The 71,669-nt window shown below is 44.5% G+C and overlaps 3 protein-coding genes and 1 pseudogene across 4 annotated transcripts; 1 reads left to right on the forward strand and 3 right to left on the reverse strand.

Annotated features, from left to right (window-relative positions):
- The first annotated feature begins 13,401 nt into the window (after positions 1-13,401).
- dytn (dystrotelin) lies at positions 13,402-20,152 on the forward strand. Its single transcript, XM_085373213.1, has 15 exons — positions 13,402-13,436; positions 14,466-14,491; positions 15,267-15,389; positions 16,938-17,136; positions 17,252-17,337; positions 17,462-17,541; positions 17,608-17,679; positions 17,750-17,913; positions 17,988-18,099; positions 18,436-18,569; positions 18,646-18,805; positions 18,894-18,940; positions 19,070-19,211; positions 19,294-19,723; positions 19,986-20,152. The coding sequence occupies exons 1-15, from the start codon at positions 13,402-13,404 to the stop codon at positions 20,108-20,110; spliced, it is 1,935 nt and encodes a 644-aa protein (XP_085229339.1). The 3' UTR covers positions 20,111-20,152.
- Positions 20,153-20,547: 395 nt separating this feature from the next.
- zdbf2 (zinc finger, DBF-type containing 2) lies at positions 20,548-41,148 on the reverse strand. Of its 2 annotated transcripts, none has more exons than XM_085373166.1 (11): positions 41,056-41,148; positions 33,277-33,367; positions 31,470-31,504; positions 31,332-31,362; positions 31,150-31,246; positions 30,918-31,069; positions 23,770-24,310; positions 23,578-23,694; positions 23,157-23,503; positions 21,589-21,751; positions 20,548-21,517 (listed from the first exon to the last, which is right to left on the reverse strand). In XM_085373166.1, exons 3-11 carry the CDS (start codon positions 31,489-31,491, stop codon positions 20,729-20,731), a joined length of 2,259 nt encoding a protein of 752 aa, XP_085229292.1. In that variant the 5' UTR covers positions 31,492-31,504; positions 33,277-33,367; positions 41,056-41,148; the 3' UTR covers positions 20,548-20,728. The 2 variants fall into 2 exon arrangements, with proteins under 2 accessions (XP_085229292.1, XP_085229291.1); XM_085373165.1 differs by having other exon boundaries at positions 33,277-33,465.
- Positions 41,149-42,297: 1,149 nt separating this feature from the next.
- eef1b2 (eukaryotic translation elongation factor 1 beta 2) lies at positions 42,298-47,298 on the reverse strand. Its single transcript, XM_085371847.1, has 7 exons — positions 47,166-47,298; positions 46,682-46,804; positions 46,475-46,607; positions 46,338-46,404; positions 46,039-46,164; positions 42,551-42,618; positions 42,298-42,423 (listed from the first exon to the last, which is right to left on the reverse strand). The coding sequence occupies exons 1-7, from the start codon at positions 47,243-47,245 to the stop codon at positions 42,337-42,339; spliced, it is 684 nt and encodes a 227-aa protein (XP_085227973.1). The 5' UTR covers positions 47,246-47,298; the 3' UTR covers positions 42,298-42,336.
- Positions 47,299-50,611: 3,313 nt separating this feature from the next.
- LOC146618074 (collagenase 3-like) lies at positions 50,612-52,482 on the reverse strand (annotated as a pseudogene).
- Positions 52,483-71,669: the final 19,187 nt, after the last annotated feature.

Genomic DNA, 71,669 nt, shown 5'->3' on the forward strand with positions numbered 1-71,669 from the left:
TCACCAGATATTCGAAATGCCCCAGTGGGGTGTTGAAGGCGGTCTTCCACTCATCACCCTCACGTATTCGAACCAGGTGATAGGCGTTCCGCAGATCCAGCTTGGTGAAGACTGTGGCTTCCTGGAGTGAGTCAAAAATAGAATTAATTAGTGGGAGGGGATATTTATTCTTGATGGTGATGTCGTTAAGACCCCGGTAATCGATGCAGGGGCGAAGCGTCCCGTCCTTCTTTCCCACAAAGAAAAAACCCGCAGCGACAGGGGAGGACGACGGCCTGATTCGTCCTGCCGCTAGCGACTCCTGGATGTAATTCTCCATGGTTTCTCTTTCGGGGCGAGACAGGTTATACAGTCTGCTAGAGGGCAGCGAAGCTCCCGGGAGTAAATCAATGGCACAGTCATAAGGACGGTGAGGAGGTAGTGAGAGCGCCTCGTCCTTACTGAACACCTGCCGAAGATCGTGATATTCGGGGGGCACGGAAGAGAGGTCCGGTGCGGGTGGCGGGGTTGAATTTCGTTTCGTTGAGGCGGAGGGAACGGCCGACCCCAAACAGTTCGCCAGACAGAACACACTCCAGCTCGCGATCCTCTTTCCGGCCCAATCGATGCGAGGGTTATGTTTCTGTAGCCAGGGGTAACCTAAGATAAGCGGGGTGTCAGGAGCGGGAAAAGTGAAAAAGGAAAGCTGCTCCTGGTGATTCCCTGATGTGACTAACTGTACGGGTGCAGTTTGGTGGGTGATATAAGCAAACACTTGATTATTCAACGTGGACGCAGGGATGGGCGGCTCGAGTGGCGTGAGGGACACAGCTAATTTCTTAGCCAGTCTCTCATCCATAAGATTCTGTTCCGCCCCGGAGTCTACCAGCGCGGAGCATGTAAAGGTCTGGTTATTAGTTACGAGGGTAACGGACAGTAATAATCGGGGTCTAGTAGTGCTTAACGTGCTGCCCACCCGTATCCCCGGACTTACCGGTGGGCCGGGTCGTTTGGGCGGACCGGGCAGACAGCGATGCGGTGACCGGGCCTCCCACAGTACAGGCATTCTCCAGCCCGAAATCGGCGTTCCCTCTCCTCCGGAGAAAGCCGAGAGCGTCCGATCTGCATGGGTTCGGGCGGGGGAGGCGACGGAGAGCGCGCACACGCAGCCGTGGGCGTGGGCGGAGAAACACTGATCCCGGGGCGCAATACGGAGCCCATAGGTTTAAGCCGCCGCTCGGCATCCCTCTCCCGCAGGCGATCCTACGGGCGAGGGAAGCCAATTCTTCGAAGGATTTAGTCTCTTCGTGAAAAGCTAGTTGGTCCTTCATCTGGTCGGTTAGTGACCGTAAAAAAAACCCCACGGAGAGCTGAATCGGGCCAACCCACGGCGACCGCTCTGGTACGAAACTCGACTAGGTACTCCGCGATACTGCGCCGCCCCTGACGGAGCCCCAGCAACTTCTGTGTGGCGTCATCTTCCGAGACCGGAGGGGAGAACGTAGCCCGGAACTCCTCCAGGAAATCATCGTAATCGCAATCACGAATGGAGTGAGATGTTAAATAGGCCTCAGCCCACGTTAAAGCACGTCCCCGTAATAAACCTACAAAATAGGAGATTTTAGCTGCATCCGTGGGGAAGGCGTGTGGCGTGCGGCTGAAGAACAGGGAGCATTGAAAAAGGAACCCCCCACACAGGTCTAACTCCCCGTGGAAGGGCTCCAAAGGCGGAGGCGAAACGCCGTGGGGCACGGGATCGGGCGGCTTGGTTCGCAGCTGTTCCCGAGTGTCACTGAGCTCTTGGTAGCGGTCCTGGAGCGATTGAAGCTGCTGGTCGTGGCGACCGAGAATAGTGCCCTGCTTATTAATGGCGGAGCGGAGTGGATCTGCTGGGTCCATACTGGCCAGTCCGTACTGTCAAGAACCGAAGTTCAACACACAAGCTGGACCCAGGAGCAGAACACACACACAGCGGTACGAGAGAAAAAATAAACTTTATTATAACTGAGAGTGTCCCGGGAGAGTAGAAGGGAGAAAACGCACGGAACCAGAGAAACCGAGGGACCGGGAGAAGAATCGCGCAGGAAACGCCGAGAGCGGGACCGTGGGAGGCTGAAACAGAAAAAGAAAAAAGGATTATTGGGGTGCGGGTAAACCGGCAGCATACGAGGGGAGGTAGTGTACGCGTCTTACGATGATAGCGGGGCCAAGGGAACCGGAGGGAGGGGTGAGGGTCCGTGGGGAGAAGCTCCAGAAAGGGCGAGGTGGCTGGGGTTGATCGTGATCCAAATTCTGGACAGGCAGGTGGACAGGCTGGTGACTCAAAACACGCCGAGCAGTGATCTGGGTATACAAGGCAGAATTAGTACTAGTTCACACGGATAGGATTGCCTAAGGACTTTCCCGTAGGTGTGCGTTACCGCTGAAGGACGATTACGGACTGGCGTGGAGCAGCAGGCTGAGCAGGATTAAATGGTCCACCTGGTGATCGCCTGGGATGGGATGCAGGTGTGGAGTCAGCGGCCACGCCCACGGGAGTGGGCATCCCATCAGCACCTCAGACGCCGGGCCGCGGACCATGACAAAAGGTTTATGTCATATGCATTGATCATCGCAAAGAAACTGATCCTGCAGCTTTGGAAAGGCAAAGAGGTTCCTGTGTTAAAGATGCGGCTTGCAGAACTTACAAATACTCTTCACCTTGAAAAAATAAGATATACCATGAATGGCAATGTGAAAGATTTTGAACTAATCTGGCACCCTTTACTTGCATATCTTGGGAAAATTTAAATTTTTGGCAGTTGGGGGATCGGGGCCCATAGAGGGTGTTGGGTTTTTTTCTTTTGTTTGTTTTGTCTTGTTTTGTTTAGAGAAAAAGGGGGCATAAGTTCTATTAATTTGTAACAACTGTGATACTTGCTTCTAATAAAAGACATTTGAAACAAACCTTTAACATATATAATGATTGCTGTGAAACTTTAAAATCAAAAACTTTTCAAGATGTTTCTGAAAAACGATCCGTTGAAATCTGAGGGAAAGTTTGAAACTGAATATCTGAAAAACTATCAAAGATAAAAGCCTGAAACTTCACTGCTCTTTCTCGTCATCAGAATAATTCAGGATCTGTGATTTGGGACGTCTCTGAGCAAAGGGCTTTGATCAGTGGTTGTTGACAATTGTTGACAATTCAGATTTTGACTGATTCTGATGAAAACTCCAGGCTGTTATTTCTAGGGTGTTTTAGATATTCTTGTGCAGACATTTTCAAACTAATGACCTGAAAGTAGGTCGATGGACTGTTTTTCAAGGACACACATCTAGAAGTTTTTGATGTATGAAGCTAAAATTTCACAACACAAATTAGTTCTGTGAAAATCTTATGGAACAACGTCAAGCCTGAAATGTTTTAAAATGTACTGATTTCAGGAAGAATGACCACCTGGACAAACCTCAGGTCATAAATCAGGGGACTAGATCTCATGAATATTTTACAGCCTGTCTGAGAGCTCAGAGCTGGATGTGGAGTCTCTACAGAGTAACAGCATCTCAAAATGGCCTTAAAGCTCATGTTGTCATGTTTCTTTGACCAATCAAAACCACGGTCTGAGACACATACCAGATAAGAGTAACTTTCATGCCCCCCCTCCCCCCCACAGGGAGAGCACAGAGAGGCCAACCTGTCATCAGTGTTTGAATGCCGCAGAAACGTTGTTTTTTTAAATAGTGCCTTTTCCTTCATCAGCTCATCAACTCTAGTAAATTGAAAACATTATGAAAGAAAGCAGCTTCACAGATGTTCAGGATCAACTCTGATGATGCCTTTGTCTCCTCCTCAGCCTCAACTACACACTCTAGACCAGGGGTCCCCAATCCCAGTCCACGAGGGCCGGTGTCCCTGCAGGTTTTAGATGTGTCCTTTATCCATCACAGCTGATTTAAATGGATAAATTACCTTCTCAACATGTCTTGAAGTTCTCCAGAGGCCTGGTAATGAACTAATCATGTGATTCAGGTGTGTTGACCCAGGGTGAGATCTAAAACCTGCAGGGACACCGGCTTTCGTGGACTGGGATTGGGGACCCCTGGTCTAGACTCTCGGTAGGAGTTAAATAAGAGTGTCGCTGCACGGCCCTCGGGGCTGATGTGATGGTGGCGTTCGATGACAGTCGTTTAACTCAGAGTGGCAGAAGAAGAAAAGCTCAGTGTTGGTACTCGAACACTCCAGAAACAAACAACAAGCTTCACTGAAAGAGAAACAAAGAGGAGAGGAGGTCAGCGGGCAGCAGAGACAGAGAACAACAGCCAGTTCATGGCCTGGCCACAGCAGCTGCTTTGTTCTCCAGCATCAGGCCATCAGCCCCTCATTGAGCATTCATGTCAATCAGCTGCTCCACCCGCAGAGCAAACACGCTGCTGGACAGGTCCAACAAGGTTCAAGAACACAATGGAGAAATGCACCAAGCCCCCAGTATGTCAGTCCTTCATATACGTTCCACAGACACATGTGCTCAACACTGATACCAGATATGTCCCATGATGCTTTGGGTTTTAGACCAGGTGCAGAGCTTTAGTAACACACGATCAAAAACAAGGAAAACACCATAAAAATGCAGAGTAATTGATTTCCACATTTTTAGGGTTGTTGTTTTTGTTCTGTATAGCCAACACTGAAAACATTGTCATCTTTTCACATTTCCTCTTTAGTTAACCCGTCAGTCTAAGTTTGCTCTTCATCATCATCTTCCTCTACCTCTGATGTAACCGTCCGCACTGTATCTCTGATTCTACTCTTTTATATATCGATTTCATCACCTCTTTATTTATTCTCGTTTACTGCTCACTTCATCTCTCACCCTGCTCCAAATCATTGATCCTGATAAATTGTGTTGGCACCCTCTGGTGGTCACAGTCTGCAGCAGCAGCCTTCTGTGGTCAGCTGACTCTGAAGTCTGAACCAATTAAATCAGAGGAAGACTGAAGCAAACTGTTTCTCTGATGATGAGAACAGTGGAGGTAAGTGCTGTGTGACAGACTTTCCACCATGTTATATGGACCAACCTTTGACCTCCCCAAAGGAGGACTTTTGAGGATTTGCATTTTTCCCCTCTCAATATTAAACACCTTCATTTTGTGTTTACTTGTGTTATCTTTTCTAACACTTAAATTTGTCTGACGATCTAAAACCTTTAAGTGTGGCAAACACAAAAAGAGGACGTCAGGAAGGGGGCGAACACTTTTTCACACCACTGTAACTCAAAGGATGAACCAACAGCCAGTCTGTGAGACACAGAGGGATATGTAGAGTTGGATATCTTGAGACCGGTCTTGCTGTCTCAGATTGACATAGTGGTCGGGAGATTTGGAGTCAACAGTATCCATGAACGTAACGTTCGATAATGTGCCATGCGCAGAAGCATCAGCTCTAAGAGCCGTGCTTACAGAGCGCTTTGTAGTGAATCAGAAGAGTCGACTCCCATTGAGCGAGAGCCGCTCCTCACTTAATTTCCTTTGGCTGCTCAGCTCTCACACAGTGGCTCAGCTATGCTCCAATCCCTCCATATTGTGGCCAATCACATGTGAGGATATAGGATAATATCATTATGTGAAAAACAGAGAGGGTGAGAGACGCGACAGTCAAGTGGAGCATACGTCTGTCCTCTCAGTGAGTGATTGAGACAGTAGACAGCGGTGAGGAGGGCTGTGCCAGTGCAAAAACACATAAATATGCCCGACACCCGTAAACGAAGCAGCATCTGGCTGCAGTTTAAAGACTTTTTTGTCTCCGCCTCAGTCTTGGTCTTGTCTCAACTTTGTTTTAGTCTTGACTCGGTCTGTCTTGGTCTCGATACCCTCTGGTCTTGGTATTGTCTTGGTCTTGGTTTAGGCGATCTTGACTACAAGTCTAGGAATATGTTTGGTGTCTCTGGAGACTTCATACGTTCTCCAGGTTAATCTGATTTGATTATTGAGAAATAAGCAAGATGGCGCCAGTGTGTACGGCAAGCCGTCTCCGCTCCTCCGAGTTCCTGTTGTTGTTAGCTGTTTTATTTTCCTTATGTTTTCTGGATGGAACCACATTAATTGTTTATGACCGTCAAACGCTGCTGGATCTCCGACCTCTGAAACATTTCCGACCTTTGAAACATCAACCAGCATATCCACTTTTGAAATTGGGAAGCGACATTCCGTCTCCAATAGACACGACTACTGGCATTTATTGCCTGCCTTTTTTCCCCCCTGCCAAGAAACGGCCCAGACGACGGGGAAAACGGAGCGGCATCCGGATTCACATCAAAACTTATTTGAAACTACATGGTGTAACCAACTACTACGCCATTTCGGATATCCTCCAACCCCTATCCTCTCTCCATGACCAGCACACCATCAGATTACTCCGCCATCGATGGATCCGACAACTCGCTAATTCGGAACTACCAATCGTCCACCAACCCACTAGAAGCTGGATACGGGCGCGTGGTGGTGGCGTGAACCACAGCAACCTACGTCCGCTGAGGCGTGCTCCAAATAGCGATGAGATGACTACGATCAAGATGGCTGTGCTGAACATTAGATCGCTGGCGAACAAGTCTTTCGTTCTGAATGATTTTTTTCTCTCCTCCGAGCGAGACTTTCTATTCCTGACAGAAACCTGGATCCGACCTGGTGAGTCTGTCTCCCTATCGGAATTTCTTCCACCAGAATGTACTTTTGTCAGTACTCCTAGGACTTCGGGCAGAGGGGGAGGGCTAGTCACGGCTTTTAAAAACAAATTCCGTGTGCGACAGCTTCCCCCAGCCATATTTTCTAGCTTTGAGGTGCAGTTACTTGAGTTGAACTGCTCCTCCCCGATCCTCTGTGCGGTGGTATATCGCCCACCAAAAGTCAATAAGGATTTTATTCATGAGTTCGCTGACTTTTTAGGAAACCTCTTGGTTAATTATGACTGTACTCTCATTACTGGTGATTTCAATATTCATGTCTGTTGTGAGTTGGACCCACTGGTCAAGGACTTTCTTGCTCTTATAGACTCTTTTAACCTTACTCAGTGGGTCAGTAAACCAACCCATATTAAAGGCCACACGCTTGATTTGGTACTATCCTACGGTTTGGACATTTGCATTACGGACATTTATAATCCTGGGATATCGGACCATTTCCCGGTTTTGTTTAATGTCAATGTGTGCAACATGGAGCTGAAACGTGAGGGTCCTGTGCAAAATATACGCATGATTAACTCAGAGACTATTGCTCAGTTTTCTATGGCTCTGACCAACACTGCCTTCTGCGAAATTAACTGGGATACAGCTACACCGGTTAATGATCTCGCTAACTCCTTCATCGCCACCTGTACTTCTATTTTAGACACTGTAGCTCCCTTAAAGACCAAACGCCTTAAACCATTCCGTCAACCGTGGATGAATGACTATACTCGTACCCTCCGACGTGAATGCCGCCAAGCGGAGAGGAGATGGAAGAAAGACAAACTCCAGATCTCCTTTGACATTCTCCACAATTGTCTGAAGAAATATCAGAAGGCTGTTAAAACGGCAAAAGCCTCCTTCCTTTCGGAGATCATTGCGACTAATAGTCATAAGCCGCAGGTCCTTTTTGGCATTTTTAATTCGTTAATAAATCCACTCTCCACTCAGACCGAGACCTCCCAAGCTTTATGTGAAAAATTCCTAAACTATTTTTCAGATAAAACTATAGCACTAAGATCCACATATCTACCCATTGAGGACACATCTTTAACATCCGAACCCTCGTCGGTACTAGAACAGTTTGAATTTGTTTCCTTTCCGACCCTTAAGGAAATAATAGCTCAAACGAAAAATTCCAATTCCCGTCATGATGTGCTCCCTTCTCGCATTATCAAAAACGCCCTGAATATTGTAGGACCCTGGATTTTACTTATAATGAATTCATCACTACTATCAGGCTGCGTCCCTGCCGTGTTCAAACATGCAGTTATCCAACCTGTAATCAAGAAAAGTAATCTTGATCCTAATGTCCTCTCAAACTATAGGCCGGTATCGAAACTCCCTTTTATGGCTAAAGTCTTAGAGAAAATTGTTCTCAAGCAATTGCAATCTTTCTTAGAGGCAAATGGAATCAATGAAAAATTCCAATCTGGTTTTAAACCTCACCACAGTACCGAGACAGCTTTACTGAGAGTTTTTAACGATCTCCTCGTAACTGTTGATACAGGGCGCCCTGTGGTTTTAGTTCTTTTAGACTTGTCCTCTGCTTTTGATACGGTCGACCATGATATTCTCCTTTCAAGACTTGAACATGTAGTTGGCCTTAAAGGCAAAGTACTCTCATGGTTTAAATCATACCTATCCGAGCGGTTTTTCTCTGTCTCTATGGGAAATCACTCCTCTTCCCCCGCACCCCTTCGTTGCGGTGTTCCCCAGGGGTCTGTGTTAAGTCCCACGCTGTTCTCTCTCTATCTGTTACCCCTGGGAAAAATCTTTAGAAATCACAATATCTCTTTTCACTGCTATGCGGATGATATCCAAATCTATTTCCCTTTGAATTTGGATCTTCAATCCCCGCTATTGCCGTTGCTTAATTGCCTGTGTGACGTCAGAGACTGGCTACTGCATAATTCGCTCACCCTCAATGAAAACAAAACAGAAATTATCGTCTTTGGTAGCCACATGCCGTTGAAACAGCTTTCGGAGACTTTAGGTTCCTATGCCAGCCATTTATCGCCCACTGTCAGAAATCTCGGAGTAATGCTGGACAGCTCCCTCAAATTAGATAAGCAAGTGGCTGCAGTGGTAAAAACCAGCTTCTACCAACTACGCCAAATTTCGAAGGCAATGCCTTACCTACGACATAAAGACCTTGAAAGGCTCATTCATGCTTTTATAACCTCTAGACTGGACTACTGTAATTCTCTTTACTTAGGCCTCCAAGTCTCTCTTATTCAACGCCTACAATTAGTCCAGAATGCCGCAGCACGCCTTTTAAGCGGCGCTAGAAGACAGGATCATATTACTCCCATTCTAGCTGACCTCCACTGGCTTCCTGTCAAATACCGTATTGTTTTTAAAATTCTTTTATATACTTTTAAAATCTTAAATAACTTGGCACCCAGTTATTTGATTGACCTTCTTAATCTATATATCCCTACAAGGGCACTCAGATCCTCTAATCAGGGGCTTCTAATGCAACCAATGTCTCGATTAAAGACGAAGGGGGATCGGGCCTTTGCTTTCGCTGCACCAAAACTCTGGAACAGCCTACCGGTTGATGTCCGTGTGTCGGAAACTATCCAATCTTTTAAATCTCGGTTAAAAACCCATCTATTTAAGCTCGCTTTTCAAACTACTTAGCTTAATTTTCCCTGATTCATGCCTGTTCTTATATTATTATTTTATAATTTTATTCTTTGTTAACTGTTTTCTCCTGTTGTAAATTGCAAGTATGGTTCGTTTGTGAAGCACTTTGTTGTACTTGTGACTTTTAAATGTGCTATAGAAATAAAATTGAAATTGAAATTGAATAAGTTGGCAGCTTTTATTACTCCATAAAAAAGAGAAATAAAATGAAAAGAAAATCAATGTAATGAACATTATATTATTTTATATGACAGAACAGAACACACCAATATTTAGATCACACACTAAAAATTGATTGAAATGGTTAGGAATGGAGTTACTAATGAGATAATACATGTTTATTGGAACTTTTTGGTTTCTGGATAACTAAACACACCCCGGGTCAAACAGACCCAGGAACATCATTGGTGTACCTGAGCAGGGTTAAAAGGAGATTCTGAGCTCATCTTCTCAGTGACTGCTGTAAAATCAAATAAATAAATAAATAAAATTATAAATGAACACGCAAAGCAAATTATTGTGCAACAGTTGCAGAACAAAGAGGGAATAATGCAAATGTACACTTACAATTTAAAACAAGATAAAAACGTGTATTTATTAAAACCGAAGAGAAATTTGGTTTAAAAAAACCAAAAAGAAATGTTTCTCCTAAATTCAGCCAGCAGACAGGTTTATATATTTAAGGTTTATAAACTTTGTTATGTATGTCGAGTATAAAATGTGTCCATGTGCATGTGTTTGACTGTATTAGACCTAAATCTGAAGAAGATATGTGTTTCTACTTGTCCTACATTAGATATATTAGTATATTTACATTAGCTAACGTTGCATAAACAGTCTGACTGCAAAGCAACAAATGAAGCTAAAAACAGACAAACTGATGATGACTTTGTACACATGATGAAGACAACAGGTGTTATCTTACCTGTTCAGTCTGTACCGTACTTTTCTGCCATCTCTCTGAGACAACTGCACAGATTTTGCACAGATATGAGATCTCATGTGATTTCATGATATCACAGGAGCTTCTGCCTATGAGTCACATGACCACAGCCTGGCTAGATTGTATCAAGTTATATCAACATGACTGAATTTAACAAATGTTAAGTAAACTGTACATGATTTAACTACTTTCATTGTGAAAATTTATAATTGTTTTGTTTAAATTACACTACTTGTTAACAAAACCACCAAATTTCACTTTATCTCACTCAGATGTCCAACAGAACAAATGTTAATGAATAATCTTAAAACATTAAATTCAGCTAAATTTTGACTGAGCTAAATCAGTGGCTCATGCCCCACATGCCTCTGTTAGTAAGTTTTGTTAGCCGGGTCTGTTTATAATAATAATAATAATGGATTGGATTTATATAGCGCTTTTCTAGGCACCCAAAGCGCTTTACAATACCACTATTCATTCACTCTCACATTCATACACTGGTGGAGGCAAGCTACAGTTGTAGCCACAGCTGCCCTGGGGCAGACTGACAGAAGCGAGGCTGCCATATCGCGCCATTGGCCCCTCTGGCCATCACCAGTAGGCAAGTAGGGTAAAGTGTCTTGCCCAAGGACACAACGACCAGGACAGAGAGCCCAGGGATCGAACCGGCGACCTTCCGGTTACAGATGCGATTCCCAACCCCCTGAGCCACAGTCGCCCTTTTCGGTGTGAAGCCAAACGAACTTAAACATTTTAGGATAAACCGAGCAGACAGTTCACTCTTTAAGCTAAGTGTATTTATGGGAGCCAAACAGCTGCCCGTGGACTGTGGTGAAGACACAGACTCAACCATGCTGTGCTGAAGTTTGTCCTTAAAGCGCTCTTATCCAGTATAAACCACTAATAATGAGACAGACAGTAGATGGAAAAGTCCTCCTCCTGTTTCTTTTGTTGTTAACTGCCATGGTTTGTTTTCTTTCTGCAAGTGTCCAGAGTCAGAAGAGACTGAGAAGGTGAGAGGAGATGGGACACTGGCTCTCCATTCTTTGCCATTATTCGCCTCTTCCTCAAAGCCATGCTCACCTCAGCTATCAATGTACCCGCTCCATTCCAGTCACACCTGTCAATTATCAGTTTACCCTCACTGACCCACGGCCACGTCCAGCTCTAAAAACACTTTACTACGAATAAATCTGTTTTCTTAATGAAACACTGTAAAATGTATGTGCTGTCTCTGCGTTTGAGTCCAGTTTTTCCTGTCGGCCTGTGACACTGCATCCCTGATGATACACCAGGACAGATCCAGCAGTGTGTGAGGAAGAGGAGGAGAAAAAGGAGCCAGCAGCAGCTGAGAGATGGAGAGGAGAACAGGGGGAGTACAGACAGCCGTTCTCTGTACTTGTTAAAAACAATTAAAATACATTCTAGATATTTCCAACACAAAATATAACAGCTACCTATACAGTGGCAAATACGTGGTGACAAAGAGAATCCAGATCAACTGGAAAATAAGACTGTTTTTGTAAAATGAAAAGTTTTATCAATGTAGCAGAGCAGTGAGTCCCTGCTGCTGCTGCTACTGGACAAACACCTCCTTGTCCATGTTTCTGTGTCTGCAGACTGCCAGGACAGGATGGATCTGTTAAGGAGGAAAAGATGGACAGACAGCTTTGATAATACTTTGATTTACCCAGAATTCATTTAATGAAAATATTGTTTTCAAAGTGGGATTGTGCTGCTTTCAGTGGGAAAGGTTTACAGCTCTTCTAAATAAAAAAATGTAGCTACAATATGTTCATGAACCTGAAGTTTGCAAGTATCAGCATCAAATCATGAATGTGAAACTCATGGTGTTTCATGTGTCCTGATGCTCAGTCATCCAAGTAAACAAATGCCAAAAATGCTCATCTGGACATAGTGTTTTCTGGGACATGGTGTTTTCTGGGACATGGTGTTTTCTGGGGCATGGTGTTTCACACAAATATAAATAAAATAAACACGCTGTCCAACACATCTGTAGCTGCTGCTGTCACACATGCTCGGTGACAGCAGCAGTGTGTTATACCTTCTTGGTCTTCTTGACCTTTGAAGCCTGTCACCAAATTCCAGCAGATTCTTCACCAGGACCCTTTGTGATAGTTCAACCCAGGAGCGTCAGGTAAATGACGCTCCTGGGTTGTGTGAAATCCCAGAAATAAACCTTAGACAAAGTGAATCTGTGAACTAAGGTGTAGGTCTGTTAGGTTATGTTGCGGTGATCCTCGATTTGGGGGATTTGTGTTCATACTGGAGTGCAAAATTAAAACCAATAGAAGATGGACAAGAAACTTTCAAAGCCATCATGTGCTCAGTTTAGAAAAAATAAAAAAGAAGAGAAGGAGAAACGAGCAAAAGATGCAGGTAAGCAGATGTGTGATTGGATAATGGCAGGTCATCCTGAAACAATCAGAATCAGAATACTTTATTAATCCCTAAGGAAATTATGTGGATTACAGTTGCTCCAAGAAGAAATGGTAAAAATAGTAACAGTAACAGACTAAACTCCAAACATTATGTTACAGATTTTTAATATTAATTAGTCACTGTCAGTTGTTGATATGTCCTGTTCTCATTGTATGATGAATTATGATGGCTGTTTGCATTCAAATCACACTCTTTCTCTCTTCATGTGTGTGTTTCTCTGGTGAAATTCAGTCTGGTTCCGACAACAGTTTTATGTTAATGTACAATCCTTAATATGTTTTATGTGTGTGTGTGGAGAGGGGGGCAGAGGGAGTGTTCGCCCGGGGTGCCAAACAGGCTAGGACCGCCACTGGCCCTGACAAGCTCAGCTGAAGCTCTTCTTCTCAGTTTCTCTGGCAGACATTCATAAATGTCTCTGAGCTTCACCAAAGGCTGATGGCTGGGTTTTGGCGCCCTCTCATGTCAGAAGCTCAGAATGCATGACTAAAGCTGTGACTGGCTGGGAATCGTTAGTCGGAGATTAAATAAATCATGAAGCTCTGGCAAGCAGCTGATGTCACACTCTGCTGGCTGCGGATTGGTCCACAGGCAGCAGGTGATTAGCAGGTGTGCTGACACCTGAAACCTTCATCCATCAGCAGCTTCACTTTGTGTCTTCAGCAGCCAATGCTTGGGTTTCAACTGGGACAGAGTGAACGGAGGTGAGTCTGTGTCTACTTAGACTCTACTGTCTCTGTCTGTCTTTGTTTCTATGGTTCTCACTGACAAACTCTCTTCCTCCTCCTCATGGATGAGACAAGAGTCCACCACAGTCCAGAGTATCTGTGCTGATCCAGGAGCAGGGTTAGCCTAGAAAACAAAGAACGCTAAAGTCTGACTCAGTTACCATGGTCACTGACCTGCTTCCTGTCTACTCCTCCTGCTGAGCCCAAAGTCTGATCCTCGGTTTATTCTGGTGCTGAAATCATGAGAGCATTTAAAGATCTGCGCTCGTTCCTTGATGAGTTCCTGACCGAGTGTCACTGTTTTTGTTTCATAATCTATAACTAATGTGAGATTCACTCTGACCTCACATCTCCATAAACACCACGACACAGCAGAGCAGCATGAACTCTGTGCTTTCTATTCACAGCATGTGCAGTACAGTTTTGTAGTAATCCAGTGAGGATGATCAGAGAGGAAACATGGAAGACAGCAGTGTTAGAACTCATCTGTTTAAGTATTGTGATGATATTTGAACGATCAAAACTTTAGTAGTTTGAGTTCTGCAGAGTTTCCTTGCCTGCTCGGTGGCACTGATGATTCTCACATCTCCACCCATCTGAAACACAAGTTTGTTTGCTCTGTTTTTATTTATTTATTTCTATCCCCCCAGTGCGCAAATATAACTGAACCTCTGTAACACAGTAACCACATACCTGTAATCTGATTACTGATGGATGTAATGTGAATACTTTGGAACAGCCTTTTAGTTAGAGGTTAGTAAGTCTGAGTCTCTGTGAACTTCATAAAACATAAATTCATACATGAATGACTTAAAGTATTATTCATGAAACTAAACAAACAGTCAGCACTTTAAAACACACTGAAGTTACTAAAGTTTCTTTTCTCTGTTGAATTAAACTGTAACTTTAATCGTGATCAATCATTAATCACTGGCAATAATCATGTTCTGAATGAAACACAAAGAGCTGCTCACTGATCAACAATGAGCTTATTCTGTGTTTCAGACTCATCATGGATCCAGACTCCATCGGTAAGATCGCCTCACTGTTCAGTGAAACCTGAAACCCGCTGAGCTCAGGTTCAACTACATGTTTAAAAAACAAAAGCCTGTGTGTGAGGAGATGACAGCAAACAGAAAGCAAATAGAGACAGAATAGAAATATGTCTGTTCTTTGTTCTGTTCGTTAAGATCAACATCCTGAAAGTAAAGTGTCACACTGTCTTCAATTATGTATTCAGAGCAGGGTGTTTGTGTAAGATGATCCCTGAGTGCTGCCTGACAGGTGAGCCTGAGTTCAGGGAGGATGGAGGAGCTCTGATAGCAGTCTGAATGAGATCCTTTGACAGTGCTGATGGTCATCATAAGACTCAAACATTTTCACTACAAACGGCTTACTTTCATGTATTTGTACACACAAATACATGTTGTTGTTATTTTTGTTTTTGTTTTTTTCCTTGTTTGTTTGTTTGTTTTGTTTTTGCTTTGTTTTATTATTTGCTTTGAGCCCTGTGTACAGGAGCTGCATGCAAAAAGATCTTTTGTTAAAAGGGTTGGCGTAATAAGCAAATGCTTCAGCCAGTACCTTTTGATTAGCCTTGTCTCGTGCTTTCTTGCTTTGTGGTAGATCTTTGTTCTGGCTTCACTGAGATATTTGAATGCTAATCAATCAAATCAATCAATCAAACAAACAATACATATATGTACAAAGAGTAAGAAGAAAATGAAGCCTGATGTACATGAACCTGAGCATTGACACAGAGACGATGAAGTTCACACAAATGTTTATGTTCACCAGCGTTTCCAGATGTTTATGTTCCCCAGTGTTTCCAGATGTTTGCTTCCTGTTTATCAGAGAGTTTCAATCAAATCTGTCCATCGGGCTACAGAACTGCCATGAAGCTCCAGGCTCTGCAGAGACTCTGTTGCCGTGGGTAACAGTGCACTGAGTGTATTCTCTGTACCACATGTACTGCAGTATATGTACTGTACTCTGTGTAGTAAATGTACTGCAGTATATGTATAGTACTCTGTGTAGCACATGTACTGCAGTACATGTGCTACACAGAGTACTATACATATACTGCAGTACACTTAATGTACTCTGTGTAGCACTGCGTGTACTCTTGTACAGTCAGATGTTCAGCTCTAACACTGACCCTGAGACATACTTGCCAACCTTGAGACCTGAGAATTAGGGAGACATTCCATAAAGGGGGGAGGTTAGGTATACATATACAGAAAACTTGAATTTCACAGTGTTTACTTATTTAAAATTGTATTTAAAGTAAGTTATTACTGTCCCCCAGCCGGGGCTGTCCAAATTCAGAGGCTGCATCCACCTGAGAACCCGGCCTTCATGGTCTAAGTGGGCCGGGTACCCTGAAAGCCAGGTAGGCCAGAAGTGAGCGACTGTGCCGGTCTAGCCCTCAAAAATATGTCACGAGCTTTCTCAGTGGAGTGAAACTCTGCCTTCTGCTCCTTGCTACCTAAATATAACCGGACGCTGACATAACTTCTCGACCATCTCACGCTTCTTTTTCATCAGTTTTCTGTTTGACATTTATTCAGCTGTGTGAAAACCCTGAGAGGAACCCTCCCGAGGGATTAATACAGTTTTATTTAATCTAATCTAATAACTTTAATCTCAGCCAAACCGATTTACTCAGGAACAAATAAAACACTGAAAAAAGTCAAACAATAACATTTTTAGGTTATCTGTGTGCCTTATATATCACGTTTAACCTGAGTAGCCAAAGACCGCTGGGGTTTGAAAACGATCTGCCGGGAGTTTACTGTTCTCGCCGGCTTAGATATTTGAAATTTACACAGCTACATTCTCGCCTGAAAATATGCTAAAAGTTTATTTTGCAACCCAGAAAGAGTAATAAGAGTAATGTTAAAACTAAGTAGCTGCCGCCATTGGTGGGATGGCTGTAGCTCAGGTGGTAGAGCAGGTCATCCACTGATCGGAAGGTTGGTGGTTCGATTCCTGGCTTCCCCTAGTCTATGTGCCAAATATCCTTGGGCAAGATATTAACCCCAAATTGCTCTCCGATGCATCCATCGGAGTATGAATGTGTGTGAATGTTAGCTATGAAGCACTTAGAAAGATGTGCTTGTGTGAATGGGTGAATGCACTAGTTGTGTAAAGCGCTTTGAGTGCTCAGATGAGTAGAAAAGCGCTATATAAGCCGGTCCATTTACCATTTTTGGAAACTGGAATTGGCTGGGCCGCGCTATGAATTCAGGGATATGGTTTTTCATTTTTGTTTTCATTTTGTTTTGGTGGAAAATCAGGAGAAATTCGGGAGAATGGTGGCTCCGGGAGATTTTCGGGAGGGGCACTGAAATTCGGGATTCTCCCAGTAAAATCGGGAGGGTTGGCATGTATGCCCTGAGAGTCAGCTGACTTCATGAGCTCACCTCTGACCTGTACATGTTCAGATGTTACGGTGACATCGCTGTCTGTTTCTAGTGGACACCGTGTTGGTGCGACACGTCACAGCGGCTCTCCACTCGGGGGGTGGAGCTCAGAGTGACGTCGCAATGAGCAGACAGGAAGTGACCTGCGCTCTGAACAGGATGTTCCACAGCGCATCACAGGACGTGCCATTTCATGTGACTGCAGCAGCTACCGAGGAGACATGCAGTCTGATGTTCAGGTTGTTTGACCGGTCAGTGTACTCACAGTATCACATTACTTGTAGTGCTCATAGTACTAACAGGACTGCACCCAGTCAGAGTAACAATCTGTGTGCGTGTGTGTGTGTGTGCGTGTGTGTGCTGCAGCAGTCAGTCCGATGAAGTTTCAGCTCGCTCTCTTCAAACTGCTCTTATCGCTCTGTCCTCAGATAACCTGCTGCTAAAGTACAGAGGTGAGGACAATACACTGCTCTATAACAGGCCTTCACAATAAAATGCACAGCACTTCACAATAAAATGTACAGCCCTTCACAATAAAATGCACAGCCCTGTAGAATAAAGCTCGGGTGTTTTCAGGTCTGCTGCAGGTCTCGACAACCCCTTCAGGATCCATCAGCAAGCCTGGACTCAGGTGTTTGCTGATGGACCTCATCCAGGTAAAAAGCTCACACTACATTTCCCAACATGCCTCTGCTGCTGCTCTCTGTAACGTGTGTTTTCAGGTTCCTGCGGCAGTTCAGGAGGAAGTCGTGTTTGACGATTTGGAGGCGGCGGTTCAGTCGTGTTTTAAAGGGGTGAGAACACAAACGCACACCTGGCTGTGATTGGCCATCGTCATGGTTAACATGTTATGTGTGTTTATAGGTGTTGACCCCAACGGTGAGCAAGCATCATCTGTTGTCATGGCTGCAGAGTGAGCCATGCCTGTTGCTATGGTTATCCACTCTGTACCGGCTGTCAGCCAGTCAGAGCGTCCAGCACAACGTTCGCTGTCACATCTGTAAGACCCGCCCCTTCACTGGGCTCAGGTGATGTACATTTTAAACTGGAAACTGGGTAAACACGGTCCAGATGTGTGACGAAGATTTACCTGTGTATTCAGGTATCGATGTATGAAGTGTGTGAACGTCCATGTGTGTCAGAGCTGCTTCCTGACTGACCGCCAGACCAGGAAACACAAAACCCACCATCCAGTGCTCGAGTTCTGCAAGCAGGTAAGAACACACGTAACCGGAAGCACAGGGAACAGAACAGGTATCAAGAAGCACAGGGAACAGAACAGGTATCAGGAAGCTCAGGGAACAGAACAGGTATCAGGAAGCACAGGGAACAGAACAGGTATCAGGGGGCACAGGTAAGAACTCATTTAACAGTACAGGTAAGAGGAACAGGTGACAGGAGACAAAGGTAACAGGAGTAATAGGTGAAAGCCTGACAGGTAAGAGGACGCAGAGAGGAAGCGAGGGGTAAATCCCCACAGGTGCACATGGAGGGGTAACGCTTGTAGAAGACGTAATAACCTGTTCAGTTCAGTTGTCATTCTATACCAGCCCACCTGGAGAGAGTCTCTAACCTCGTTGGTGCGCAGTGCTCATCACGCCTTGCTGCCACGGCGACACACTCAGAGAGAAGCTAATTGGAAGAGGGTCCTAATGTGGGAGGAGCCAAGCGAGACGGAGAACAGGTGTGAAAATAACACTTTCATAATACGACCCCCCTCGTTAGGTATCTTATTATAATTACATTTCTTTTCCCCTCAGAGCACCACCTGCTTCTGATGCCTCAACACGATTGGCTGGCTCGTCTCACAGCCCCTCCTCTGAGAGGGGTGTTTCACATGCCGCCTCAGAGGCTCCTCCTCCTCACTGCTCTTCTTCGTGTAAATCTCTGCAGACGAATGAGGACACGTCCAGTCAGCAGGTGACGTGATGAACTCACTGTGTACTGTGATGTCATAAAAATTATGTAATAGCAACAGTCATGTGACTGTGTGTGTTTGGCGTTGAAGACAGTGGCGTTGCTGACAGACGTGAAGAACCTACAGAGGGACCGATGGTGAGAACAAAGAAAAACAGAGCCAGATGGTTTTATCAGCCTCGTGTTTATGTTTGTTTGTTTGTTTTTATCTTGTTTTGTTTTAGTTTGCTACCTTATGTTGTTTGTTTGTTTGTTTTTCCCCATCAGGCTGTTGGAGCAGGAGCTCCAAACGTTTCGGCTCACTGTCCAATCCGAGCAGGGCATCCTGGAGGAAAGGTGCTCTGAGATGGAAGTTACTGTGGAAACATTGACGCGGTACAATGCTCAACTGCAGGGCATGCTCACACAGGTGAGTGGATGTGGGCGGAGTGATTGGCTGATGACTGCTGAGGTGCCTTCTATTAGTTGTAGCTGAAAATGTTGTTCTTCAGGCTCTGAACAAGATGGAGGCTCAACAACACGCCAGCAACATGCCAAACAGTGCCAACACGGAGAACACAGAAAGAGGAACCATCACGCCAACTTCTGACACTCTGAAAAGCACAGAAGAAGAAACAGAGGAGGAAGAGGAGATAGAGGATGAGTGGAGCCAGGAAGAACTTCAAACTCAAACATCTCCCACAATCCACCAGGGCTCACCTCCCTCACCTGATGGAGACTGTGAGGAGTCTGCAGGTCGCATGTCTCCACATCATCCAGTAGAGCTACAGCATGGCCCTGAGGAGGCGGAGCTACAAGGAGAACGAAACAGTCTGTCTGAAGAAGAGGAGGAACATGGGCCACGTAGTTCAGAGACGCTGCTGCAGGGGACTGTAGAACGACTGAAGGCTGCGCTGGAGACACACAGGTGGACTCAGACAGGTGAGGCACAGACAGGTGACTGAGACTGCAGAAGGAAACGGAAATGACTGCCTAAGGTCAGACTCACCTATCAGGTGAGCACACACCTGACAGTCAGTACCTGTAACAGTCAGTGCATCATTTACACCTGCTGCATATCCTTTCCAGCTCAGTCTCTTTGCCAAGCCAGTTAGCACAAGTCCTTTCTTCTTCATCTCTTTGATAACTTTGTCCTTCAAACACTAAAATTAATGTTACATCATGTTTCTAACTCTGTGTCCAGGTGAGAGGACGAGGGCGGAGCTTCTGCAGGCTGCTGAGCAGGTGGGAGACTCGATGCTCCACCTGGTCGACGCTATGGAAACAAACTCACCAGCTGATTCGTCCAGCTTAGAAAACTTTATTTAAACATTAAATAAATGCACAGATACAAAAAGTATCAAAGTTCACCTGTAGAAAAGTTACCAAAACATAACGTGTTTCTATGGAGACGTGAAGCTGCCAGGATCATCATCAAGTCGTCATGTTTCATGTGATGTTTTACAAACATGAATTTAAATAAAACATGAAATTTCTTTTGTCATATTTTTTTAACATTTCATCCAAATTTTGTTTACACACAATAAATAAAATCCATTCATAATTTTTATTCCAATGCTTCCCAAATAAAACTTTAAAATAATTAAATTAAAACAATAAAAGCTCTTCAAAATGGACAGATTAAACTTTATATTTAGATTTTTAACTTTAAAAATTAACATTTTAAAACAATCAGATTTGAAAACATCATTATGGCCAAAACAAACCTGGCATTTAAAACACACCTGGACAGGCAAGTCGTACTACAAACACAGTAAAAATGATAAATGGATTCAGTTTTCATTTTAAAATTGGCACCAGCAGGCTTCCATACACTTCTAACAGCCTAATTAAAGGCTACATTATCCAAGAATAACTGATCAATAACCCATCAATAACCAGCACCATCAGGTTTCATGAAAAATAAGACTTCATTTTGAAAATCAGCTATCGCCGCGACCTGCGGCCCCTCCTCCGGCGTGATGACAGTAAGGGGGCGGGGCCTGCAGAGATTGGGGGTTTCCTGCCAGGTCCAGCCCGGCGCAGCCCCTCCCTCCTTGGGTGAAGGGGTGTGGCCTGACCCCTGGTTTGTATCTGGGAGGCTGGAGGGAGTGCCCTCTCCCTTCTAGCCCCTCTTCTGCTCTCTGACAGCCTGTTGAGGGGCGGAGCCTGAGTTATGTCGGACTGAGCAGAGTCCCTGCTTAGCGTGCTTAACAAAAGGCTGCTGCTGTGACCTTTGACCTCTGTGGGCGTTCTATCGGTGTTCAGGTCCGGGCTCAGACTCCTGAACAGCTGACGAACACAGGGCGGCGGTGGCCCAGAGGGGGTGGAGCCTCTGCGCCATAGGAGGCCTCTGGGTGGGTTCTTGAGGATACGGTTGGAGGCGGGGTCGTAGAACCGGACAGGAAGTCGTTTGTATTTGACCTTTAACCCCTGCTGCTCCAGCGGGCGCCGTTTCTTTCTGCAGCGTTTGTGGGTGGAGCCTAACGCTGACATGCGGTTGGGGGCGGAGCCTGATGGGGAGGAGAGTAGGTAGACCAGCGAAGTGCGTGGCTGTACAGGTGTGATGATGCTGGAGTACGACGAAGGGAGAGAACGCCACGTTGGCACAGGTGTCCTCTCAGCTGCCTCTGGATTGGCTTGTGGGTAGTCGATGGGTGGGGCCTCAGGGGATAGCTGATGCACGGCGGGAACGACCAATCGGACTGTCTGAGTGCTGTGACTGACCTTCACCACCTGCAGGAACAGTGCAGATGAGACCTTGTTCTTTTGCAGGAACTGACAGCGCTCTAAGTCACACGACTCACCTGACACCTTGATGCCAGTCTGAAGCTCCGCCTCCTTCCCCTCCTTCTTCTCATATACACATAGTCCCCCTCGTCTGGGTCCAGCAGGGGTAGCATACCTGCATCTGGCTCCACCTCCTCGGGTTCAGCATCCCCCTTCATTTTCTGGCTCCGCCTACCATACCTGAGTTTGATGACATCAGCAGAGAGAGTCATGGGTGTGATTTACGACCTGAACATGGATTACCCGCAGAATAAAAACCTCGTTTTAGTGGAAAAGTTGCGTGACAGCGACCACTTCAGCTCTTATACCTGAAGTATCTTAATCCAGGACATCTTTAACCAGGATGTTATTGGCTACTTTTACTACCTAACTCAAACTGCAAACTTAAGGAGACTCAGGCAGGTCTCTAGACTAACGTTTTGCCATGGCTGCACTGGTGCACCTAACAACAAAAGTAACAAAAGTTACGTGCACACAAATTTTTCAACCACATCGCTTAACGCCGCAGCTTTACATGTTCACTTTGTTTTTAACTGCTGTCCATACAGACAATATTGATTTGTAAGTGATTAACTAACAATCTTGTCAACACAAAGTTCTTTATTTGGAGCACATTTCTACAAGAAAGATAAGTTACCGTATTTTTCAGACCATAAGGTGCACGGGTTTATAAGGCGCATTAAGCGAAACCAAACAGTCAGATAAGTCTTTAATAAACTTTACTTAACTCATTCTTCTTGCTTCCTCTACTTCTGTATCATTGATTCATTAATGTTGAATTCTCTCAGCTGCTCTATTCCTGCGTGACTGATAAGAGTTTGAAATCCATGTCGTAAGCATGTCTCTTAACAGGAGCCATTTTGGGGTCCTTATACACACACAATACGGTAATATTATGCTGAAGCACAGTGTGTATCACTACACGAGGCTCCTGACTGTGGTAGCAGCTGTGCTCCAACAATCTATCAAGCGGTGCGGCTTCATAGCTTACCAAAGAGATGCTGAACCATTTTCACAGATCTTTGAGCGCCGTGTACATAAAATCGTTTTGTGGTCAGTAAGCACAACCAGAATTCATACATAAGGCACACTTTTGAGGAAATTAAAGGATTTTAAGTGTGCTTTATAGTCCTAAAAATACGGTGCAGAAAAAGTTCTTGTGCTTAAAGTGCTTCACTGAGCTGAAATTTAAACTTAAAATATCTTAAGATATATAAAATTAAAAGAAAGTCAAAATTAAGTGCCTCAAAGGTTTTGAACTGAACATCTCAATATCTGAACACCTTACCTTGTGCATGGGCACCTGAGAGGTCCCGACCTTGACTATCTCTGATTGGTTTGGACCATGATATGGGCATAATGTTGTCTGTTGTTGGCCACACAGAGACTTTCAGAGTTGCGGAGACTTTTTTTTTTTTACTTGAACCTAGGAATTTTTTTTGTCGCACCTTTGAGAAATTAGGTCGCATTTGCAACCAAACTGGTCGCACTCTAGAGCCCTGTCAGGTAAGCTCAACTAGCTTTATGTAAGCTCAGCTGACTTCTTGTTTCCTGTGGATTGTAATATTGGCAGGTTCTGGCTCACCTGGCGAGGGACTCTGTGTCGAAGTAGCAGATGAAGCGCCCACGCCTGAACTGTCTCACCAGCCTCTCCACCTTCTCCTCGTCCTCCTGCTGGATTTGGGTCCAGGTCTTCCCCCTGAAGGATTCTGGGATACGCTCCGGGGCGGGCCTCACCTCCTCGATGGGTAGGGTCCAGAACCCCTCCTCCGTCCTGTCACCCGGCCCGTGGAGGGCAAAGTGCAGCTGCTGTGAGTACACTCTATCTTCCACGTCCACCTGCGTGTCCATCAGATGGCAGAGGTCCCGCCCCTCCGCCTGACTCACCTGCGCAGGTGTGTCACTGAGAGTTCGCGCTCGTTGCAAAACCACCTGCAAGGTGACATCAGTGATCAGTGTCTGCGCTTGTCAGGACACGCCCAATTCTTCCCTGGACCCACAGGTACCTGCACAGGCGAGTCCCAGTCTTCACTCGGTGTTTCCATGGAAACAGGGAGGCTTAGCTGGAAGCTGTCTGTATCATCTTGGCAGGAAATGGCGCCATAACAGCACCTTTGAATCACCTGCGGGTGGAACAGAGAGACTGGTTGACAGGAAGTCCACCTGGGAACCATCAGTGTACTGGAACAGGAACTAACCTCCTCGATGGTCTGGTCCAGAGGGTCCGTGTGGCCTGAGGAGAATGCATCCTCTCTGTGGGCCTCCCTCCTCTCCCTCTGCCAGGTGAGCCAGGGCCTCTCACCTGGACCAGGCCTGTGGTCTGTGGGGGTCAGGTGGGGTTGGGGGCCATGGCCTGGACCTCCAGGGCGCTGCGAGGAGGACGAGGACTCACTGGTTTTCCTCCTGTTCGTCTTCCTATGGGCTTTCCTATGGACAGGGGGCGGAGTCTCCAACTGAGAGGCCGGCGCTCTGCGGTAAGGAGAGTGGGTGTGATCAATGATGCCTTCGTCCTGCTCTCTTATAGGTACAGACAGCCTCTCCTGGCCCACTCTGTCGCCTGACTGGCTGCAGGCATCATCTTCTTCCATCGGACGGGCTGGGTGACAGGAAGCGTCATCAGAGCTGGGCAGGCATTCCCGGGTACCTTGAGACTGGCTGTTGTCGGACAAACGGACTTCATCGAGCTCCGCTTTTGGCAATGGGGGGGTGGAAACTGATGGGAGGTCAGTGTGAGACGGCCTGAGGCGGACAAACAATTGGACAGGTAAATAAACAGGTTTGTTTGAGTTGTCAGAGGTCTGCGCTATGAAACCCTGAAGCTACCTGTCCTATCCAGGTAACTTCAGGGGTGACTGTGGATTTACAATGAAGGTAGTTCACTTATTACTGGGGTGTCTACCTCCTAAGTCTTGTGTGATTAGCTGTCTCAGGGTGCAGACTGTTGTAAACTCTAACTTCCAGGGATCCATAAGAAACAGGATTTATTAAGTTTCATGTAGCTAGAGGTTAGCAGGGAGTTAAAAGAAGTCCCATAAATGAAGACAGAAAACTAAACAGCAGTGACGTTTGTAGGGTGACTGAAGGTGGACCACCTTCAGTCACCCTAGGTCAGGGGCCCCCAACTCCCCCCAGTTTTTAGATGTGTCCGTGATCCAACACAGCTGATTCAAATGGCTGAATTACCTCCTCAACATGTCTTGCAGTTCTCCAGAGGCCTGGTAATGAACTAATCATTTGATTCAGCTGTGTAGACCCAGGGTGGGATCTAAAACCTGCAGGACACCGGCCCTCAAGGTATATTGGTGTTCTACCTACAGAGCTATGGTAATATAAACACATTAGCACAGTGAAGCTGGACGACACAGCTAACTTTCCCCCCTCAATAAAAGTTTATGTGAGAGTTCCTGATGGGCAAATGCAAATGAAAAGATACTGAGAACAGCCCAAACTTCATCTGAGATCATCCATCAGCAACATGAGGTTAGTCACTGTGTGGTCTGTCCTGATGCTCAGCTTCATGTACACGTTCAAATCTTTGTTAGCCTCAGAGTGACTCTTTTCTCATCCACTAGAACAGGGGTCGGCAACCCTAGGCACGCGTGCCACAGTTGGCACGCGAAGGGTTAACTGATGGCACGGCCATAGCTGGACTGGCCATCGGTGACCCGATGATTATTTTTTAATTTTTTTTTGTAACGGTATAAACAATGAAAGGTGGTGGATTGGCCAGATGCTGGCCGGTGTGTAAAAATAACTCAGTTGTTTGGTGGTGGCATCGCGGAGCTTCCACAGATTCAGTAAAATTAACAAGTGGTGGAGGCCAGCACGTGGATGAGGGCGATCGGAGGCAGGACGAGGAGAGACCCGAGGCGGCCGCCGGTGTTCCAGATCAACTGGCGTTTAGATCAACTGGCGTTTAGATCAACTGGCGTTGGTCGAACAGATGTGTGGCAGACTTGCGTTTCAGGAGCTGCTACCTACAGACCAGCAAAAAAACGCCAAATGTGTCATCTGTGACACTTGTGAGGTTGTCTCAAACACACTCAGTCAGTCTTGATGCTGTTGAACAACAAAATGTTTAAAAATGTGGCGAGTTTACCTGGTGATATCCTCATGCGCGACGCGATCGCGAAAACAGCAAACAAGTAATACCACGCCGATGTCGTTCACAGGACAGCAAGAGTAAACGATCAGGAGACTCTAGTCGTCGTTATCGTTCCGCTCGCACGTTGTATTTCTCCGGTTTCAGCGTTTTTGCTTCACAACTAAAGCGTGCAGTTTACTTTGTGTGCACCAACATGGACTCGAATCAACCAGCGCCACCTCTGGCCAAGTGCCACAGCCTACAGCCAGATCAACATGTGACACACATCTGCACCACGTTTGAATTCGTGTCATGCACAACACATTTGTACCGTTCAATTGTCTCTGTTTGTGCGTCATGCAAATAAACCTTTGAAATGAATGAAATGATATCATGTTTGTATTATCAGCATACATTTGTACAAAATGCCAAATTATATACACAAAGTCATAAGAATCACCACCCTTGTTCATCATGATATCAATACTTTTGCCCATCAGAAAAATGTCGTGAACAAATACATGACACACTAATATTTCACCAGCGTCAGGTGAACTGACCTTCAGGTAAGAAGTTATGACCTGCAGTCTATCTGGTCAGATATAAACCAAGTTCAGGTGGAGTTTATTTTCCTTATACTGACTTTTTAAAGTCAGTTACAATAACTCGTACTGCTACCAGCTAGCATGACGGAGTTTCTATACAGCTGGGTGGGTGCTATGATGTTACTGATGTTGAACTTTATTTAATTCATAAGGTTAGTTAGTATAGTTGCCAACCGTCCCGTAAAAAGACGGAATCCTCCCGCAAAATATTACGCGTTTCATGTTGAGCTGAGAGGGGACGCAGTTTGTCCCGGACTTCAGCTAGAATGAAAAAAGACACAAAGGTGGAGTTATTCTGTCTTTGCTGCACAGCTGCCTCTTCAGCTGTATCCCAATTCAGGGTCTGCAGCCTTAAAGGCCGCACTTTAAGGCTGATTACGTCACAGCGACACGACAAAGGCTGTCCCAATTCAAAGGCTGCTCGAAATGCAGCCCTCAAATGCGTCCTTCATTTCCCTGAATTTTAAGGATGTGGCGGTGTAGACTTCGTGGCCCAACATATCCCAGAATGCATAGCGCGGCGGTGGGTGTGGATAATTTTGCCGAAAATAAACGGCGGATGAGGGGCACCCGAAGAGTAAACTTTAAGTAAGTGCTGAATATGACGTCACTTCTTTATGTGCAAATGTTTAATAACGAAGAACATTAAACATTACTGTTGGCCACGTGTTGGCAAAATTATGTGATATGACGTTTGTACTAACTTGGTTTTAAAGCCTTTACTTTAAAATATACGCCGTTCAATAGCTGAGCTTAATCTTACAGAGAATGATCAAAGCTCATGTAGAAACAAACAAATGAACAAAAGATTTTCTCCTTCATTTCTGTCAAACAAAGCTGTATGACACGTTTCCAGCTGTTAGTATCATGGTTGCTAGGCAACCTGGGCAGCGCGACGGAGGCTAGACCGTCCCATTTCACAAGCCTCGCACTTCCGGCCTTAGCGGTCTTTGAGTACGCGGCCCTTGAGGATCGTTAAGGCTGCAGACCCTGAACTGGGATACAGCCTTCTCCTCTCATTCTCTCTCCTGTTGCTACTTTAATCATGAAACTGATCAATGATCAGCTGATCGGCTTTTCTCTCTTGTTTGTTTATCGCCCACTTTGCGCCAGAAAGAGGAAACCAGCAGATGTCGCGGTAAACAACAACAGCACTTTTAAGCTTGATCAGCTGTTGTTAGAATTTATTTAATATTAATTTCTAGTATCAGCTGATGTTTGCTGGAGCCACAGCTGTAAACCTGCTGGTCATGATGTCGGTTTGGATATGTGGTGAGAGGGAAACATGAAGATGAAACCAGGAGATGTCCTTACTGGATCATCAGAGCTGAACAGGTGATGGAGAAACAGGTTTACCTTTTAGGTGACATGAATGAGTTGAAGTTATGAACTGTTTCTGAGAGACAAATAACACCAGGATCCTTTTCTAAGCAGCTGACAGCTGGTAACTGTGCAGGGGCGGATCTAGCAAAGTGTTGCCAGGGGGGCAGGTAGGGCATTAACAGGGAGAGGGGGGCACAAAGAAATACTTCCTTATTGTCATTTAAAATGTCTGGTTGTTATTAAATAATTATCTGAAGCTTACAACCAAAGTTTTTATCTGATGTAAAATGTATAGAAATCATACATATACCAACAAGACTGTACATCACTGTCACCACAGCATTTGTTTTCATTCAAAGGCTTTATGGCTTTAATACCTGGTGGGCCGGTCTTTAGTCAAAATGCCCGGGCTGCTAAAAATAACTTACTGGTGAGAGGGACGTTGTTAGCTTTCCACATTCTGACATTTCAAAAGCTTCAGGAGCTTTCTGCTCAGCACAGCATCAGCACCACGGAGATACATGGATACATCCGTAGACTCGAGACACAATGCATTTTTGGGACTTTCAGGTGTTTGGACCAATGTTTTATTTTCTGATCAAACCAGAAATCTTTAATGAGCAGCTGGATTTGTCTCACATTAACTGGCTGAGGTAATGCCAGTTAATGCAACATCGAAGCAGCTGGAATCCACAGCTGTGCGTGTTCATGGAGCTGCATGTTCACCTGCTGGACATCACTACCTGACAAGTTTAACTGTCTTCAGAACATTGCAGAGGCCTTATTGACAGTATTTGGCTCTACATATCTGTGTGAGCAGATTTTCTCTCACATGAGTGTCCTCAGGTAGCCTCTGAATGCTGGACACTCAGAGACCTGTGCCTGGGAGACCAGAGATCACACTAACATGTGTGTCTCTGTATTAACAGACATGCCATATTGGCTTAGTTTTCTTATCATTCTTGTGAGGAGACCATATATAGCATTTGTATTTTCTGTTGTACAGTCCATTTGCTGTTATGGAGTTCTTGTTATGGATAAAAAGTGTCTTTTTTTGTTTCAAAATAGCTGATAACTATTCGCTGATAGCTGCCAACATCTGCGAACAAAAATAATTCTATAAAGTGGTTCTACAGGGTGGGCCATTTATATGGATACACCGTAATAACATGGGAATGGTTGGTGATATTAAAGTCCTGTTTCTGGCACATTAGTATATGTGAGGGGGCAAACTCCTCAAGATGGGTGGTGACCATGGTGGCCATTTAGAAGTCGGCCATCAATGGCGTGTTATGTTACGTTACGTTGAAACCAAGCACACCATTGTTTTTCTTGTGACATTACCAATAAGTCTGATGTGTCACATGGCCCTCTTCCTATCCGGTTGTTCAGTGATGACGCGACGAATCCTACTTCCGGGTCTAAAGTAGTCTGCGTTTAATATGGCTTTTGTGTTGTTAACATGTTTAATGTTATGTATTTTCTTCTATTTGATCTCAAAAAGCTCCTAAAACAGTCAGTGATCCCTGTTGACCTCCCTCGGCTTTTATTACCGCTAATCATTTATTTAAGCTCAGTTTTTAAAACCTTAGGATGTAACTACAGCCCAGCCCATGCAGCAGTATATGAATGACTAACCTCGTATTGTGGATGGATTATCTCAGTTGTTCTCCTGGCTGAAGTTTGGTCCTTTTACAGCATCCTGCCATGCGATTACATTTGTTTCTGACCACCGAGAAAACTCACGTTAACTTTTATCGAGTGGAAAAAAAAAGTTAGCTTGTTTATATTATGCTAACATAGCTATGTCGCTAGCGGTCACGTAGCACATCATTATATACCAGCTAGCCCAACTTCAGTAACCCTACAAACGTCACTGCTGTTTAGTTTTCTGTCTTCATTTATGCTGGAAGTGATAAGAAAGCTGTACGTTTTAATTTGTTTCCAAAACCCTGCAGTCAGGACATGCTATATTGTATTTAGATAGAAGCTAGCGAGCTAACTCCCTGCTAACTTCTAACTCCGTTAAATGTCATAAATTCCATTTTCATGGATGCCTGGATGTTAAACTCAATTGTTACACCTGGTAGAGCATAACGCTGATCATTTTATTAAAGATGAAAGACTTTAGACAGTTTTTCAACTCTCAGTAATGCCACAGTGATCGTTTGATATATGGACCTGCAGCGGAGTTTAGACCCAGACACGGCTAGTGACGTCAGACTGAACAACCGGATTGAAAAAACAAAAGTTGTATCCACGATGGCCGACTTCTAAATGGCCACCATGGTCACCACCCATCTTGAGGAGTTTGCCCCCCTCACATATACTAATGTGCCACAAACAGGACTTTAATATCACCAACCATTCCCATGTTGTTACGGTGTATCCGTATAAATGGCCCACCCTGTATATAGTGTGTAACTGTTAATATAGAGCGTTATTAAGTTGATTGCTAATGCAATCATATGGCACACTGACCTCTGAGGAAATTTTAAATGGCACTCGCCATCAGAAAGGTTGCCTACCCCTGCGCTAGAATATTTGGTGTCTGGCAAACCAGTCACAAAGCTCTGGCGACTGTTACCAGGGTCCCATGTTACCAGGGTAACAGCGGACAGATGATAAAAGGAGAGGAGAGGGAAGGTGAGACTGAAAATACAGAAAAACAAACATATTTCAGTCATCCAAGAGAGATCCCATATACCACATAATAACCACAGTGAGTTTCTACTACTGGAGCCACTGTGGAGTTTTTCCCTCCGTTTACCTCAGCTGTCTATGTGAGAAGCCCCCACCTTTATTTACTCTGGAACAGGCTGAAAACGATGTGAGTCAGAGAAGCTCACTGCTGACAGCGATACTGAGGCTATCCTGAAATTTTCCGTGGGTAAGTGTTTTGCTCACTTAATCCCGTTAGCTGTTTTTAGTTTGCATTAATGAATTTGTCTTTGAAGTAGATCTAAGTTTGTTGGACAAAGTTGTAGGATGTGAGGAAGTAATCAAACTGAGGGAAAGCGTAATTTTTAGGACACTCGAGCCTAACAGGAGGTGGCCTAATGTTAGCTTATAACAGCTCTTTTTGTTTAGCCGGCTCGCTGTCACGGAGACAGGACGGTCACATGTCTAATCAGCTGACAGTGACAGTACTGGTGTGCAGTCATAGACATTAATTCTCAGAATATTTCACTGGTAGGGTTTTAATCCTCTGATAGTGTCATGTTTGTAGCAGGTGACACTCACGGGGATCGTGTTCTGTCACATGGTGCCAGCTCCGCCCCTTTCATGTGAACACACAGGTTAAGACTGTCACAGGTGCATCTATGTGGGTTACCTGGGGTCGTCGTAGCGATGTGGGTGGTGCTGCAGAACGTCCTCGAGGAAGCGCTCCAGCAGAGTCAGTCTGTTTCTGCCGCTTGCTGAGGTGGACCCTGAGCCTCTGGAGGACGCCCGGACTGAATCCAGGTGTCTGAGACTGGACAGGTGCTGGAAAAGACACACAACGTGATCAGAGAGTCACATGACCTAAGGGCACGTTCAGGTTCTCCTGTGACGTGTGTGCATACCTGGTCCAGGTTCCTGTACAGGACTCTGCAGTAACCACAGTAACCCTGTCTGCTGGGCTGACACCTGGATGGGCCAGGCTGAGGCTCCGCCCACATCCTGTCACACAAACAACACATGTGACCACACCTATCTCACCTATCTCTGATACAGAAGCTGAACGCTCCTGCACAGGTACACTCACCTGCTGGTAGGCTCAGCCTTCCTCTGGTCATCTGAAAGAAACACACAGTGTGAGACAGATATCACCTGTGTGTGTGTGTGTGTGTGTGTGTGTGTGTGTGTGTGTGTGTGTGTGTGTGTGTGTGTGTGTGTGTTCTACCTTCATCAGAGGAGTCGGACATCCTGACTGGAGATCTGAAAACAAACAGGTGAGAGTCACACCTGTAGCTGTCAGCACACACGCAGGTACAGTGGGGCAAAAAAGTATTTAGTCAGCCACCGATTGTGCAAGTTCCCCCACTTAAAATGATGACAGAGGTCAGTAATTTGCACCAGAGGTACACTTCAACTGTGAGAGACAGAATGTGAAAAAAAAAATCCATGAATCCACATGGTAGGATTTGTAAAGAATTTATTCGTAAATCAGGGTGGAAAATAAGTATTTGGTCAATAACAAAAATACAACTCAATACTTTGTAACATAACCTTTGTTGGCAATAACAGAGGTCAAACGTTTACTATAGGTCTTTACCAGGTTTGCACACACAGTAGCTGGTATTTTGGCCCATTCCTCCATGCAGATCTTCTCGAGAGCAGTGATGTTTTGGGGCTGTCGCCGAGCAACACGGACTTTCAACTCCCGCCACAGATTTTCTATGGGGTTGAGGTCTGGAGACTGGCTAGGCCACTCCAGGACTTTCAAATGCTTCTTACGGAGCCACTCCTTTGTTGCCCGGGCGGTGTGTTTTGGATCATTGTCATGTTGGAAGACCCAGCCTCGTTTCATCTTCAAAGTTCTCATTGATGGAAGGAGGTTTTGGCTCAAAATCTCACGATACATGGCCCCATTCATTCTGTCCTTAACACAGATCAGTCGTCCTGTCCCCTTGGCAGAAAAACAGCCCCATAGCATGATGTTTCCACCCCCATGCTTCACAGTAGGTATGGTGTTCTTGGGATGCAACTGAGTATTCGTCTTCCTCCAAACACGACGAGTTGAGTTTATACCAAAAAGTTCTACTTTGGTTTCATCTGACCACATGACATTCTCCCAATCCTCTGCTGTATCATCCATGTGCTCTCTGGCAAACTTCAGACGGGCCTGGACATGCACTGGCTTCAGCAGCGGAACACGTCTGGCACTGCGGGATTTGATTCCCTGCCGTTGTAGTGTGTTACTGATGGTGACCTTTGTTACTTTGGTCCCAGCTCTCTGCAGGTCATTCACCAGGTCCCCCCGTGTGGTTCTGGGATCTTTGCTCACCGTTCTCATGATCATTTTGACCCCACGGGATGAGATCTTGCGTGGAACCCCAGATCGAGGGAGATTATCAGTGGTCTTGTATGTCTTCCATTTTCTGATGATTGCTCCCACAGTTGATTTTTTCACACCAAGCTGCTTGCCTATTGTAGATTCACTCTTCCCAGTCTGGTGCAGGTCTACAATACTTTTCCTGGTGTCCTTCGAAAGCTCTTTGGTCTTGGCCATGGCGGAGTTTGGAGTCTGACTGTTTGAGGCTGTGGACAGGTGTCTTTTATACAGATGATGAGTTCAAACAGGTGCCATTCATACAGGTAACGAGTGAGGGACAGAAAAGCTTCTTACAGAAGACGTTACAGGTCTGTGAGAGCCAGAGATTTTCCTTGTTTGAGGTGACCAAATACTTATTTTCCACCCTAATTTACGAATAAATTCTTTACAAATCCTACCATGTGGATTCATGGATTTTTTTTTCACATTCTGTCTCTCACAGTTGAAGTGTACCTCTGGTGCAAATTACTGACCTCTGTCATCATTTTAGGTGGGGGAACTTACACAATCGGTGGCTGACTAAATACTTTTTTGCCCCACTGTAGATAGATAGATGGCGGCGTGTACGGGCGCAGCGGCGTCAGAGTGGAAGTTGTGTGTGTTTGTGAGGGACTATGTGAAACATCTGGTGTGTGTGTCTGGTTTCAGTACTCACCTGGAGGACGTGCAGTCAGTGACCTCTCTCTCCAGTCACAGTGCTCCATGCTGTAACCAGTGGTAAGGTGAGTGTGTCCATGAGCCTGGAGCTACAAACGGGAAGTGATTGATTATGGGTCAGAAGTCAGCGGAACACACTGGCCTGTCTGATCATGAGACAGGAAGCCTCTGATTGGTCCAGGTAAACCTGCAGCACAGACAGTCCATTATGCAGCCAGGTTGGAAACACCTGAGGGTGCTTATTTATCGCATCATACACACTCACAGCTCAGTAATGTGACTGGCTGTGTGAGGACGGGGCTTGTACAGCCCTAGTGAGGGTTTGTGATGTCACAGCTCACAGGTAATATGGCTGTTGAGTTGGAATTATTAAGGTTAAAGGTCACAGAGCCTGAAACAGCTGTTTCTTAACTGTGAACACTTCTAACAGCTGCCAACAGGACAGCCCACCTGAGCTTCACGGGCCAATAGGAACACTGGTAAACCCGCCCCCTTGCAGAATGAGGTACTCCCATTGGCTGTTATTCTCTGTCACTCACTTTGGTCAGCCTGGTGTGGGCGGGGCCAGCAGCTGTTTGATTTAAAGTTAAGGAAGCATACCGTTGGCACGGGAACCATCTGACTGCACATATACAGTCAGACACACACACCAACACAGCATCAGCACCAGGGACTTACCTGGCTGCGTCACCATGGTACATGATCAGAACACCTGGTTGGGATCAGGTGATGTTCAGATTACGATCGCCTGCTGAGTCACAGCTGATCCCTGATAACTGATCATTAACGTTAACAGACGTCTTTCAGTAGAATGTCAGAGGCTCTTCACGAAGCTCTATTCATCTGCTCAGAGACGTACCTAAGGAGGCCTTTGACTCCTGCCTCGTGGTCACATGACCTGTTACACATAGGGATGGGTACCGGTGTCCGTTCTGACATAAACGGTAGTGACCAGACCGAAAAGCAGCGCACATTTCGGTGCTTTATTTCGGTGATTTTTTTCCCTGAGCTGTGATACGCTTTAGATTCTAGCCAATCATTTTACGTTTCCGAGGATAGTGGGTGGGGCCAGGTACGTACGTTCTTTTAGAGCAGAGCTACAGATTAAAAATGCCCAAGGCGAAGCGGTCAAAAGTCTGGCTGTACTTCACAGCAAAAGATGCAAACTCAGCAGCCTGCAACAAGTGCTTTAAGCTGATACTGTGATACTGTCAAAGGAGGTAACACCTCGAATCTGATGAAACACCTGGCGACGCAAAGCGTTTTTTTTTAAAGCCGAGAAATGCGCCGTATTTGATAGCTTGCTGCGAGACCTCACACCGAGCACATCTACTGCGGGTGTGGTGCCTGTTATCGGACCCGGAGTTAGCAACATCCCCCAAAAACCCGAAGAGGAGAGTCCTGGCCCCTAGCCCTGCCAGTGTAGCAGAAATGATGAGGATGATGATGCAGCAGCAGCCGTTCTTCTCTGCGTGAGTAGCTTAAAGTTGTTCGTGTGTAATTTAGGTTGAGTAGGCTAACCACGTTATTACATTAATGCATGTAAGGTGAACTAGCAAACACCCTCGTAGTTACATGCGGCTGTCTTCTTGTTTGATGGCAGATACTCCCTTCACCCTGGCCAAAAAGGCTAAAATGACCAAAGAAAAAGTGGAAAACAGCTAAACATGAGAGGTTTTTGGACAAAGTTTGTTTTTTCCTTTTTTTTTTTTTTTCTTTTCTTTTTTTTTTTTTTTTTTTGTCTGTCCCGTTTGGCTCTTTTGCCATCAGGATTGTTGTCTAAAGGAAAAGAAAGATGCCCAACGGATTTACTTTACCAAATTGACCATCCCAGCCTTGCCATAATGGTCCATTTGATTCACCTTTTATTGTTTATTTTATTTTCACTTACTGAATATGGGACAGACTTGACTGGGGGAAAGAAGGGGAGAAAGAAAGAGGGAAAGAGAAACAGCTGAGAAGAGGGACGGGGGAGAAGGGCAAAAACCAAAAACCAACAGAACGGGCAGAGTTTGTGGTTGTGATCACCCGTGTGTACACCTGTGAGCATGGACGCGTTTGTTTTTTGTTTTTTAAAAGGTTCCTTCATGTAATGATCTGCTAGAGGGTGTGGGGGGGCCACAGCCCCGTCCTCCAGGGCATGAAGCAGGTATGGAGGAGATCAAAACTCCAGACATCCAGAGGCCCCCAGAACACAAGAGACCAAGGAAGACCAACAGAGGGGCAGCCGCGCCACTGTCCCAGAAAGAGCTGAGGAGAGTCCCAGATGAGGGCTCACTCAACAGCCGCGGAGCAGAAGCCAGGGGGAGTTGCAGTGACGCGCCCGTGAGCTCCGCCGGCAGCCAGCCGTGCCTGAGTGACCGAGCCCTAGGCCGAGAGGCCGGGGGCACCCCACCTCCGAAGTGGCCCGAGCAAGCCCCAGGCTCCAGGCCCCGATAAGCGGCCGCCAAGGAGTGAGCCGGCGTGTACCTGGACGCCCATCCCTGGACACAAAGAACCACCAACGCACCGATGTCTGAGGGAGTCCGCCACTGGCAGGGGAAGTGGTGGTAGGGGGAGATAGGCCTCCATACCTTGGAGGGCCTAAGATGTCCCCAGAGAGGTGGCGCCTGACACCCAACCTGACATATAGACACAGAAATACAGGCACACACATATACAAACATCCATTCCCACCCTCATGCTCTCATATACACTTACTCCACACTCAACCAACGTGGAGACAGACATAAAGAGACGCTGTACACACGATCACACTCCCCAAGCGTACTCTAAGCCCCGGGTCTAGGTACCCTTGCCCCTGGAGGGGGGGAACTGCACCCAGACCCAGGTGGTGTTACCCTTTTCCCTGCGGTGGGGGGAGGCAGACCGCCCCGACTCCGCAGCAGCAGGGAGGCCCCACACTCCAGACCGCAGTCGGACGGCCAACTCCTCCTCCTAGCCCCCCCGCTCCAGCAGGTCGCAGAGAACGGGGGTGAGAGAAGACTCCAAACCTCCCTCCACCCGCTCATTGTAGTGTTGATGCATGTGTGTTCTAAGGTGCATTTAAAACCCAGGAGGGCATGGAGCTACCTGCCAGAGAGCAGCAGGTAAGCGCATGGTCCCTCCTGCTGGCCCTCAATGTCTACGTGTATTTAACATTGAGAGGTGGGCAACGACGCCAGGGGTGGGGTGTACACCCTGATGGTACTTTGGATTCCGTGTATCGTGCCCACCCCCAAGATCCTATATGTATGTGTAATGAGAGTGTGAGTAATGTGAATGTCTAAGTTGTGGGATAAAATTGAGGCAGAGGCAGCCAGAAGGGGACGGGGGGGGGGGGGGGGGGGGGGTCTCCTCTGCACCCTGGTGACATACCCCTACTCCAAGGTCCTGCATGTGTGGGTGGTTGTGGTGGAGCGGGAAGAGGGAGGCAGCTGGAGATGGGGAGGGAAGGAAGGGAGGGGCAAGTGACCCCTCCCTGGGGCCAGCTCCCCCGCTGACCCCAGTAGGCACCCCCATACTCCGCGACCCACCAGGGAAAGGGGGCCCAGGCCCATCCAGACCGGGGCCCAGCGCAGCAGCGCCTCCCGGCCCCACAGAGCCCAGGACAGTCCACCCAACCCCACCACAGAGAAAACTGCACCCACCCCACCATCCACTCTTCTTCCAGACTACATAAGACAATAAACACCCAGGCTGAGATCTTCCTCCACCTCTCCTGTATCTCCCCCTCCTGTAGAGAGAGCCCCTGAGGAGAGGAAAGCTCCTGCAAGATGTGACAATCTTCCCCACCAGTTGAAGAGCCCCCCAGGTGGCTCGATGCACCGGCGGCACCCTGCTCCAGGGCTGGGCCCCCATGCACCCACCCGCCCACAACCCCAGCAACACACCAACCAGGACCCAAGCCCCCGAGGCCCGGCCCGGGCCCCAGCCCAGAGATGGAGCGCCCCCAGAACCTCACGCCCATCCCGGACCCACCCAGGGGCAGCCATGCTACCAGGTCAATAACCCACGTCCGTCACCACAGACCCTCCCCTAGTCCCGCTGCACGCAGCCGCGAGGAAACAAGTCACCTGAGAGCCAACAGAGCCCCTAACCGGACATGACCGCTACCCCGGGTTGAGCCCCCCAAGGAAAATGCCTCCGGGGAACCCCCCGACGCCCTAAGCCTGTCCCTACCCCCACACCAATCACAACAGTGAAGGCGGGACCAAACTATGACCCCCCACCCCCACTAGGTGATGGAGCTGATCAAAGGAGCCCAGAGCAATTGATCTGATGTGGTGGCAGAGGCTGTATCAAGACTAATGTAATCTAATAGATAATTTCTATATTGGTTAGAATTAAGATTATTTTTATTTTTCCAGTTCATGAGAACTGTTTTCTTGGCTATGCATAGGGCAGTGAAAACCATATGGGCGATATTCTTTTCTGAAGTGACATTATCTAAGCTGCCCAACAAACACACTAAGGGGGAAGTTGGAATGTTACATTTCAGACACTTCGATAAGTCTTCACATATCTCGCGCCAAAACTTCTGAACTGGTGGACAGAACCAAAGAGCGTGGATATAATTGTCCGGTGAATTGGTTTGGCAGTGTGAGCAGTTGTTGGTAGACGTAAAGCCCATCTTGAACATCCGATGACCTGTATAGTGCACTCTATGTAATATTTTGTATTGAATTAATTGAAGACTGGGATTTCTAATTAGATGAAAGGTTTTTAAGCAAATCTGAGACCAGAAGTTTAGGTCTAAGTTAACTGATAAATCCGCTTCCCATTTTGCAATAGCAAGTGATATTGATTCATCTGTTTTAGAAAGCATTCTGTATATTTTGGATAGTAATTTGGGGGGTTTAAGAGTAAGAAATTGAACCACACTTGGTGGTGTTTGTAGTTCAACTTGACCCGGTTTAAATTTCTTTTTTACTATGGATTTAATTTGTTGATATTCTAAAAATCTTTTCTTGTTGATCCCATATTGTGTAACTAGTCTGTCAAATGAAATAAATTCTGTTCCTTCTAGTATATGTTCTAAATATTTGATTCCTTTACCACTCCAATCTGAAAAGTTTATCATATTATTGTTTTGTAATATGTCAGGGTTGTTCCAGATAGGTGTACGTTTGCATGGGATTAATGAAGACGCTGTCAATTTTAGAAACTCCCACCATGCTGTCAGAGAAGCGCTGATGTTGATGCTTTTAAAGCATTCATGTCGTTGGATGTTTGAGCTGATAAATGGTAGGTCTGAGATCTCTAGATTATTGCAAAGTGCTTGTTCTACATCTAGCCAAGGTTCATCTAAGAGGGTATGTTTTAGCCATCCTGAGATAAACTGAAGCCTGTTGGCTAAGAAGTAGTGCTGAAAGTTAGGCAGTTCTAGTCCTCCTTTATCCTTGGTCTTTTGTAGTGTTTTTAAGCTTATACGTGGGGGTTTATTTTTCCAAAGGAATTTGGACATACATGAATCTAGAGATCTGAACCAATCTTGTGGCGGTTTAGTTGGGATCATTGAGAATAAATAATTTATTTTTGGTAAGACCATCATTTTTATAGCGGCAACCCTTCCCATGAGTGATATGGGTAGACATTTCCATCTAGCCAGATCATCTTCTACCTTCTTTAAAAGTGGGATATGGTTTAATTTAGTTAGATCTGCAAGCTTGGGAGAAACATTAATACCTAAATATTTTATATTTCCCGATTGCAGTGGTGTAGAAGAGGAATTATGGAGGGAGCAATTAATCGGTAGAACTGTAGATTTTGACCAGTTAATTGAGTAATCTGATATTCTTGCAAAAGAGTTTATCAATTCAATCACCCCAGAGATATTGGTTTGTGAATCTTGGAGAAAGAGTAACACATCATCCGCATAAAGGCTGATTTTATGTTCCACGTTCTTGCATTTTATGCCCTTAATTACTGAATTCTGTCTAATTGCTGCTGCTAGTGGTTCAATAAAAATTGCAAACAGTGAAGGGGAGAGTGGGCATCCCTGCCTGGTGCCCCTCAAGAGACAGAAGCTGGAGGATGTCTGGTCATTTGTTCTAACACAAGCTGTTGGGGAATTATATAATATTTTTAACCAGTTTATGAAAGAGGATCCAAAACCAAATTTGTGTAAAGTTGCAAATAGAAATTTCCAGTTAACTCTGTCGAATGCTTTTTCTGTGTCTAAAGAGACTATTGTAGTTTCTAGGTTTTTACTGTATGAGTAGTCTATCAAATTAAGTAATCTACGTGTATTTGTTGATGAGTGCCTACCTTTTATGAAACCAGTTTGGTCAGGATGAATTAAGAGGGAGGTTATTTTCTCCAGTCTCTTTGAGAGAGCTTTGCAGATTATTTTAAGGTCTACGTTTATAAGGGATATTGGACGATAGCTTGAGGGATATACAGGGTCTTTGCCTGGTTTTAGCAGGAGATTAATGTTTGCAGAATTCATATTTGATGGGAAAAAAAAAAGTTTGTTTTTTCCATTGTTTAAGCACTGCTTCCAGCCAAGAGTGATACCATATATGCCCTATAGCTGCAGAAAAGGCTAACATTGTTATCTTTTTACAAAAAAACAGCTGAACATGAGAGGTTTTTGGACCAATTTTGTGTTCTCCATTCTTTAAGCACCGGTTTGAGCACCGTTTAAGCACCGGCACCATTTCAAAAGTACCGGTTTGGCACCGGTATCGGATAAAACCTAAACGATACCCATCCCTAGTTACACACCATGTCAGCGGGGAGGAGTCCCATACATGAGCATATGTGAGTGCAGTACAGGCGATGCTGTGCTGTGATTGGTGTTTGAGTGCAGGTGTGTCTGCTAATAAAATGATTCATATGTAAATTAAACAGCCTCTTGTGTGACCTCCACTTACGCAGAGCTGCTTTACTGACTGAAGGACCGCTGCTTCAGGTTAACCCAGTGTTTAACCTGCATGCTTACATTCAATTCAATTTTATTTATATACGGTCAAATCACAACAAAAGTCGCCTCAAGGCGCTTCATAGAGAAAGGGGCGGGGCTACATCTTCTTACCAATCTAATTGTGATGTTCAGAGTTTCAGGTCAGCTGACCTTGTCACTGATTCTTTGATTTCCAGATGTTTTCAGTGAGACTTACTGATTTCATATGAACCACTGACTGAAGCTTAGACTGAGCGTCTCACTGTCACACCGCTGTGTTACTGAAACTGTTTATTATGTTGTGTGTAGATCTTTATCACCATCTGATGAAATCTCTGGTGTCTCTCATAGGGATCATTTTCTGTGGAAGATTCACATGACCCATGAAACACCTGTGATTGGTTCAACACTGCCAGCTCCACTGCTTTTATGTGACCGGCGGTTAACGCAGTGTGTTTATAACCAGCTCCCGTTTCCATGGTAACTCTGAATAAACAAGCAATTATGTCAGTTATTTGTTTGTAAACAAAAGGCGCCTTCGACTGACCACTCACAGCCCTGCTCTCCCTGCGCTCTGATTGGCTACTGTCGCCTGAACCGAGCTCTAATTGGTTGATTCTGACTGAAACTAACTAGCCGCGTGCTAACCTCCCCTCTTAAGCCTGGCTGGTTAAACTCACGCTAACCCCGACTTAAACCGGACTCGCGGTAACCATGACGACGCCGCTCGTCATGCTGCCGGTGACGTGGCTTTACCCTCACGGCAGCTGTTAGCATTAGCACCTGGCTATGCGGTAGCATGGTTAGCCCGCTAGGTCAGGCCGAAAGAGCAGCTGAGTGGCTGTCTGCGGGCTCGGTGCATTCACGTCAGGGCGGACAGAAACCGTTTACCTTCCGCTGCTTGTTGTTCTTCTTGCTTTTGTTCAGTTTCCACAGATTTAAAAGCGCTCCGCCGTCGCGCGTTGCTACCCCCCTCTGTTTAAGTTCCGGTCCGACTCTTCTTCCACGGATCCATTCGCTGCAACACAACGGGGGCGTGCCGCCGCCAGCAGGCCGCACGGAGAAGTGCAGCCTCTACAGCCCGGGTTCCAGGGTTTAAAAAATAAAAGTTACTTGTTTCTGTCCTCCAATCACAGCTCAAGTTGCACATTACATCATGAGCTTGGGATGAACATCATCACTCTGCACAGACTAATACAATGATTGATGAACTAGCTCAGGTGATGAAACAGACTTTAATTGAATCCACTGAAGAGGATGCGTCGACTGAGTGTGCCCTAAATAAAGTTTGAGCTGACTAAGGCTATGTTCACACTGCAGGTCTGAATGCTCAATTCCGATTTTTTTTGTCTGCTTGTTCACACTACAAATAAAATGCGACAGCAAACGCGCACTAGTGTGAACGCTCAAAGCGGCCGCATGCGCAAAAGAAGACGTCACACACACAACGTGCTCTGTTTAGACCCAGAGCAAACAGTATTGTTTGACTGATGGCCTTAATATAAAGACTTTGGACTTTACGTTTCGCAAATTTTTGCTTGAAGTTATTTTGTTATTTACATAATAATGTAGATAACCTAATAATGATCCTTATTGCTGTTTTAGAGGAGCGCTGCTTCAAAGGATAGCTGCAGATTTCTGTCAGAATCTGCAGATTATACAGAACAAAGAAAATGTTCACGTTTCTCCAACGTTGTCTTCCCAACAGTTTCACTGACATCTACACTGGATGGCCAGGAAGCGTTGGCGATGTGTTCTCGGGCACTGATAATTTGTGTCTGTCTTGTGTCAGTGACGTAAAAGACTGATATAATGCAACATGACCGTTCAAACAGTAGTCACTTTCTAAAACATCGGATATGTATCAGATTCAGTACCACATACGAAAGGGACCCAGATCGGATTTGTGCTGTTCACACTGTCATACCATGGTCGGATATGGGTCGCATAGGGTCAAAAATAAAATCGGATTTGATGCGCTTTCGCCTGCAGTGTGAACGTAGCCTTAGTGGTTTAATCTTAGGCTTACTTGCACCTGAGTTTAGGATCACCTTTGAGTTTACCTGAAAGCACCCCTGAGCTCCACCTGCTCAGTGCTACAGGTCCCTTAACCACAGGTGTGAGTGTGTGTACAGGTGAGTCAGACACAGTGTATGGTGCAGAGCTTTTATTTCAGATTTTATTGAATGCAGCGACGTCCATCGACTGTACGAAGTCCTCGAACTCCGTGATCTTCTCCTCCAGGATGTCAGTGCCCACCTGAGACAGGTGACATCACACAGGTGAGCTCACACACAGGTAACAGCATTTACTGCTGCAGGTGTGTCACAGGTGATCTAATCAACCTGACAGACACCTGATCAACAAGCAGTAACAGGCCACTCACCTTGTCATCCTCCACCACACAGTTGATCTGCAACTTCTTGATGCCGTAACCCACGGGAACCAGTTTGGCTGCAGGACAGATTAAGCAAAGTTATCGATCAGTGACTACAAGCTGCAGCCATCGGGTTATTGGTCAGTGATCAGAAGCTCTCAGATCAATACGAGTCCATCAGTGATCAGCCGAAAGATGGTGAGTTAGATCATCAGTGAGCCTGATCAATATTACACTTACACACACACACACACACACACACACACACACACACTCATGTGTCTACAGGAATCACACCCACTCTGATCAATAACCTATTATCAATAAACAGTTCAGAACATCAAAATGAGCCTGTACTAGAGCAGGGCGATATGACCAAAAATATTTATCACGATATACATTCAAAAATTTGCAATAACGCTATAACTGACGATATAATTGACACGAGACAAAATACTTTACAACTCCACAACTTTATTAGGGCAAAACAAATAAAAATAAAAACAATGTATTTTGATTGATTGATTGAATCTTTATTTTGAACATGTTGAAAAAGTATAAAAAAAAAATAGAATTAAAAGAGACAAATGAACAAAGCAAACAAAAGGAAAACGAGCAACCACAACTCCAAATAACGTCCATGTTCAAAAAGGAGCAGGAAGAAGCATAAGCTTATTTAATCCCACCCCTTTTCCACTATCTAGTATCAATAGACTACAGAAATACCTCCTTGCAATTACATTATATGTTATGTGTAATTTTTTTTTTTTTTTTTTTTTTTTTTTTTAAATATCTATCCATACATACGTATATACACATTTTCAATAACCCCATTAACACCTCAAGGATACACAGCCTACAATTTTTTATTTATATTATATATATATATATATATATATATATATATATATATATATATATATATATATATATATATATATATATATATATATATATATATATATATATATATATATATATATATATATATATATATATATATATATATATATACACATACACACACATACACACACACACACACACACACACACCAACAAACCCGTGCATGCACACACACATGAAAATATTAGACAAGAACACCCTATCAAATCTCTACCTTTTCCCTGTAAAAACCATATCCTTAAACCGCTTTTTAAACTGCGCCATGCTTGGACATTGCTTCATATCTTTACTTAGTCTGTTCCACAGCTTCACTCCACACACAGAGATGCAAAAACTTTTTAATGTTGTACGGATACGAGGATGTTTTAAATTTAATTCCCCCCTCAAATTGTATCCCCGTTCCCTTTTAGAAAACATTTTTAGAATATTGTCAGGAAGCAGGTTATTTATTGCTTTATATATAATTTGTGCTGTGAGAAAATGAACCAGATCTGTGAATTTTAGAATTTTTGATTTTAAGAATAGTGGATTTGTATGATCTCTGTAACCAGTTTTATGGATTATCCTTATGGCCCTTTTTTGTAATATAAAGATTGATGATAGCGAACATTTGTAAGTATTGCCCCAAACCTCTGCACAGTAATTCAAATACGGTGCAATCAGGGAACAATAGAGAATGTGGAGTGATTTGTGGTCCAGAATGTGTTTTACTTTACTCAAGATTGAGACACTTCTTGAAATTTTGTTATGTATATGATTTATATGAGACTTCCAGTTTAATTTATCATCTATAATCACACCAAGAAACTTATGTTCAAGTACTCTTTCAATTTCCACACCATCTACATGAATCTGCACTTGTGCATTTCTAAGGGAATTCCCAAATAAGATAATTTTAGTTTTACTTAGATTTAGCGATAGTTTGTTCCTGTTAAACCATTTTTTAATTTTGCACATTTCTGAAGTAATTGTATCCAGCAGCTCCTTTAGATTCCCCCCAGAACAAAAAATATTTGTGTCATCTGCAAATAATACTAATTTTAATATATCAGATGCCTTACAAATATCATTTATATAAATAATAAATAATTTTGGACCCAGTACAGAGCCTTGTGGAACACCACAAGCAATGTCCAAGCATGATGAGGAATGGACACCCAGCTTCACAAATTGTTTCCGGTCACTTAAATAATTTTTCACCCATTGCAGTACAACCCCCCTAATCCCATACCGTTCCAGTTTATTAATTAATATGTCATGATTGATTGTGTCGAATGCTTTCTTGAGATCCAGAAATACTCCAGCTGCATACTGTTTCTGATCTATAGCATTCGTAATCTCCTCAATTGATTCGATTAATGCCAGAGATGTTGATCTTTTTGATCTGAATCCATATTGACTGTCAGAGAGTAATTTATATTTATCTAAGAATTTGTCTAATCGTTTATTAAACAGGTTTTCTAGGATTTTGGAGAATTGTGGTAGTATTTTCACTTCAACAAGCAGCCGGTTTTTATGTGCATCAAAGTTATATAAATATTTAACAGTGCAAATGCAAATTCTTCGCTGACAGTTTAACCAAAAGGCATTTCCAGTGGAAACTGGCCGACATATCCTCAGCATAACCATGTATAATGTCCACAACACTTAAGAGGTTATACACACACACACACACACACACACACACAATGTCAAAGCACAGTACGTATCGCTCCGCTTACGATAGCCGTAATGCTCCGACAATCCATCAAGCGGTGCGACTTTGTAGCTTAGCAAAGTCGTACTGAAACATTTGACAGATTTTCGAGCGCCGTGTACATAAAATAGTTTCGAGGTCAGTAAACACAACCAGAGTTCATACATAAGGCACACGGGATTATAAGGGGCTCTGTCGATTTTCAGAAGAATCAAAGGACTGATTTTAAGTGTGCCGTATTTTCCAAACAACATGGTAATAACGACGGCCCGCTAGCATGCTCTACCAAAAATAGTGCTTTGTTGTGTATCTGACAGACGAAAGCTAAACCAGTTCCACACCACTGAGGTTGCAGCATTTTTACAAACCAACTTTCGCCCTTCTCATTCTCAGTCATGCTTTTGGCACCATGTGCGTATGAAAACAAAGGCACTGTGCATGCGCGTTTTTCCCATATTCTATCGCGATATTTCATTTTCTTTTTGTTGCCCAACATTATACCGGCATTACCGTGAACGGTATGATATGGCCCAGCCCTAGCCTGTAATGATATATAATCATTACTTCAGGTGTCACAGGTATACTGATCCACCCAATAACTGATCAGCTCCATTGATCCATCAGTACTCATCTATAACCAATGATCACAGCGTTATCAATGACTGAACTGACAGAGTACTGATCAGTACCTCACTACTGCTCCGAGTGTTAGACACTACTACTACCACCACATCATCTGGTACAATGATTACTGTAATGCTACTGCAGTGCTACCAGTAGTATTACTCTGTGCAGTACCCACACCAGCCCATCTATCCAAATACTGACTCCAACCCTGTGTGTAATACTTTGACCCCACAGTAGTGTGTGTAGTAGTGTATGCAGTAGTACTCACACTGGCCCCACACCAGCCCGTCCATCTGGATACTGCGTACGCACTCTTCGAGCTTCGCCATGTCAGTCTCATCGTCCCACGGCTTCACGTCCAATAGAATCGAAGACTTGGCGATGACTGCGGGCTCTGCAGGACAGGGGAGTGGTTAGTTACTGTGGAAACTGAGCGAGCCACGAGCCGTGCGAGGGTGGGACTCGTCAGGCAGAAAAGGCGTCCATCAGGCGTCAGCCGAAAGATGGTGATTGGTTAATCATCACAGAGTCTGTATTATGCATTGGCTGCGAGGGGGGCGGACCTACTTTTAGACTTCTTGGCAGCGTAGGCGGCGAGACGTTCCTCCTTCAGCCGGGTCGCCTCAGCATCTTCCTGTCAAACAAAACTCAGGTTAGAGTGACCATGACACTGTAGCGTCATGGTGACATCACCACCTCCTCACCTCCTCATCTGAACCAAACAGGTCGATGTCATCATCGTCCTCGTCTTTGGCTGTGGTGGGGGCGGAGCCTGAGGTGGTGTCGGCCACTCCGAGGGGCCCGTACTGACCCAGGGGCTTCTTCACACCTGGAAGACTAAAACAGGAGGCGGGGCTTAGTTGCTGCCGCCAGCACACCGGTATTCACCCCATGATGTCAGCAGCGCTCACCTGCTCTTCTCGCTCTGGTAGGACCGGATGTGGTTGTACCAGCGAACTGCGTGGTACAGGTCAGCAGGGGGCGGAGCCGAAATAGCTTCGAAGACCGCCACGTCAGCCTGGGAGGGTACGTACCTGAGGAGAGAACACATGACCTTGGTTAGGGGTACTCCAAGAGCAGGTGCAGGACTTCACTCAGTCCACGTGAGTCAGCGCGCAGCCTCGCGGCGCGCAGCCGTTAGCAGCATGCGGCTAACGGACTAACAAGCTAACAGCTTGTCACGTCAAACGGAAGTGAATAAAAACGGCATCGGCCCGGACCCTACCCCTCCTTCCAAGACTGGTGCACCTCTCGCGCCAGATTACCGTCCCCTTTCCGGTTTCCTTTCTTTAGCGCTTTAATCAAGGCAGCTAACTGTTAGCTCAGCATGGACCCAACATGACGGCTATTTTGGGTCGCAGTTTCTCCCGCTTTACGGCGGTTCCCGGCACTCACCCTTCGATGTAGCTGCGGTCGGACAGGAAGTCATTGAGCACTTTGAGGCCGGAGGCTGACTTCAGGTCACCGAAACCCATGATGAAGAGGAACCGCGAGGATCCGCCGGAGGAGAAAGAAGAGGGAGGAGGAGGAGCGGGGATCCTCTTTATAGGAGGAGACAGACTCCTCCTCAGAGGAGTGCTGGCGCTCCGCCCCGAGGAGGAGGGAGGAGGAGGAAGGCGTTCCCAGTCCAACTTTATTTAAAAACATCTGCTGACAAGAGCCGGAGAGCGCGGGTTCGAGTCCAGCTCAGGACACGTGACAAACGTTAAAGAGCGACCAATGAAGAGGCAGCACGCTCTGTAGCCTTATTTAGTGAATCATTAGAGCAGACCGAGGAGACTGTGGCTTTGGAGCTGTGTAAATAAAGTAATTATTACCTGTATGTATCTACGGTTACTTCATCACCAGCAGCAACGATCCAGCTCAGCTGCTCCTCTGACTGATGTCAGATCAGTCAGACATGAATAATCGATGGTCCGTTTCATGATGGCGATGTCTCAGTCCTCCTCAGTAACCTGATAAAGTAACTCCTCCTGCAGGTGTTGGGGTGCTTCAGTGTTTCTGCATCTCATCGTGTACCTGAGCTCAGCTAGTCCTGGATCAGCATCAGTATCACATCACCCACAGCTCACCCACAACAGTCAGACCTTCATCTTACATAAACTTCATCCTGCTGTCTGATGTCACAGATAATGTCACTGATGTTGTATATCATCATCTCCATCATCTCCAGCCTGATCTCCAGAGAGAGTAAGATGGACGCTGCTGTCAATGACCATAACATCATCTTCATCAGCAGCAGCGGCATTCACTCAGAGTATTGTTATAAAATCATGCAGATCAGTCTTCACTGTCGCACTTTGATGACATCACACAGCCTGAGACAGGCTATGACAGGCAGGTGAGAGGGAGCAGGTGGTCAGAGTCAGTGACAGATATGAAGCTGAGGTATCGAAATCAGCAGGTCATCAGACTGATGTGACCTCAGTAACGGCTGTGGGGGTTCGAGCGATCCCTGGCAATCCCAAAATGTGACCTCAGTAGAGTGCACACCATCAACTGGCCAGTCAGGGCTAGAAGAACTGCAGGTCTGTTTTACTCAGACCTGCAGTTCTTCTAGTTCTTTTTCTGGAGAACAGCAAACACTAGCCTTCCTGCAGGCACGCAATAAGAGCACACTCAGTGAAGATCATCAGTTTTATCCTGTTCAGACATCACACTCCTCTGTAACCGCAGCCATTTTTATTTCAGTTCTACTTGAACTGATCCTAGTACAGTATTTAACTACTGTAAAGTACTACACAATACAATTCTGGTAACAGTAACAGTTCTCAGCTCACTTCCTGTTTCTGAGCCTCTAGTCAGACTCACCTGAAGCTTGGCTCAGGACACAACAGGAGATGGTCGCTGCTACACTTTGTACCTGAACAGATGTGCGCACAGCTGGTTTAAACCTCTGATCAGATCACACCTTCTGTTGCTCTAAATGATGAGCTCTTTATAATGACATCACTGACATTAACAAACAACTACAGCGTTTATGTAAAAGCACTGCATTACTTTCCTGTCTCTAAGATAGCTGTGAGTCCTCAAACCGACATATGAAAGCAGATGTTTCTGTCACCTGTCCCAGGGTTACCCACAGGTGTGACTCACACCTGTCCAGCTTCACTTTCATTGGCTGTCTGTGTGGTTCAAACTCAGTGTTTCCATTCAAAGTAAGATCAGCAGCTGCTTGCAGTTTGTTCACAGGTCCAGGAGAGGGCACTCTCATTCCACTCTACATATTGACCAACCTGCTAAAACAAACTTTTATTTATTTCATTAATTTAATTCTGACTGACTCTCTTTCCCATGATGCACCACTACTACCAGTTCTGTGGTTCTTCCATCTGCCAAACCCCACTGTACACTCTCGTTTACCTGTCCAAGTGTGGAGGCAGCAGTAAATACAGATGTTCAGTCAGACCCTCAGTTTAAATAAAGTTTGTGTTACCATATTCTGATATGAGTATCACCTGAAACGTACAGGTACTGGTTTTGTACTCTAAGTATTTTTGCCCCTTTATTCAAGTAAAGTTGTACTTGTCCCTTAAATACCGTAGTGTGTACCTGTGCCACCTCAGGCTGTAACACACCTAGACATGATGTATTTACCGTAATTGTCGGGCTATAAGCCGCTACTTTTTGCACAAGCTTTGAACCCTGCGGCTTTTAGTCAGGTGCGGCTTTTCTATGGATTGTCCATGATTTTTGTGATATCGTAAGGTGATTTGTTTTGTTTGTTCCGCTGTTGTCCGGCACTACGTTGCCTGGCAGAAGGGCATGTGATCAGACACACAGTATCGGGGTTTAAGAGTGGTATGTTGGTCACATGTCCGTCCGCCAGGCAACATAGTGCCGTACAAGTAGCGCGAAAAACAAACTTCAAAGTAGCGCTACGCGTTCAGCGGGAGGCGTGGATGACGAGCAGCGATAAACTTGCGAAAAGCAAGTTATGCTCAACTCCACTGGTGGATTCTGACAGCGTGGAAAAGTGTGAAAACATCCATGATCACCTACGGATTTCGAAGGGCTGGACTGCTGCATGATGGAGAGGACACCGCCACGGCCCTTCTGAGGGTGTTCGACTCTGACACTGGTTTTGAAAGTGACAACGAAGGAAAGGAGCCGAGAGTGGATGACGAAGCCATCCTGAGCCTGTTCGTTTCCGACACTGGAGAAGAGGACTTTGGTGGTTTTAGTGCGCGGGAAGAAGAGAAAGATGGTGGTGAATGACTGACTTTTCTTCTTGTTAAAGCCGTGTCGCTGCACCTGAGCCTAAAAGGTAGTCCGAATCTATTTTTCTGGTGTGCTGTAGGTTATTGTTATGTACTACATTTGTTACTCATTTATGAAGCACAGTACATGTTTCGTACTTGTAATTACCGCTACTTGTACATATACCTAAAAAGTTATGCAAATATGTACCCGTAACTTGTTTTTCAAAATATTAATAAAAGGGGTGTGTCTCCAAACAGCCATCTCTTTCCTGACAATTCGCTTTGTGCATATTCTCTTACATATGATAAGTCAACATTGAAACACCTGCGGCTTTTAGTCAGGTGCGGCTAATGTATGTACAAAACAGGATTTCCCCCTGATTTTAGCTTGTGCGGCTAATATTCAGGTGCGCTTTGTAGTCCGGGAAATACGGTAACTGGTTTGTGTTTGATGTGTGTGATGTTCACAGGTTGACTTGCAGCAAATAAACAAGGACGACTGTGCCACAGGGAAATTTATATTGAAAACTTTATAAAGCAGTGACGTTACAGAAACACCTGAGCTCAGTGAAATCATTAAAAAATGATTGGCTCTTCTTCTCCTTTAATTTGGGATTTTGTGTGAACTTGTCAATGGGTCTAGAGTTTGAAGCAGGACAGGAAGTAGCTGTTCCTCAGCACACGGAGCAGCTTCCCCGTCCTCTGGCTGAACTCGTACATGTATGGTCCACTGTACAGGTAGAAGAAACCTGTGGGACACACGTCACCTGTTTGTTCTGCATTACAGCCCAAAGACCCTGAAAACAGCTGGACAGATGCTCACCTCTGTACAACAGAGCCGCTGTCACTCCGGAGCTCATTTCCAGGAAGGTGTCATCCACTTGTTTGGGGTTTCCGTCGTCCATGTCCACCCTGGCCTCGTCACAGCTGGAAGAGAAATGGGATTAGGCAAGATATTCCCCAGGTGTGACCTGAACATACCTGTAGTAACTGCTGCCTACAAAGAAAAGAGTCTTCCTGGTCTGTGGGTCATTTGGGGGCGGCATCCTTTTCCACTGCTGTGGGTAGACCAAAGCTGGGTATGGATTTAGGATACCCGGTCACGAGGTCATAGCCGCTGAACGCCCAGACGCAGCAGCCTGCAAACAGATGTAAAGAGGATTTCATCGCGGACCTGTGTGAGGGAGGGATGAAGCGTGCTTCAGCAGATGGACACAGACCTTTAAAAAGAAGGACTCGGTCTGACTGTGGGCTCTCGTATGCAGCGTCGATGATAACTGATGCGTCGGGCCAGAAGTTTGTGATGACAGCCTGCTGAGGGGTCACAAGCTGAGGGTGGCTACACCAGAAGAACCTGATCACACACAAATGATCATCTCAGCAACACCATGGAGAAAAACGCTCCACATGGATTTGTTTTACTTTCCTGCACTTGAAGAAGAGCATCTCTCCTTGCAGTCCAAAACCAGGGTCAAGTCGCAGGCGTCGGGCTTGACGGGCGCCCTAGGGGTCATCATTTGGACCTGGAGGTCATTTCATCAATGTGACATCACAGACAAGCTAGTGCACAAACTAGTGCACAAGTTCGCTTAATCAAATAATGACTCAACATTTGTAGGCCCATCTAGCTTCACAATGACAGAGCAAGTCTAAACTTTGTAATAAAATACCTTCAAGTTAGCCAAGGTTAAGTCACTCCATAATATGACCCCGAAAAAGTACAGTGTTTTTTAATTATTTATAGATAAATATAATTGATGGCATCCATTCAATAAAATTACAGGGAAATTATGCCCTTAGTTGTAGACTGTGTTGTAGAGTGTTACCACAAGTTTTGGTCAAATTGAAAGTTTTTCATAAAGGAAGAAGTGAAGACTCACTGTAAAGGGACTTGATACCTTTAAGATCCCAGGGCAGAACAAAGGTGTCCAGGTTACTGTATGAGTACATTGAATACATGAGAGCGCCAGGGTCATCAGAGTGAGACAAGCCCAGAGAGTGACCAAACTCGTGAGCAGCGACCATGAACAGGACGTAGCCTAGAGCAGAAACTCAGAACCACAGGTCACAGTTTAAGGTAGTCAGGCCACATCCTGAGCAGTAATCAGGAACAAAGTCACAGAGTCACCTGTGTTTGAGTGGAATGTGAAGGTTTCATCATCATCAATATGGGCATCTCCTCCAATCCCAAGTGCCTGGCCAAAGGCGTGGGGGAGATTGCCATCGGGGCCATCCAAGGGGCTGCCGTCACCATGACCTGTTGGAGGGTAATCAGGGTAGACTAAACACACACACCTAAGATTGCATTGGTCTTTATGGGATAATATTACTGTGTGCTTTGTGGACTCACCACTGCGGCTGAAGGAGATCATGATGTCAGCAATGCTGCTATAGATTCTTCTGAACCTCAGGGGCGTGACTTTGGCCCACACCTGCAGAGCTTTCTCTATGGAGTCATCCACCTTCGCCACAGACATGTCAGGTATATAGTACCTTTGCCAAACTTGCATCTTTCTGGGCTGAGATATCGGCACACAGTAAACTGAGTGCCAGGCTCAGCAGAGCACTCAGGCTCAAAATCTTCATGCTTCCTCATGTCTCAGGCTGGTGGTCGAGAAGCTCTTATATATGCTACAGGCTGGAGGAGCTGAGTGACTACCTGCTGTCACCGAGGAAGCGGTCCTTTTATGGATCACAGAGGAAGTCTGGTTTTGATCACATCACGCATACATATTGCCACATCGCTACCGCGGTTTATGGGGAAAATCTTCATGAGAAAAATCACATTAGGAAGTTCTCTACTTGGACAATCATCAGCCTTCAGTGCACTCTCCTGATTTTGTGTTCTCCACAGGAAATCAAAGTGTTGTTGATGGATTAGTGACTAGATTAGACCTCAGGGTGAAGTCAGAGTTACTCTTTTCCAAAGATACAATAAAAACTACTCAAATCTTCAAGGAAGAACACTTTCCTCTGACAATTTTTTTGACAGATTAGATTTACAGTTCGTATTTTTACGTTAGTTTTAGTTGGTTTCCAGGACAGGCTTCTGTTTACCAATCACGCCGTGTTACGATGTGTGAAATAATAACACAGCCATGTCTGAATCTTTGAAGAGCTACCCAGAAGTACCCGGAGGATGATTTGTCTGAGACCCCTGCAGGAAGGTGATTCCACTGATGGGGTGGTATAGGACACACTGAGGCTACGTCCACACTAATGTGTTTTTGTTTGAAAACGCATTGTTTTCTCTCCGTTTTGGCCTCTTGTCCACACTGAGACGGTGCTTTCCCCAAGGGAAAACACTCTCGAAAATGCATACATTTCAAAACGGAGCTGTCCCTTCGCAGTGTGGACACTCGAAAACACAGACTTTCTAAAACGATGACGCATTTTAGTCATGCTATAAACAAAGATAGCGGAGGGCATTATACAGCAGTTGTTTTGATTGCTCTCAATTTTGACAGCCCTAAAAGAGATTAAGATCAGTTTGTACATGCTCCAGATAGCTTTTCTTCAAATGTGAAGTTTAACCAAAAAATGTGGTTAAGCTCCAACACAGAGCTTAATCATCTGAACTTTCTAACTTCATAACCGTAATTCTCTTTTTCCAAACCCTTCCATACATGAAGAGGGGGGAATTATTGACCGTGCAGCCCAGGATCTGTTCATATACCTGGCGGAGAAGACGAAGGAAAGTGATGTTGTGGATGTCACAGTGAAGGTTTCCTACATTGAGGTGTACAAGGAGGAACTACGAGACCTGTTGCAGCGGCAGACCACCCACAAAGAGCTTCATATCAGGGAAGATGAGAGGGGAAACACGGGTAATCAACTTTTTCTACCTTTACTTTACTTATATTTTAGTATTCAGAGTGGAAATAAAAAAGTAGAAACCATACACCTTCAGAGATGACAAACTGCGTCCTATATTTTCGACCATCCATCTGAGTATCATCCTATTGATAGACCGTTGTGATATTATTAACACTTATGTATTTCAGGATAAAAAGTTTGAGAGAGCGCACTGGAGAAATCACAAGTACCGCAAAAGATATTATATACTGTGTAATCATTTACAGTCAGCGGCTCTGTGGTGCACCTACTTGTAATAATATGTAAAATTGTTTTTAGCTCATTTAATGAGTGAATGATAAATGATCCAGTGAGATTAGGCATTTTGTGTGAATGTCTGCCTACAGGGGAAGCAACAGTCTTGTTTCATTGACTAAAAAGTCTCTGTGTGATTCCAGTGGTGGTGGGAGCTGAAGAGGTTGTTATCACCTCAGCAGAGGAGCTGCTCAGCATTGTAAAGATGGGAAATGCTTTGCGGCACACCAGCACCACAGGAATGAACGAGCGCTCCAGTCGCTCTCATACCATCCTCACCCTTCAGGTCGTGTTATCCTGCCACAACAGCAAGAACTCTTCCTTTAAGTCTGTCCGCTCCTCTAAGCTCTGTCTGGTTGACCTGGCAGGCTCGGAACGTGCTAGAAAAACTGGGAACACCAGGACACAACTGAAAGAGTCTGCTCATATCAACACAGGCCTGTTTGCACTGTGCAACGTTATCCGTGCACTTTCAAACCGAAGTCAAAATCGGCACAGTAACAACTCCGGCAGTGCACACGTACCATACCGTAATCCCAAGATCACTCGACTCCTTCGTGACTCATTAGGAGGCACATAAAAGGAGCATTTTCCTAGAAATGTTGAACATGGTAGGCAATCATGATCCTGTGGTTAAAAGGAGACTGGAACAACAAGCCAAAAATGCTTTGTATACCAGTAAAACCATCCAGAATGAAATTGTTTCATGTTTGGCTGAAATGGTTGCTGAGGAGATCATGCGAGAAGTTAAAGACAGTGCACAATTTTCAGTCATTGTAGATGAGACTAAAGATGTCAGTAAATCAGAGCAAATTTCCACCCCAAAAAATCTTCTCTAGATCCGCCCCTGAGGAGGCAGCGCCCACACGCTAATGGTGGCGTGTGTAAGCCCCTCCCACCACTTTGTAGCTGAGACCCTGGCCGTCCTGCAGTTTGCATCCATTGCCCGATACGTTCAGAACCGTCCAAGTCCTTCTTTCAGGCAGCGGCTGCAGGAGAGACTCAGAGCTGTCAGTCACTCACCTCCAACTCGTATGGAGTGTTCAAAGGAGGAGGGAGACCATTTTGCTCCATTAAACCTCAGAGAAGAGCTAAAAAAAATGCCAGGTAACTATAAAAGATTTTAAAAGGGATGTTGCCATTAAGAGATCGCAAACACTTTGATTACAATCAATTGATAAAAAGTAAAGCAAAAAAACTCTGAGATTTTTATTTGGTTGCCTTGAAGTGTAAAAGATGGTTAGTGTCTCCAACATGTGGACATGCCTGACACATTAAACAACAACAAATGAGCTTGGTGTTTTATTTATATATTACTGTACCCTCTTAGATACCTGCTATTCAGAATAGGAGAAGTGTATTCAGACTGAAATCATTTCAAACTGCTGATGGAATTGCCGTTAAAGAACTGAAGTGTAATATGGATTTTTTTTAAAAAACCACAGATATAGCTAATGTAAACTAAGAATGACTGCATCCCGTTTAGATTTGAGGCTGTAGAAAGAAATAAAGCCATGGGTATATCATTGGTTATTCTTTTGTTTCCGTTACAAGTTGTCAACATTTTGTCTGGAACATCTTATCCTCTGAGAGCTTATGAGAAGATGATGTGAATAAACGCAGCATGGCTCAAATGGATCAAACTGTTTACATAGACAAAAGCCAAGTTGTACAATTTTATAGGCTTGCTATCCTATCCAGTTTCTCTTTTGTATGCTTAGGAAGCTCTCCACATAGACAAGCAACTGTTGGAGCAGAAAGATGCAGAACTGAGACGGGTAAAAGAGGAACTCGAGAAACTCCTTCAAGAGAAGAAAACTCACCTTATGTTGTTAGAGGAAGAAAAGCAGCGATCACGCATACAGGTGAGGAGGAGAACAGTGCAATAAAGAGCTGCTCTGTGATGCAGAAATCAGTATATTTTATTTACGGGGAAAAAATTAAAAGATGAATTTAATGCATGTCTGCTGTGTTATCATTTGTTCTTTAAATGTGCGCCTCTGTGCAAATGTTTAGACAGAACAACTGGTGAACCAGCAGATAATGATTGATCGCCTTCGTGGCGAACTCATGACCTTTCGGGGGACAGCCTCAGGGGCAACAGTGGAAGTGGGGGGGTCTGAGTACTCAGGCAAGAGACCCCCCAGTGTCCCTCTGATCACACACAGCTGCATGTGGAGGCCTCCCAGGAAGGTAGGAAGCAGTGGGTAGTGTGTGGGTTAGGTTGATGTCCATAAGTGAGGGTTTTTTTTGTTGTTGTTGTTTTTGTTTGGTCTGTTATAATGGGGTTTTTTTGTGACTTTTATTATCCGTGATCCTAAAAAGTGTGCCTATAGACTGGAGAGGGTAATGGCAGCTTTTAAAATCCATGGCCAACTCGTGCTGGCTGAAATCGAGGAAAAAGATGACGTGTACTGCCCGCTCTTAAGTGGGTCTGGGTGAGTGAAGCTTTTTGTTAGTGTAAAGCTTTTTAATGACATATTTAATCCATGATATATCTTATATAGCATGTCTCAGTTTTTCTACATGAAGAAAAATATAGAAAAGGTTCTGGTAGACAGGTGATGTATTTATGGAGATGTCAGGAACAGTTTCTGTAGTAGACCTCCTGATATCCATAAATAATTGTGTCCTTTCTGCAATTTTCTGTTTCACAGGGAAACAAGAAAGGCAAGTAAGGATCAGAGGCAGATGGAAAATGCCTGAAAACAAAATGAAATAAACAAATGAAGAAACCCCTGAAGAATATTCCCACTATTGATCGAAATCAGGGTTCTTTTTTTATTTTATTTTTAAATTCTTAGACTCCTGATCAGCCTGTAATGCATGCCCTCCCTAAACACACACACACACACACACACACACACACACACACACACACACACACACACACACACACACACACTAACAGAAAAAGCTAGATTTGGTACGATATGTTACACAATTAAATAAGATTTACAAGAGGCTTTCTGAAATATCGACAAACGTTCTAAGCTTGTGTTAAAGTAGCTGCTTGGCAAATCAAATAAATATGGGAACATTTCTGGCTATTTGTTTTTTCTGTCATGGAAACAACAAATTCAATCTTTCTATCAGAACTACATCTTTTTGGTGTAGTCACAACATTTTGGTGTCAGTGAGACAGTGGCAACATGATAGAGGTGTTTTTGATGCAGATTTGTTGTTGTTTTTCATGAATTCTTTTTATGTATAGTAATGATTTAGCACGTAGACAGTGGCTGTGCTCTGCTATGGAACGATCTGTGGAAAATCATCAGAGGACTCCGTGCAGTCCTGTGATTTAGTAGCTTAAAGAAGCACTTTTTGCAGCAGTAACTTGAAGTAATACTTTTCCATGTGACTTTGTCAGTCTCTCACATTGTTGTGGAGAAATTGTGTTCCACTCCTCTTTACAGCTTCACTTTATTGAGTTCTGTGTGCACTTGTTTGTGCACAGTTTTCTTAAGTTCATTATACAGTATTTAGTCAGCTTGAACCACCTTGATTCTTTTCTTTTCCAACTATTCAGCTGTAGATTTTCTGAGGGACTCATATTTGACTCTAGAATACTTTGGTTTACAGAGAAGTTCATGGTCGATGTGATGAATGCAAAGTACCCATGAAGGTGATGTCCAGGTGAAAATAAGTCCAATTCATCACCCCTCTGCCACTGTTGATATGAGGTGTTTGTCCTGATATGCTTGTGTGTGCATTATTAAATTATAACATCTCCACTTTGGTGTGGTGTGTCAAAAGGATATTGTTCAAAAAGTTTTGTGGTTTATTTAAATGCCTAAGCTGTGCTGCCATGACCTTTTTATAGAGAAGAGGTTTTCTCCTGGCAGCCCTTGCAAATAAGAAAACCAACAGGCTCAACTGTGTGTCTCAGACAGTGTTAATGGAGCGTGTTGTTTTGTACACGTTTCAGTGATTTAGGTCTGTGGTTGGAGTGCACAGCCAGTGTTGCATGCTGACAAACTATTAATTGTTACCACCTGTGCCTATTAGGGATTAGGTCCAGGTAGTGTTTTGTGGATGGCTGCGCCGACATGTGCATTAGAACTGCTGAGGAAAGCCTTGTGCTAAATTGCATTTGTTTTTTTCTTATTATCTAGTAATATTAAAGATTTTATACATGAAATTGTGAGTGCTGAAGTTCTTATTCATAAGTTAATACTTCCAAACAAGTTATATTTGTTCAGTCTTCTTCTAACTGTACTGTCATGAACTTAAACATTGAATTTGTTAACCGAAGTCTGCAGAATCTGAAGGTTTTGAGCTTTTGGCAGTTTCTCTGAGCACTGCACAGTCTGAACTGGAAATCCACTCTTGGAAAGACTGTTGCATTGTTTTAACACAAACTGTGAAAACTTCTGCTTTTACACTTCCAGATAATCAGTAAATCAAGTCCATTTGATTAGTATCTGGCTGCTACTTAGTCACATAATTCCTGTGGAAGCAGAAAGGGTGTATTTAATGTGACGTCAACGTCAAATTGGTTTTTTATTTGTTTATTAATTCATTAATTTATGTTCGTGTTGCTGTGTGTGTTTCTGTGTTGTTCACAACATTAGAGTTCAGCTTTGATTGCAATTTGTTTGTAGGATTATTCAATTATTTTGTGTTTCCTAACATGTTAGCATTATAGTTACTGTAGGAAAAGAATTAATATACATGTTGTTCCATGGTTTACTGGTGTTGAGCTTCCGCTATACCCCCTGTTTCTGGTTTATTTGTTAGTTTATTTTAACTGGTGGTTTCTTCTTTAATTGGATGTAATTGTTATTCGTTTTTGGTTTTCGTTTCAATTAATAAGTGCTGTATTGGAATGACATTTTTATTACCGTTTGTTTTCACTTTCCTATTACTTAGTGTTCCTAATGTGTTAAAGCAGATCTCCTCCCACCTGTTTCCATTTGGCCATTATCCTTTTTTTGTATTATTTTTGAATTACAACATTTTTGAAATTTGACGCTTGAAAATGGCATATTATCAGTGTTATTGTTCTTGTACAAGTTATTCAGCAGTTCTTGGAGACTGTTTGGGATATGATGTGCCACATTTAACCCTTCTTGATGATGCCCAACAAGTTTGAAGCAGAAATATTGTTTCAGTGACAAGTTATAGGCCACAACCACTTTTTGGCAGCTTGAAAATGGCATATTATCAGTGTTATTGTTCTTGTACAAGTTATTTAGCAGTTCTTGGAGACTGTTTGGGATATAATGTGCCACATTTAACCCTTCTGGGTGATATCCAACAATTTTGAAGCAGAAATATTGCTTTTAGTGTTGTCAATCCACATTGCTGGCATTGCATCTTTCAACATGTTTGTAGGTGGATTTGAATGCACCAGGTGTAAGTGCAGCCACTCAGCCTCTACTCAATGTGATCATAGAAGCAGGTGCAGATGTGTGTCACAAGTTAATCTAGTAGTAGGCTGTGGTTCTTGGCCACAGGTGGCAGCAGTGGACTCACCTCCATTGGAGACTGCTCCAGCTGCTATGTGGTAGTCAGTAGATGGATTCCAAATTGAAGATCATATGCAAGTTTTGGGGACTGTTTATTACTAATCACTGTGTAACTGCTGTAAATTCACAGTAACTGCCATCTCCTTACAAATGTTTATTGGATTAACCACACTTATACAGACTGTATAGAACTACCAACTCTAAAATGTTTGTTTGCAGAGAAAAGATACAGACAGACGATGCTTACAGGATGTGATGTGACAACACTAATGAAATATTGATGTGTCATTTTTGTTCAAGACGTTTTTCTTATGGGCAAAAATATTAAGATCATGATGAACAGGGGTGGTGATTCCTATGACTTTGTGTATATAATTTGGAATTTTTTACAGATGTGGTCCAAAATAGATACATGATATCATATCATTCATTTCAAAGGTTTATTTGCATGGCTGTCTTTGTGGTGTCCCAGAAACGATGTGGGCTTCATAGATAATTGGCAAACCTTCTGGAGGAAACCTGGTCTTGTTAGGAGAGACGGCATCCATCCCACTTTGGATGGAGCAGCTCTCATTTCTAGAAATATGGACAAATTTATTAAACCCCCCAAAAAATGACTATCCAGAGTTGGGACCAGGAAGCAGAGTTGCAGTCTTACACGCCTCTCTGCAGCTTCTCTCCTCCTGCTACCCCCCCAAAAACCCATCTCCATAAAGACTGTGTCAGCTCCCAAACAGACAAAAAACAAACTAAAAACCAGCAACAAACAACTTAAACATAAACAATTACAAAGAAAGAACAATACAGTATCCACATCTGAACCAAAGAGTAAAACAGTGAAATGTGGATTATTAAATATTAGATCTCTCTCCTCCAAGTCTCTGTTAGTACATGACTTAATAATTGATCAACAAATTGATTTACTCTGCCTTACAGAAACCTGGTTGCAGCAGGATGATTATGTTAGTTTAAATGAATCAACACCCCCGAGTCATTCTAACTACCAGAAATCTCGAAGCACAGGCCGAGGGGGCGGTGTGGCAGCAATTTTTCACACCAGCCTATTAATTAATGAAAGACCAAGACAGACTTTTAATTCATTTGAAAGCCTGATGCTTAGCCTCGTCCACCCCAGCTGTGAAACTCAGAAACCAGTCATCTATCGTCCACCTGGGCCTTACACAGAGTTTCTGTCTGATTTCTCAGACTTTATATCTAATTTAGTTCTGAGCTCAGATAAAATAATTATTGTGGGTGATTTTAACATCCATGTAGATGCTAAAAATGACAGCCTCAACATGGCATTTAATCTGTTATTAGACTCAATTGGCTTCTCTCAAAATGTAAAAGAACCCACCCACCACTTTAATCACACTCTAGATCTTGTTTTAACATATGGCATAGAACCTGAACATTTAACAGTGTTTCCTGAAAACCCTCTCCTGTCTGATCATTTCCTGATAACATTTACATTTACAATAATTGATTACACAGCAGTGGAGAGTAGACTTTATCACAGTAGATGTCTTTCTGAAAGCGCTGTAACTAAGTTTAAGAATATAATCCACCCACTGTTATCATCTTCAATGCCCTGTACCAACACAGAGCAGAGCAGCTATCTGAACGCTACCCCAACAGAGGTCGATTATCTTGTTAATAATTTCACCTCCTCACTGCGTACGACTCTGGATACTGTAGCTCCGGTGAAAACTAAGGTCTCTAATCAGAAGTACCTGACTCCGTGGTATGATTCTCAAACACGTACCCTAAAGCAGATGACTCGTAATCTGGAGAGGAAATGGCGTGTCACAAATTTAGAGGATCATCATTTAGCCTGGAGAAATAGTTTGCTGCTTTATAAGAAAGCCCTCCGCAAAGCCAGAGCATCTTACTATTCATCACTGATTGAAGAAAATAAGAACAACCCCAGGTTTCTCTTCAGCACTGTAGCCAGACTGACAAACAGTCAGAGCTCTGTTGAGCCAACAATCCCTTTAACATTAACTAGTAATGACTTCATGAACTTCTTCACAAATAAAATTTTTATCATTAGAGAAAAAATTACCAATAATCATCCCACAGATGTAATATTATCTACAGCTACTCTTAGTACCATTGATGTTAAGTTAGACTCTTTTTCTCTAATTGATCTTTCTGAGTTAACTTCAATAATTACTTCCTCCAAACCATCAACGTGTCTTTTAGAAAAACTGCTCAAAGAAGTCCTGCCATTAATTAATTCTTCGATCTTAAATATGATCAACCTATCTCTAATAATCGGCTATGTACCACAGGCCTTCAAGCTGGCTGTAGTTAAACCTTTACTCAAAAAGCCATCTCTAGACCCAGCAGTCTTAGCTAATTATAGGCCAATCTCCAACCTTCCTTTCATATCAAACATCCTTGAAAGAGTAGTTGTCAAACAGCTAACAGATCATCTGCAGAGGCTTATTTGAAGAGTTTCAGTCAGGTTTCAGAGCTCATCACAGCACAGAAACAGCTTTAGTGAAGGTTACAAATGATCTTCTTATGGCCTCTGACAGTGGACTCATCTCTGTGCTTGTCCTGCTAGACCTCAGTGCAGCGTTCGATACTGTCGACCATAATATCCTATTAGAGCGATTAGAACATGCTGTAGGTATTACAGGTACTGTGCTGCAGTGGTTTGTATCATATCTATCTAACAGACTCCAGTTTGTGCATGTAAATGGAGAGTCCTCTTCACACACTGAGGTTAATTATGGAGTTCCACAGGGTTCAGTGCTAGGACCAATTCTGTTTACATTATACATGCTTCCCTTAGGCAGCATCATTAGAAGACATAGCATACATTTACACTGCTATGCAGATGACACCCAGCTCTATCTGTCCATGAAGCCAGATAACACACACCAATGAGTTAAACTGCAGGAATGTCTTAAAGACATAAAGACCTGGATGGCCGCTAACTTTCTGCTTCTTAATTCAGATCAAACTGAGGTTATTGTACTCGGCCCTGAAAAGCCTAGAAATATGGTATCTAACCATGGTATCTAACCATATTACCTTGGCCTCCAGTAACGCTGTGAGGAACCTTGGAGTCATTTTTGACCAGGACATGTCCTTCAATGCACATATTAAACAAATATGTAAGACTGCGTTCTTCCATTTGCGCAACATCTCTAAAGTTAGAAATATCCTGTCTCAGAGTGACGCTGAAAAACTAGTTCATGCATTTACTGTATTACTTCCAGGCTGGACGACTGTAATTCATTATTATCAGGATGTCCAAAAAACTCACTGAAAAGCCTTCAGCTAATCCAAAATGCTGCAGCAAGAGTCCTGACAGGGACTAGAAAGAGAGAGCATATTTCTCCCTTTTTGGCTTCCCTTCATTGGCTTCCTGTTAAATCCAGAATTGAATTCAAAAAACCACAGTTTGCTCGAGGACGAACAAGCAGGGTTGGGTAAGTTACTTAAAATGAGTAACTTAGTTACATTACTAGTTACTTCCATCAAAAGTAACTCAGTTACTTCAAGTTACTCGTTACTTTCAAAGTAACTAGTTACCAGGGAAAGTAACTTTGGTTTTACTCAGACTTCTCTTGTTAATGTGTTGCTTCCATAACTTTGCCAGTCTTCTGGCTTGCTTACTTGCCACAAGTGCACTGTGCCACCTACCAATAGAAAGGAAAAGATAATGTGCATATTTCCACGAGAGAAATCCCACGCCTGGACCGTCGTTGACCGCCGCCATGATTCTAGCCTACGTCACAGCGTCATGTGCGCTTTTTACATCCAACACAAAAACTGCAGTCGTGGTGCTTTCGATTATACTCAGAACTCAGAAATTCTGCCTTCTGAATAGGAAGATGTACTGTACTTAAGAGAGTAAAAAGAGGTTAGTTTATTTTGGAGTAGAGCTCCATTTATTATGAAAATTTTAGAGGTTTGTGGGTGGCTCTTAAAAGAGCCGTTGTGGGGAAGTCACTCAGACTTCAAACAGGCTACTCCTTTGGTTGCCAAGACACAGCTCCCTCCGCCGAGAAGTGAGCCATGAATTTCTCCCTCACCAGGACAGCCTCTCTGGAGGAGTTGTTTGCTGCCATACGACCCAGACCTTGCAATGGCTCCACCACAGCAGGTGCCACACCCCTCACAGCAGGTGCCACACCCCTCACAGCAGGTGCCCCTCTTGTCCGGAAGTGATGCTCTGCATCCACAACCGCAAGGAGAACAATGGAAAAAGTTTCCTTGTAGTTGTGGAACATGGATCCTGAGTTGGGGGGTGCCTTCGTCTGGATGTGCTTCCCATCCAGAGCTCCACAGCAGAGAGGGAAGTTCCAGCGCTCCTGGAATCCCTCTGCGATGGACCGCCAGTCTTCAGTTGAAGGCACAGCCATGAAATCCACTAGACAGTCCCAGATGGCTGTCGCTACCTGGGGGATGATCTGGCTTACCGTGGACACACCGACTCGAAAACTGAATGCGATGGTCCTGAAGGAGTCCCCGGTGGCAAGGAACCTGGACAAAATTCTTTAAAATGAGTATTATGTGTACTGCAGTTACAAAATACATTATTGAAATTCAAAAATTACAAATTACAAAACATAAATCTTCCATAAAACATTTTGTAATTATAAGGATAATTACATGATATATATATTAGATATAATCTAAAACAGTCTGCGGTGATTATATACAAATATTCAACTATCCCAGAATTAAACCAGGTCTAAATAAAAAAAGGAGTGAGTATCACTACAAAGATTAACCCACAGTGGTCCTAATACCAGTTTGATATCAGCAAACACCGAGAGCATACACTGATAGACACCACAGCCATGCTGTCATTGCAAACACAGATAACAGCATAAATCGAATTAAATCGGGACTTGATGAGAGCTTCTGAGTATCACTAGAAATATTATAAACAGTCATCTCCGTACCACAGTTTGCTTTCAGTAAACGCCGACAGCATTCACTGTTAGCATAGCACATCCATGTTACCAGTGTATAAATGGATAGTTTAGCATATATTAGCACAGGTATCAACAAAGGACTACCGTATTAAACACTTTTACTAACCTCAGGCAGATGGACAGGCGCTCTGCAGGTGCGATTGAGCGCCTGTAGTTGGTGTCTAGGCGGGCGATGCTGGGACTGACGCGGGAAAGCAGGTCCTCAAACTGGCCGAGTGACAGCTCCTGGAGCAAATGGTGAAACTCACCAAACTGCTCACGCGTCTGGAGGACCTGATGGACCCAGGTACGGCGAGGACGTCTTTTACGCCGCTGCTCTGCTCTCCACAGTAAATAGAGAAGGGAGACTCTCTCGACAGCTGCCATCTTGCAAAGATTCCGTCTGGCACAACTTCCTCACACATTCCTCCCACATTTCCGGTCGCGTTTGTAACATGTTGACCTATGTTTGTATCAGCCACGAGATGGCACTGTGTTGCTGCAAGGTGTGTAATTCACTGGCGAGCAAGAAGCCCCAGAAAAAAAAATGAGAATAGGAAATAAAGTGGGAATCGGAGCAGAGATTGGTGTGTGCGTGCATTTAATAAGAAGCTCGGTATACAGACAAGGATAACGCATGGTGTCAGAGTAGCGGTTTTCTACGCAATCCCTCGCCATCGGACAGCGCAGACATGGAGGCTTACGGCGTTCCCACACCACGCATGGATTGGGACTCTAGCAACCTGCCCGAGGCATGGCGGCGTTTCAAGCAGCACGCCGAGCTAATGTTCGCTGGTCCTCTTCGGGGGAAGGAGGAGGCAGACAAGTGCAGCTACCTTCTTCTATGGGTCGGAGAGAAAGGACGGGACGTCTACAACACGTGGACACTCACCGCAGACGACTCCCGAAAGCTTCAGACGTACTACGATAAGTACACTGATTACATCATACCTAAAGCTAACCCAATCTACGCCAGATATAAGTTCCATGAAAAGATGCAGGGTGAAAATGAGGCGTTTGAACAGTTTATTACGGAACTGAAACTGCTTGCTAAAGACTGTGGGTACCCAAATACAGATGAAATGGTCAGGGATCGCATGGTATTTGCCACTAACTCGCCACACGTCCGAGAAAAGCTACTCAGCCAAGGCGCAGAGCTCACGCTAGAGAAAGCACGATCACACGAGCTAGCAAAGCAACAGCTAAAATCTATGGGTCACTCCAGGGGCCAAGAAACTGTGCACGCCATCGGCAGGAAACCGCACAGACAAGAAAATCAAACAAGAAGCGTGAAACCAAAAGAACACGCTAATGCAACACTAAAAACGTGCAGCTATTGTGCCGGACAACAGAGTAATAAAGACACCTGCCCAGCAAAAGGGAAGCAATGTGCAAAATGCAAGAAAATGAACCATTTTGCAAGAGCATGCAGGTCAAGACTCTCTTCGCAGACAAAAGCCCACCTCAAATCAGTACACACTGTGAGAGAGAACATAGAAATGATAACTAAGGACACAGATGAGGAGCAAGACTGTTTCTACATTGATAGCATCACCATAGAAAATGAAGGAAGAAATGATGAGCAAGCATATGCAGACATGCAACTCGGTTCCCCCCCACAGACAGTGAGGTTTAAAGTTGACACTGGGGCACAAGCAAACACAATTCCAGCCAACATGTTCCAGACACTCTTCCCACATGTGGAAGGGAAATGCCAGCGAAAATGCAAACATGAAGACAAAACCTGCACGTTGGAATTCCATGTTGTTAACACAAGCGCCCCACCTGTATTAGCAATGAAAGCTTGCCGTGACCTTAACCTGGTAAGCATCGTGATGGCAGTGACGGAGGAAAGAGACAAGACAACCAACAGTTCACAGGCAATACTAGACGAGTATGCTGACGTATTTAAAGGGATAGGAGAATTTCCTGGTGAATGCAGTTTCCATGTAAACCCAGACGTTGCACCCACAGTCAGCCCACCTCGTCGGATTCCTATCGCTCTGCGAGCCCGACTCAAAGACGAGCTCGACAACATGGAAAGGAATCAAATCATATGCAAGGTCACAGATCCTACGGACTGGGTGAATGCACTTGTTGTCGTGGAAAAACCCAAGACAGGCAGACTCAGAGTATGTCTGGACCCCAGACCCCTCAACAAGGCTATACAAAGACCCCATTACCCTCTACCCACCTTGGAGGATGTCACCACAAAACTTGCTGGGGCCAAGTATTTCAGTGTTTTGGACGCCAGATCAGGCTACTGGGCCATTAAGCTAAGCCACGAATCATCTCTGTTAACCACATTTAATACTGTGTTTGGCAGGTACCGCTTCCTCAGGCTGCCATTCGGCATAATCTCAGCCCAGGATGAGTTCCAGCGACGCGTGGATGAGACCTACGAGGGCCTGAGGGGCGTGGCAGCCATTGTGGACGACGTATTGGTCTTCGGAGAAACCAAACAGGAGCATGATGACTACCTGAGGGCCATGCTGCAGCGCAGCAGGGAGAGCGGTGTAAAACTGAACCCTGACAAGTGCACCATCTGCGTCAAAGAGGTCAGTTACTTCGGTCACACATTGTCACACGAAGGACTAAAACCAGATCCACAAAAAGTAAAAGCAGTCCAAGACATGGCGCCCCCACAGAACAGGGCAGAACTGGAAACAGTGCTGGGGATGGTTAATTATTTAGCAAGATTTGCCCCACACCTGTCAGAGATAAACGCACCGCTCTGCCAGCTGTTAAAGCAGGACAGTGAGTTTGTATGGGACAAGAACCATGACAGATCCTTTCAATGAATGAAGGACCTGATCACTAGAGAACCAGGCCCAGTTCTCTCCTTCTTCAACCCCAAGAAAGCGCTACGACTCCAGGTCGATGCATCCAAAAGTGGCCCCAGTGCTGTGATGCTGCAGGACGGCAAGCCAGTCGCCTACGCATCCAAGTCACTTATCAGCACTGAGCAGAACTATGCCCAAATAGAAAAAGAGCTGTATGCTGTTCTCTTTGGCTGCAAGCGGTTCCACGAGTACATGTACGGTCGACATGTAACCATTGAATCGGACCACAAGCCACTTGAGTCCATACTCAAAAACCCACTAGCATCAGCACCACCACGGCTACAGAGGATGATACTACAGCTGCAAAAGTACGACATCAGCATCATCCACAAACCAGGGAAAGACATCCCGGTAGCCGACACGCTCTCCCGGAAATCCATAGAGTTCCACGATAAATCACTATGTGACGGGATGGATGCGCAGATCCACTCAGTCCTCAGCAACATGCCTGTCAGTGATCAGAGACTCTCAGAGATAAGAAACAAAACAGCCCAGGATCCTCAGCTCAACACTCGGAGAAGGACCACATTGAGTGGATGGCTGGATAAAAGGTCTCAATGTCCGCCTGACATCCAGGAGTTTTGGAACCACAGGGATGAGATCTCACTGATAGACGGGATCATGTTTAAAGGAGAGAAAATGATCATCCCAAAAAGGCTCAGAAAGGACATGATAGGGCGGATTCATTCCAGCCATATGGGCATAGAAAAGAGTAAAAACAGAGCCAGAGACCTTCTGTTTTGGCCAGGCATGGGAAAGCAGATTGAGGAAGCAGTCGGAGCCTGCAGCACATGCCAGGAGAGACAAGCTGCTAACCCCAAGGAACCGCTGTTGTCACATGAGAGAGTTATTCCCATACAGCTTATGACAAAATTTGATCCGAAGTGATTGATGGCCCTAATCACGACCTTTTGACCTCCCGCCCCTCCCCTCCGGAAGTGTGTAATGAGCGTGACGAATCGCATCCGGAGAAGGGGGGTGGGAAACCCCCCGCGTGACGAATCGCATCCTGAGAAAGGGGGGTGAACCCCGGAAGCGCGCCATCTGTTGGAGGGGAATAAAAAAGCAGAGAGGTGGAGTCCGTCACAATTTCTAAGGCACAGACACAAGATGGATTTCCTTCTGCAGCCCCGCAGCGTTCCTGTGTCCGATGAGATCTGCTCTCCCAAAGAAGAAGGCTTTGAATATGACATATTCAATCTCGATCCGGACCTTATGACCCTACCGGAAATACTCCGGAAGTGTCTAGTCATTTTCAGACCTGTTGCGTCATGTTCCCTAAGCACAGCGGTGATGCAGCAGATGATTCTGTGATGTATAGAGAGACAGAGCGGATGTAATTTTACTTTCTTAAGCTGCACCGGCGTTTGTAATGGAAATAAAGAGTGACTTCCTGTAGAGATTTCAATAGTATTTTATTTTCCTATAATACAGACGCTGTAAAAAAAAACCTTTAAGATACACCATAGCTTGTGATGAAAAGAAGAACTTTCTATCCGCTTGTAACCTACAGGCTGCCTATGTGTAAAAAATTGAATACTACTTTTCCTTTTGAGAGTCCTTTTTACAAGAGACTGAAAAAACAAACCATAATTGACGCGACAGGCGATCTTGTTTCACACACACACACACACACACACACACACACACACACACACACACACACACACACACACACACACACCGCGGGTCAAGGAGGAGTGAGACGGCAGAATAGTTTTTTTCTTCAATACTTTAACAATACGTTTTCTCAATAGATAGAAAATGATGACGCTGAGGAGTCAACATCCGATATTATCATTGCTTGTAACCCGGTTTCTTACATCTCCCCATAAGACAAGTCTTAGTGGAAAAAAGCTCATATTCGAATAAGTTTATTAAAGCACCCCCCTCTGTGGGAAAGAGTCAACCATGAGGCGAGTTTTGTCAACAGCAATTGTCCATTTGGTAAAACAAATATCCGTCTCAAAGTCATATTTTACCGTTGCAGAATGTGGAAAACAGACGGCGTTCGCAAGAAGGCAATCAAAAAAAAAAAAAAACAACCCTCTCTAACTATTGGTATTGTCAAGAGAAAGATGCGAAAAACAGATGCTTCGCTAGACTAGGATAAAATGAGAGAAGAAACGGGAGGGGAGTCGATATCTGTGACAGTTCTACGAATCGCGAGGAAGAATCCGTGAATATTATGTCAGCATTCCGTTCAAACAACGCCGCCGATCACACACACACACACACACACACACACACACACACACACACACACACACACACACACCGCGGGTCAAGGAGGAGTGAGACGGCAGAATAGTTTTTTTCTTCATTACTTTTACAATGGGATTTCTCAATAGATAGAAAATGATGACGCTGAGGAGTCAACATCCGATATTATCATTGCTTGTAACCCGGTAAATAATTTCGTACATCTCCCCATAAAACAAGTCTTAGTGGAAAAAAGCTCATATTCGAATAAGTTTATTCCCCTCTGTGGGAAAGAGTTTTTTTCTCAGAGTCAACCATGAGGCGAGTTTTGTCAACAACTGTTGCCCATAAAGTAAAACAAATATCCGCCTCTAAGTCGTATTTTACCGTTGCAGAATGTGGAAAACAGACAGCCCTCACAGGAGGCACCATAGTTAAAATATTTAAATTTCAACTAAATTTGTAGTAATGATCGGATTTCCTCACTTATCTACACCACACTCCTTGTCCTTGATTTCTTATCGTTCCTCTGTCCCTTAATAGAAACCACATATATAGAAACTATCCTCCCTTTCAGTTGTCTTTTGCACTTCCATATCGCAAAGCAGTTACTGTAGGTTATTTTCTGCTTATGCATTAATGTAATTAATTAACTTATTTATCCTTAAGTAAGGTAATGACTTGAGTTCTAATGCTTTTTGTCTCTTGAGTTAGCTGTCAATGTGGGATTTTTTTCCCCCTTTTGTCCAGTTAAAGCTGCCTTTCATTCTTCAACACAGCTTAAACTCTAATAGGTAAGCTTTCTTGTAATTTCTTAGTTCTGCAGGCTTCTTGAAAGACATCCGAGACTCTTCTTTGGATGCTGGCTGCCTTTTGTTTTGTTTTCTGTCAAGATGATCCCACACTGCTTCGATTATCTTGAGGTTCGAACCCTGGAGAGATCAATCCATGACTGATGCGTTGTTTCATCCAGGCATACTTTGACTACATTGGCAGTATGTTTGCGATCATTGTCGCACTGAAAAATGAAGTTGAAGCCAATCAGACACTACGTGGTATTACATGGTCGATCAAAATCTGGTGGAACTTTTCTACATTCATAATTTGATTAATTTGGATAAGAGCTCCAACAACACTGGCTGAAATCCAGCCTCAAAGCACGGTAGAGTATCCACGCTGTGTTAAAGACGGCTATAGACATTCACTGTTGTATCTCTCTTCGGACCTCTTCCGTGCATATTTCAAATTTGGATTCATTACTCCATAAGACATATTACAGCTGATTTCTTTTTCCAGTCAATTTCTTGTGTAATTTGGCACACCTCAGCCTTATTTTTCTCTGTTCCTTAAGAATGGCTTATTAACAGCCACCCTTCCAACTCAGATAACTTTTGATGAGGTTTCATGAAATGTTTACAGCACTTGAGTTACTCGCCATCCTAAATGCTAAAAACACTAAACTTTAATTCTAAATTACGTAATTAACGTTAACCAGAAAAAACAAGCCAAAGTCGAAATGTTGCTGAGCTGACCTGTGGTATGCTATGTCTTCTAAAGCACGTATAATGTAAACAGAACTGGTCTTTGCACAGAAGCCTGTGGAGCTTCATAATTAACCTCAGTGTGTGAAGAGGACTCTCCATTTAATAATAGCTGTAATAAAATGTTCTGGCCGACGGTGTTAAACGCTGCACTTGGGTCTAGCAGGGAAGATTTCAACTTTTCAATACGAATGAAGGCTGCAAACTGATTAGATTAATGTCTGATGATCTTTTCCGTGCTTCTTCAAGTTTGTAACACCAAACATATTAAAGGATGATGTAAGGCTCACAGGAAGAGTTTAATTAGACACACATTTACTATTTTCTTTATACTCATTCTTTCTTGACATGTTTAATATGATTACTATCAGAGGAGAAAATGAACCTTGTGTAGTCTAAAAACTTTTTTATTTAATCAAACTGTAATGTTGTTGAACTCTGACGGACGTGTCTTTTAATCTTGTCAACAAATCCTTAATCACCTAAATGTGCCATTTATCATCTTGTAAAATGTTCCCTCTGCTTCTGTTGCACATCTCCCCGGACACTCTCTGCTTCACCTGTCATGGTCCTGGGCCATGTTGGCCCAG

This window comes from Diplotaxodon limnothrissa, linkage group LG15 (assembly GCF_057381915.1).
Source record: "Diplotaxodon limnothrissa isolate DT_005_m linkage group LG15, D_limnothrissa_male_GT1.1, whole genome shotgun sequence".
In the NCBI taxonomy this organism is placed as follows: Eukaryota; Metazoa; Chordata; class Actinopteri; order Cichliformes; family Cichlidae; genus Diplotaxodon; species Diplotaxodon limnothrissa.

Coding starts and splice junctions, on each gene's coding strand:
- dytn (XM_085373213.1), top strand. CDS start 13,402: ATGCTTGGGTTTCAACTGGGACAGAGTGAACGGAG. Junction 18,100..18,435: donor TGCTCGAGTTCTGCAAGCAG/GTAAGAACACAC, acceptor ATTCTATACCAG/CCCACCTGGAGAGAGTCTCT. Junction 18,941..19,069: donor AACCTACAGAGGGACCGATG/GTGAGAACAAAG, acceptor TTTCCCCATCAG/GCTGTTGGAGCAGGAGCTCC.
- zdbf2 (XM_085373166.1), bottom strand. CDS start 31,491: ATGTCCGACTCCTCTGATGAAG. Junction 31,070..31,149: donor TGTACAGGAACCTGGACCAG/GTATGCACACAC, acceptor TGTCTTTTCCAG/CACCTGTCCAGTCTCAGACA. Junction 24,311..30,917: donor CATCGCTACGACGACCCCAG/GTAACCCACATA, acceptor TGTCCGCCTCAG/GCCGTCTCACACTGACCTCC.
- eef1b2 (XM_085371847.1), bottom strand. CDS start 47,245: ATGGGTTTCGGTGACCTGAAGTCAGCCTCCGGCCTCAAAGTGCTCAAT. Junction 46,165..46,337: donor CGCTGCCAAGAAGTCTAAAA/GTAGGTCCGCCC, acceptor CCTGTCCTGCAG/AGCCCGCAGTCATCGCCAAG. Junction 42,424..42,550: donor GTGTGGTGGAGGATGACAAG/GTGAGTGGCCTG, acceptor CACCTGTCTCAG/GTGGGCACTGACATCCTGGA.